A 67,370-nucleotide genomic window follows, 5' to 3' on the forward strand; every position below is an offset into this window, starting at 1 on the left:
GCTGTCGCTTTGCTTTGTTGACCGTATCCTTTGCCCTACAAAAGCTTCTCAGTTTCAAGAGGTCCCATTGATTGATTGTTTCTCTCAGTGTCTGTGCTACTGGTGTTCTATTTAGAAAGTGGTCTCCTATGCCAATGTGTTCAAGACTACTTCCTACTTTCTCTTCTAGCAGGTTCAGAGTAGCTGGGTTTATGTTGAGGTCCTTGATCCACTTGGACTTAAGTTTTGTGCACGGTGATAGATATGGATCTATTTGCAGCCTTCTACATGTTGATATCCAGTTTTGCCAGCACCATTTGTTGAAGATGCTTTCTTTTTTCCATTGTGCACTTTTGGCTTCTTTGTCAAAAATTATTTGTTCATAGGTGTGCGGATTAATGTCAGGGTCTTCAATTCCATTCCATTGGTCCTCATGTCGGTTTTTATGCCAGTACCAAGCTGTTTTTATTACTGTAGCTCTATAGTAGAGCTTGAAGTCAGGGATCGTGATGCCTCCAGAGGTTGTTTTATTGTACAGGATTCTTTTGGCTATCCTGGGTTTTTTGTTTTTCCATATGAAGTTGAGTATTATTCTTTCCAGGTCTGTGAAGAATTGTGTTGGTATTTTGATGGGGATTGCATTGAATCTGTAGATTGCTTTTGGTAAGATTGCCATTTTTACTATGTTAGTTCTGCCTATCCATGAGCATGGGAGATCTTTCCATTTTCTGACATCTTCTTCAATTTCTTTTTTCAGGGACTTAAAGTTCTTGTCATATAGGTCCTTCACTTGCTTGGTTAGTGTTACACCAAGATATTTTATGTCATTTGTGGCTATAGTAAAGGGTGATGTATCTCTGATTTCCTTCTCTGCTTTTTTGTCCATTGTATATAGGAGGGCTACTGATTTTTTGGAGTTGATCTTGTATCCTCCTATGTTGCTGAAGGTGTTTATAAGTTGTATCAGTTCCTTGGTGGAATCTTTGGGGTTGCTCAAGTATACTATCATGTCATTTGCAAATAGGGAAAGCTTGACTTCTTCCTTTCCAATTTGTATCCCCTTAATCTCCTTATGTTGTCTTATTGCTCTGGCTAGAACTTCAAGTACTATATTGAATAAGTATGGAGAGAGCGGACAGCCTTGCCTCGTTCCTGATTTTAGTGGAATTGCTTTGAGTTTCTCTCCATTTAATTTGATGTTGGCTGTTGGCTTGCTGTAAATTGCCTTTATTATGTTTAGATATGTTCCCTGTATTCCTGATCGCTCCAAGACCTTTATCATGAAGGGGTGTTGGATTTTGTCAAATGCCTTTTCAGCATCTAGTGAGATGATCATGTGGTTTTTTTCTTTGAGTTTGTTTATATGGTGTATCACATTGACAGACTTTCGTATGTTGAACCATCCTTGCATCCCTGGAATGAATCCTACTTGATCATGGTGGATAATTGTTTTGATGTGGTCTTGGAGTCTGTTTGCCAGTATTTTATTGAGTATTTTTGCATCAATGTTCATGAGGGAGATCGGTCTGTAGTTCTCTTTCTTTGTTGTATCCTTGTTTGGTTTGGGAATCAGGGTAATTGTAGCCTCATAGAAGGAGTTTGGTAATGTTCCTTCTGTTTCTATTGTATGGAACAATTTAGAGAGTATTGGTATTAACTCTTCTTTGAAGATCTGGTAGAATTCTGCACTGAAACCATCTGGTCCTGGGCTTTTTTTGGTTGGGAGACTTTTAATGACTGTTTCTATTTCGTTAGGGGTTATTGGACTATTTAAATAGTTTATCTGGTCTTGATTTAATTTAGGTATGTGGTAACTATCCAGAAAATTATCCATTTCTTTTAGGTTTTCCAATTTTGTGGAATAGAGGTTTTTGAAGTATGACCTGATGATTCTCTGGATTTCCTCAATGTCTGTTGTTATGTCCCCCTTTTCATTTCTGATTTTGTTGATTTGGATGCTCTCTCTCTGTCTTTTGGTTGGTTTGGATAAGGGCTTGTCTAACTTGTTGATTTTCTCAAAGAACCAACTCTTTGTTTCATTAATTTTTTGTATTGTTCTCTTTGTTTCTATTTTATTGATTTCAGCTCTCACTTTGATAATTTCCTGGCATCTATTTTTCCTGGGAGACTTTGCTTCTTCCTGTTCTAGAACTTTCAGGTGTGCTGTTAAGTCACTAGTGTGAGATTTCTCCAGCTTATTTATGTGGGCATTTAGTGCTATGAATTTCCCTCTTAGTACTGCTTTCATAGTGTCCCATAGGTTTGGATATGTGGTGTCTTCATTTTCGTTGATCTCTAGGAAGTCTTTAATTTCTTTCTTTATTTCTTCCTTAACCCATTGGTGATTCAGGTGGGTATTGTTCAGTTTCCATGAGATTGTAGGTTTTCTGTAGTTTTTGTTGTTGTTGAAATCCAACTTTAGCCCATGGTGGTCTGATAGAACACAGGAGGTTATTCCAATTGTTTTGTATCTGTTTAGATTTGTTTTGTGACCAAGTATGTGGTCGATTTTAGAGAAGGTTCCATGGGGTGCTGAGAAGAAGGTATATTCTTTTTTGTTAGGATGGAATGTTCTGTAGATGTCGATTAAGTCCATTTGAGTCATGACATCAATTAAGTCCTTTATTTCTCTGTTAAGTTTCGATTTGGGGGATCTGTCCAGTGGTGAAAGTGGGGTGTTGAGGTCTCCCACTATTAATGTGTGGGGTTTTATATGTGATTGAAGCTTTAATAATGTTTCTTTTACATATGTGGGTGCCCTTGTGTTTGGGGCATAAATGTTCAGAATTGAGACTTCATCTTGGTGGATCTTTCCTGTGATGAGTATGTAATGCCCTTCTTGATCTCTTTTGATTGATTTTAGTTTGAAGTCTATTTTGCTGGATATCAGGATGGCTACACCTGCTTGTTTCTTAAGACCGTTTGATTGGAAAGTCTTTTCCCAGCCTTTTATTTTTAGGTAGTGTCTATCTTTGAATTTGAGATGTGTTTCTTGTATGCAGCAGAAAGATGGGTCCTGCTTTCGTATCCATTCTGTAAGCCTATGTCTTTTTATAGGTGAGTTAAGTCCATTGATATTGAGGGATATTAATGTCCAGTGATTGTTCATTCCTGTTATTTTTTGGTGGTGATGTGTGTGTACTTTTCTTCGTTGGGGTTTACTGCTGTGGCTTTATCTATTGCCTGCGTTTTCGAGGGTGTATCTGACTTCATTTGGTTGGAATTTTCCTTCTAGTGCTTTCTGTAGGGCTGGGTTTGTGGATAAATATTGTTTAAATCTGGCTTTGTCATGGAATGTCTTGTTCACTCCATCTATGATGATTGAAAGTTTTGCTGGGTATATTAGTCTAGGATGGCATCCATGGTCTCTTAGTGTCTGCATTACATCTGTCCAGGACCTTCTGGCTTTCAAAGTCTCCATTGAGAAATCAGGTGTTATTCTGATAGGTTTGCCTTTATATGTCACTTGGCCTTTTTCCTTTGCTGCTCTTAATATTCTTTCTTTATTCTGTACGTTTAATTGTTTAATTATTATGTGGCGAGGGGACTTTTTTTGGGGGTCCAGTCTGTTTGGTGTTCTATAGGCTTCCTGTATCTTCATAGGCATTTCCTTCTTTAAGTTGGGAAAGTTTTCTTCTATGATCTTGTTGAATATATTTTCTGTGCCCTTGAGTTGGTATTCTTCTCCTTCTTCTACCCCTATTATTCGTAGGTTTGGTCTTTTCATGGTGTCCCAAATTTCTTGGACATTTTGGTTCATGACTTTGTTGACTTTAGTGTTTTCTTTGACTGATGAATCTATTTCTTCTATTGTATCTTCAGCGCTAGAGATTCTCTCTTCCATCTCTTGCATTCTGTTGATTATACTTGCATCTGAAGTTCCCAATCGTTTTCTCAGATTTTCTATTTCCAGCATTCCCTCTGTTTGTGTCTTCTTCATTTTTTCTATTTCCCTTTTCAGGTCCTGGACTGTTTCCTTCATTTGTTTCATTGATTTTTCTTGATTTTCTTTCAGTATTTTATTGTTCTCTTCCAGGACTTTTTTGATTTCTTCTAATTTGTTTGCCCTTTCCTCTAGTTGTTTACAGCGTTCTTCACATTTTTTTGTCTTTTCCTCTACACGAGCCTCTAGCTTCTTCATGAGGACATTCATAAGGCTATTTTCTTCTGCTTCTTCCAATTTCTGATGTTCAGGTCTAGGTGTTGGAGGAGGGCTAGGGCCTGGTGATGGTGTATTGCTATTCATTTTGTTGTAGGTGTTTCTGCCTTGACGTCTGCCCATCTCCTTGTGGTTCATTCTTGGCCTTATCCGCACACTTGGTTCGGACAGAGCTGACAGATTCAGGAAGTCTCTCTCTCTTGTCCAGATGGGAGCTCTCTGTGCTTCAGAAGGGAAGTCCGGGGCAAGATGGGAGCTGGGAGCTGGGGGCCGGCATCTAAGTCTCAGGAAGAGGCTTGGGGCTCACTTTAAACCACAGCTTTTCTGTGACTAAATGGACAGTGTTCATATTGAGCATCATTGCACACACAGTGTGACTGGCTCTTCCTTCTTTTTGCAGACTCTATCAGAATTCCTGTGTTTCAACAGAGAATTCTTTCAGTTCGTTTTACAAAAGTTTGGGACAATACATACCTTTCTGCACCAGTTTAAAGGATGTACAGAATACACAGTTACTATTATCCTCAGCATCTCATGATTAGAACTGTGAAGATTTTCTCGATTGAAAACCCGAAGAGGAAAGCTAACTGTTGACTGGTGTGTTTTTGACTGTTCCTGATGCAGTCAGAAACTCAGGAGACATTTAGGACATGAGTCCAGGGTTCAAGTGAAAAGGTAATGGAGAGTCCTTTGACTTCCAGAATCACACAAAGAGCATCATGGGCTGGACAGGGCCAGACTCAAGCAAAGAACAGTGCAAAGGGAGCAGGGCAGGGGAGCATTCTGGGAACTTTTTCTTCTGAGTGCTTCCCTCTGTATGTGAATTCTCTGTGATTGCAGACACAGCTTCTCCAACTCCCTTGATTCCCAGGCTGAAAGGTACTTTTCTGGCTTTTTCAAATGAATTTATGAAGAATTCTCCTTGAAATTACAACAGAGAGATGACTAGCAGTGATTTTCTTGTTTGGACCTTGTATTGCTTTTTTTCCATATTGTTGAAGAAATTTCATATTGAGCTATCTGTCTACTGACAAAGTCTTCCTTTTCTGGATGTTCCATTATCTCTTTACATCTTCCACTTCCTATTATTTTGCATGAACTGCTTATTATTCATTATAGACTGATGAAATGACTGAGCCCAAATATGGCGTGTATCACAAAATCTGACTCATTGGAGCTGTCTTGTTTGAACACTGTATCTCATACATTGCCTGATTTTCCAACACTGTTTAATAGCCAGACCGTATTTACCTTGTGAACGAATGTATTTTGTCTTATCCCTTCTCCCTGTCTAATTTCATGCTAGTGTGTTGTGCAAGCGTTGATAGTTTTGAACCCTAACATTTGTAGTACAATTTATGACTGTCTGTTTAACTGACTGTTAGATCTGTCTTGATAACATTTAATGTTGTTTCTTCACATTGCTGAGGCACTGAAATTTTAATATATGCAACAGAGTCATGCTAATAACTCTGCCTATGGAGGGATGGTTAATGTTTTCTAGTTGGGTGTTCTCAAATTACTTATAAACTTCATATTCTTTGTGTTTTGAAAATACAATCAGAGACCCATAGGAAGAAAACCTTTTCTCTCTCTTTTAAATTAGGGAAATATGAACATAAATGGTTGTATTTTTAAAAATAAAACAATGCTAGTAATAATTTTCACCAGATTCAAATTTTCAGAATTTCTTACCATTTTTTTCTGGTTTCTCTCAGCCTGTGTGTTGACGTGTATTTACCCTATTCACTCTTCTTCTCACATGTTTCTGTGTCTCTGGGAATAGTGTGAAATTTCCACTTTTGTCTGTTAGAGATGCATTACAGGAAGCAATGAAGTCTAATGTTGACATTAATACACTCAATTCTTTCAGGATATTAGAAGTATATATTGGATATTAATGCAGAAAAAAAGAGCATTAGTGGAACTGTGAAGACTATAAAGCATTAGAGGAATTATGAAAACTGTGAGTTCAATTTCCATCTTTTTTTACTCCCACATTTGATAACCCACAATATGTTTGATCATGGCATTGTATCCTATTTATTGGGTAACGAGCTAAGACAGACTATTGGCCTGATGAGACAATAAAACAATTTGAGCTCCTAAAAATTAATACACATTTAAATGTCTTCTTCCTGGTTGTACTGATGTGATTAAATTTATTTACCTCAGGTGAAAAGAATATGGTTCCTGAGAACTTGCCAATGGGGATTCTTTTCTTTTTGCAAACAGCTGTTGGAATTCTTGGCAATTGGTCAGTTCTTCTTCCTTATATCATGTCTGTACTCACTGGAAAAAGTCTGATGCCCAAAGACCAGATTTTTAGGCATCTGACTTTAGCCAATTCCTTGGTTATTATCTCAAGAGTAATTCCTCACATAATGGTACAGCTGGGCTTGCAATATCTCCTGGGTGACCTTTTATGTAAACTCACTCTCTACAGTAATCGAGTGGCCCGGGCCATTTCCCTGCACTGCACCTGCCTCTTGAGTAGCTTCCAAGCAATCACAATCAGCCCCAGCAACTCCAGGTGGATGAAGCTTAAACACAGAGTCTACAAATACATGGCTCGGTCCTGCTCACTCAGCTGGCTTGTGCATCTGCTTCTAAACAGCAAAACAGCTATAGATGTGATAGGACCTGATACTAGCAAAAACTTCACCAAGAAAATCAAGTTGGGGTACTGCTCAGCATTTGTTTTTGACAATACTGTAACTTTACTAAACATGTCATTGCTTTGTTTCACTGATGGTCTCTGTTTGGGTCCCATGATCTGGGCCAGTGAATACATGGTGAGCATCCTCTGTAGGCACAAGAGTCAGTTACAGCACATCCACAGTGCACAACACACCCCCAGAGTCTCTACTGAAGACAGAGCTGCAAAAACCATCTTGACCCTTGTCTGTACCTTTGTCCTCTCCTATTCAATGTCCTTCATATTAGTTATCTATACTGTGGCATTTGACAATCCAAGTCTGTTGATAATCAACATATTTACATTCCTAGACACATGCTTCCCCACATTTTGCCCCTTCATCCTCATCCGTAATAACAAATCTGTTCCCAAGAATCATTTTCCCTGCTGTAGGAGAAGGTAATTTAACATGGTGATTTGTGTGTTATGATAAATTTAAATATTCTTTCATCTATTACTGATCATTAGACTCACACATGACCAGGTGTTGTTTAGCAAATTAATGCCTCTCTAAATTAAGCATTGCCAGTTGTTACTGCAGTCAAAATGCTGCCTAAGCAGTTCCATGACATGAAGATATCCCTTTGTTTTTGTTCTAAATGCTAAGAGATTGGGGATCATCATGTACTAGGTGGAGCTCCAGGAGTCCAATCGATGAGAGAGAGGAAGTGTGAAATGAGCAAGAGATATCGAGACCATGATTTGGAAAAACACAGGAACAAAGTGCCAAACTAGCTGAAACTCATGAACTGTGAACCAATAGCTGAGGAGCCCCCATGGAACTGGGCTAGGCCCTCTGGATAAGTGAGACAGTTGATTAGCTTGAACTGTTTAGGAGGCTCCCAGGCAGTGGGACTGGGACCTGTCCTTGGTGCACGAGCCAACTTTTTGGAACCCCCGGCCTATGCTGAGTCACTTTGCTCAGCCTTCGTGCAGGGTAGGAGGGGATTGGACCTGCCTCAACTGAATGTACCAGGCTGGGCTGATTCCCCAGGGGAGACCTTGCCTTGGAGGAGGTGGGAATCGGGGGTAGATTGTGGGAGAAGGCTGGAGGGTGGAAGAAGGGAGGACAGGGGAATCTTTGGCTGATATGTAAAATGATTAGAAAATCGCTTATATAAAATTTTAAAAAAAGAAAAAAAAAAGAATATTATATGCTTAAAGATATCTAATCAGCTGTTGAGGTATGTGTTTCTCTTCAAGCACAGCCTGGACTCTGGTCCCACTGCTGCAACTGAATTATAGAAAAAAAGAGCAAAGAAAAATCCAGAATCTTTGGCATGTGAGAACAACATGTTTATGTGATCAATTCCATTTTATTCATTCACATTTTGGCTTCACCGATGTTTTGCATCTGATCTTATGATGTGGGTTTGTGGCTCCACTTCCAGGTTCCTCTATGGGAAGAAATGACAAATGCTGTCTATTTGCTGTGCCCATTGTTTCCTCAGACTTCCCTGGAAAGACAGAGACTTTCCTAGTCATCCCAATTCTGCTGTGAGCCGTTGTTACCTCCTACTCAGTTGCTTGCACCCTGGCATTCTGTTTGACAGTCTGTGACAATCCAAGGCTGTGGAGGTTAACCTCTACATTTCTACAAGCATTCTCCATACGTTGTCCTACTGTATTCATCAGTGTTCCCAACTTAGTCTCCATACTCACTTTTCCCTGCCATGGGAAATGATAATATTTTTCTCATCTCTCAATTTGTCACAAGTTGTTGATTTCTGTTCATGAATATATACATATGTTCTTTATTATTTGTGCAAGTCTAAAATTAGGTAACATGATGGTTAATATTGATAGTCCACTTGATAGGATCTAGAATCACCAGCAAACAAAATCTCGATACATCTTTCATAGAGTTTAAAGCTGGGTTAATGGAGGTAGAGGACCCACTCTAATTCGGCACAGCCATTGATTCTTTGGTTAGATTCCTGGACTGAATAAACTGGGGAAAACAAGTTGAGAACTGGCATGCATCTCTCTTTGCTATCTGTCTACTGATACCATGTGTTCAGCTGCGTCAACCTCCTGATACCATGATTCATTCCCATGATGGACTGTGTCCTCAAACTGCAAGCTGAAATAAACCATTTCTACTTTAAATTGTTTTTGTCATTTTTTTAGTCAAAACATTGAGAAAATTAACTAAATAACTCAATAGCATTCTAAATTGTACTGATAAAATCTTATGAGTCATTGTGGTGGCTACAGCATATTTAAATGGAGTTAAATTCGGAGGCTTTTTTTTTTTTCCTTTCACATTGCTGTAAAATGGACATCTCAATGCCTGCTGGCAGAAGATAGCAAATACTGCAACTTTTGGAGGCTGTCAACTAAAGTTGATCCTCCAGTACTTACAACATTGTGTAGAATGGGGTCTATATTTTTCCAACTTATCTGATTAGTACATGCTTAGAATTTCAGCTTTGTATATACAAGAGAAAAAAATACATACTCTAGAGAAGACAACAACTATTTTTTTCCTCTTCCTATGAAATAACAGGAATAAGAATTTAAACAAGGACCAAGTTCATTTAAATCAATGCTAATAAATAAAAAATACATAATTTTATTCATTATAAAACTGGAAGTTTTCCTATCATGATTTTTAAGATTTATGTATTTCTAATCTAATATTATCTAATTCTGTTAAAGCACTTTTTCCTTCATCCACTTCTTTTTACTAATTTATATTTTGAGGGTGGGGGTATTGAAGCCTGTGTTTTTGTCTGAATAGTTGGACTGTATGAAAAATGGGATTGGTTATAAGAGATTATTCAGTTCCATGATTTCCAAGATAGTAGACATCTATATAAGGTGAATATCATTTAAAGATAATCTCTTGAAAACATGTGTACTGTCTGTTATAGTGTTTTAGTACAATAATTCTACCACTCTGTAGGCTGAGACAGGAGGATGGTTATGAATCTGAGGTGAGTTCAAACAAGATAGAAAGTCTGAGGCTAGTCCACCCTACCTTATGAGACCCAAGCAATTCAAAACAAAACTTTAAAAAAACACTATCACCACTACCAGCACCACCACCAAAAACATTTGAAGACTGAGAACGAAAAGCTGTCTTAGTTTTAAAAAAATGGGACTTAGTATGGCCATTGCTCTTATTTACCCCCAAGAAAGTGACAGAGAAAGCAGTCTGGTATAGACCTAGAAACTTGATCCCTACTGGGTAATCTTCACAGTGCCAGGGATATCTATTACATTGCTGGAGTTGAAAAGTTATCATCAATTATATCCAGCTTCGCCACTGTGCACCATGACAATGAATAACTTTGAAAGACATGCTCACTGGTGTAATAGTGACACAAGCATCAGTCCTGCTCCACAAGCTGAAAACCATGCCTGGCACCATTATTGGACCAAGAATCCATGGCTAGACAGGTCATAGGCTCTAGGAGAGAACATATTGCTTCTAATCTTCTAAATGAACATAGTATTAGAGTGACTCCTAATGACTTGTCAGACCCATAGATTACTACATCTCTCAGTCCTCATCAGGTAAGTTCCGATTTGCAGTAGATAATGATTAACTTAGAAATGAATAAGGGTCTAGGTGCAGAGAATAAGAGACTGTATGACAATGCTTATCCCTAAACAGGATGTCTCTATCACATCTCCTCCTCAAAAGACTCAAGAATCATTGCAGAAAAGAACATGGAAGACTGTAAGACCTGGAGGTGGTTGATGATTACACAGAAACAATGTGTTCTGTGCACAGCAGGGCACTGCACATGTGAATTCACAGTGGTTGTGACAGCATGCACAAGACCTGCACACGTCCAAGCCATACCAAATCCCATTATACACAATGGAATTGGCTCTAAATTCTTCCCTAGCTTGGGGCTAATGGCAATTGTCAGCTGTTGAGATAAGAAAAGACACTGTTTTCTCTAACAGCGTAGTTCCTTGTAATCAGACTATACTCCAGTGGAAGATCATGCATTCAAGAATATTTGGGCAGCACCCATTGGTCTTGCTTGATATGTCTGTTTTTAATACACAGAAAGTTAGTGGGTATGGGAGCGAGAGTGGCTTTGGGAAGAGTTGAGGGAGGGGTGAATATGTTAAAACAGCTTATACCCAACTCTCAGAGAACTATTACAAACTGAAAAAATATAGAGATCAATATGATTAAACCATGACTTTTTTTTGAGATGGTCTGAGAAAAGACACATTTTGGTTTTATTGTGTTTCTCATTTTCACTGAAAACTTTATCTTAGACTTGTGGAGTGATTTCTTTTTTTTCCTCCTTTTTTAAATTAAGAGATTTTCTACTCATTTTACATATCAGCCACAGATTTCCCTGTCCTCCCTCCTCCCACCCCCCCAAATTTTCCCCCAATACACCCTCCTATTCCCACTTGCTTTGAGGCAAGATCTCCCCTGGGGAGTCAGCAGAGCCTGGTAATTCAGTTGAGTTAGGTCTAAGCCCCTCATCCTTGTCCCAAGGCTGCACAAAGTGTCTCACCATAGGCACTATGTTCCAAAAACCTGGCTCATGCACTAGGGACAGGTCCTGGTCCCACTGCCTGAGGGCCCCCTAAACAGTTGAATCTAAACAATTGTCTCACTTATCCAGAGGACCTAGTCCAGTTCCATGGGGGCTACTCAGCTATTGGTCCACAGTTCATGTGTTCCCACTAGTTTGGCTATTTGTCGCTGTACTTTTTCCAATCATGGTCTCCATATCTCTTGCTCACAGAATCCCTCCTCTTCCCTATCGACTGTACTCGTGGAGTTACATCTGGGACCTGGCCATGGATCTCTGCATCTGCTTCCATCATTCACTGGATGAGGGTTCTTTGATGACAGTTAGGGTGTTATGCCACCTGATCACCAGAGTAGGTCAGCTCAGGCACCCTCTCAACCATTACCAGAAGTTTATAGTGGAGTCATTTTTTGTGGATTCCTGGGGACCTCTCTAGCACTCTGCTTCTTCCTATTCCCATGGTGTCTTCATTTAGCACGGTATCTCTTTCATTGTTCTCCCACTCTGTTCCTGATCCAGCTATGACCTCCTGCTCCCCTAATATCTATTTTCCCAACTCTTGCCCTCCATTACCCCTCCTCACCCCCAGTTTGCTCATGTAGATCTCATCCATTTGTCCATTGCTGGGTAATCAAGTGGCAGAAACCCTGGGAGTTTCAAGGAAGGTCTCTTTGATGAGTGTTAGAGCCTCCTGTCAAGGTGAGTTCCTGGGGTGAGAGATGGCTAACTCAGGAAGACAGTCATTTTGAGAAGAAGTACTGAGAAGGTGTTGTAGTTTTTTTATATTCATGAGAATGTACTGCCCCCAACAAAACTGTTACCAGGGAGGATATCCAGTGCCCTAAATTAGCATGAATAAAGCAAAATAAACCCATTGCTGGTTTGAGGGACACACTTGAATGTAATTTATTTACATAGTGACAGAGAGACTGGGGAATTAATCTTTGGGAACTTAAGGCTTTAGAGGAGATACCCGGGTCTTAGAGATGGCTCAGTCAGGGAGTCAGGGAGGTGCTTACAATGTAATCTTGAGGTCTGAGGTGGAACCTCAGCACACACTTAAAATATGGCTTGAGACAGTAGCATGTGACTCAAAACGTTTTGCTTCTGGGATTTTTAATTTTCTTTATTCTATATATCTTGCTTTTCTTCTTACTCCCTGGCTGGCTGTGTCACTGTGTGGCTGACCCCTGGAACCTCCTCTCCATTTCCTTTTCTTGATCCTCATTCTTCTCTTCTATGCAGCCTAGATTTCCCTCCTATTTATTCTCTCTGCCTGGCAGCTATGCTTACCCCTCTCCTGCTTAGCTACCTTCTGTTCAGCTCCTTATTAGATTAAGTGAGTGTTTTAGACAGGCAAAGCAAAACAGCTTTACAGAGTTAAACAAATGCAACATAAAAGAGTGCTGTAGCAAAAATCTTAAATGGTCTTATTTAATAAAACAAACCTGGAGTCAACAATTGGGGTGAACACTGGAAGATCAGAGAGACAGAACAAGCCACAGCTAACCTCACCTCGCCAGTTCCTCAGCTGAGCCTGTTTCCTCAGACTGGAGCCTCTTTGTCCTCATATCTGAATGGCTCTCAGCTGACCTGTGCTGCTCAAAACCTAAAAGATTAACCAGCCAAATGCTTCCAGTTCCTGGTCTTCACACCTTATATACCTTTCTGCTATCTGCCATCACTCCCTGGGATTAAAGGCTCACTTCTTGGGATTAAAGGTGTGTGTCATCATGCCTGCATATAACCTTGAACAGATGGATTTCTGTCCCTGGAACGCTAGGATTAAAGGCGTGTGCTACCACTGCCTATCCTTAGTATCTAGTCCTCATATCTGAATGGCTCTAAGCTGAACTGATGCTCCAAAGCCTGAAAGCTTAGCTAGCCAAATGCTTCTAGTTTCTGGTCCTCACGCCGTATATACCTTTACGCTTTCTGCCATCACTCCCTGAGATTAAAAGTTTGCTTTCTGGGATTAAAGGCGTGAGTCACCATGCTTGACTCTATCCTTGAACACATGGATTTCTGCCTCTGGAATGCTAAGATTAAAGGTGTGTACTACCTACCACTGCCTATTTTAAGCATCTAGTGGCTTTTCTGTTCTCTGATCCCAGATAATTTTATCAGGGTACACAATATTTTGGGGAACACAATACCACCACATTTCTTCTCTTTTTGTCTAAAATTAAAAAAGCTTATAGCTAATACAAGAATAACTATCTAATAAGTCTATAAAATATATACAGTAAAAGACTCTATTATATATATTAACAATGTCCAGTCCAGTAACATTTGATAAACTCAGACCAAAAAATTTTCATTACTTATCCTATGTAAAACAAGTAGTTCCTTTTTAAAAGTATTTTTATTTTCATAATAGATTCAGTAATCTACCTTTTGTCATTTTTATATATTCCCCTTTTTCTTTTTAGAGTGCATTCAATTATCTACCCATTTATCTTATTACTTCTTTATCTGTTTTTCTCAGGGTAGATTCAGTGATCTACCTCATATCTATATTCTCTTCTTTATTTTTCCTTTTTTTTAAACAAAACCTCTGAATCTAAACTCCATGATCAGCTTTTTTCCTGACCATTAACAGTCAACAACTTGTAACCAACCATCATAAACAATGACAATATTCATAACTCATAAAACAACCAAAAACCTCCCATTCCACCGCTTGGGAATGTGGGCATTGTTTGCTTAAAATTACTTCCTGCTTTCTAAGTGTGAATGTATCTGTAGGGAATCCTGAAAAGAAAATTCTTGGGTTAATTGTCAAGTCCTGTATCATTTGTCCAGTCGCTGCATGGTGGGAAAGTTCAGGGCTTGTCTCAAGTCCTTGCTCGAGTAGTCTGTCAGGCTGAATCATCTCAGCTAGCCATCTCAAAATTGTCCTAAGCAGTTTGTAGTCCAAAGTCGATCTTTCCTTGGTGTTAATCAGCTTAATGGCTTTACCATAGTCCATGTGGAATCATCATTGTGGGATCCTATCATTCTTTGAAGATTCCAAAGTCGCTGTTAGGTGTGGTCATGGTTCCCTTTAGAATTTTTTTTTGTCCCTCCTCTGTGGTTTGGAGGAAACACAGTCTCATAAATGTCTGTTTCCGGACACCATGAACGTACTTCCCTAGAAGAGAAAAACTTCACAGTAGTAGTCTTGCCAAACTTTCCCTAACTGACCTTTTTCGATGTTTTCTTGTAACACGATGGTCCTGGCAATTCTCTGAACAAGCATCAGTAAACCCTTCATGCCAGGTAGAGGCATCAACGTCATCACCATTAAGATGAGAAGGAGCCAGCAACTCGGAGCAGCAGCCACTGCCTCCATGGTCCCACCACTGTTTGTGGCTTGGCCCCAGCCAAAGCTTCTCCTAGGTTGGCCTCAAACTCAGGATCCTCCTCCCTCTGCCTTCTTCAGTAAATCTTACTGGCATGTGCCACCACAACCGGCAGAGTGTAGTTCGGGTCAGAGCTGGGGCCCACAAGACCACAGACAAGCAGCTTTTTCCTGAATTTGTAGCACAAACGTTGACCGCCAGATGTAGCAGGAATATTAAAAGTTCTTGCCAGTTCCTTTGCTGATCCTGTTTCCTAAGACTGGAAGCCTCAGAGTCCTCATTTCTGAATGGTTCTCAGTTGAACTGTGCTGCTCCAAAACCTGAAAGCTTAACCAGACAAATGCTTCTAGTTTCTGGTCCTCACACCTTAAATACCTTTCTGCTTTCTGCCATTAGTCCCTGGGATTAAAGGCTCACTTTCTGGGAATAAAGGCATGTGTCACCATGCTTGGCTGTATCCTTGAACACAAGGATTTCTGTCTCTGGAATGCTAGTATTAAAGGTGTGTGCTACCACTGCCTATCCTAAGTATCTATTGGCTTTTCTGTTCTCTGACCCCAGATATGTTTATTAGGGTACACAATATTTAGGGGAACACAATACCACCATAGTCTTCTCTCAGAGATCAGGCCTCAATATCAGTTTCATGAACTGAGCTATTAGTTTCTGGGAGGGCCATGAAAAAAGACAGTTAATCACTGAGGCCCCTGCCAGCAGGACCAGGAGATAGGACACACCAAGTCTGTGCCACTGAGCCAGCCCCTACAGTCAGCACTTGCTAGGCCAGCCAGTCTCCACAGCAGCTCAGGAACAAAACATGGGACTGGTCCATGTCTGCCCAGAAATGGGTAACTGTAACCCCAAAATAACCCTAGCGAATTAAAGTTACTAGCATAACTGTCACTCACATAAACCAATCCCAAGTCTGTTCTGATGTAGTCTGAAGACCAGAAGAACCCCTTGCTTTACCCCTACGGAAACCCTGCCCCATTGCTACTCTGGGTCTCTCCTGCTCTGCTGCATCAGATAGACAGAGAGGCCAGGGTTTACCCAACAACAGTAAAAAGATTTTGCTTTTTTTATTAAATTTTTTTTTATCAGATTTGGTCTCTTGGTGGTCTTTGGGGATTCTGGGTACAACACTACATTCAGCAACTTCATATTCTTCACATTGGCTCTTTGCATGTTCTGCATCCCTTGAGAAACTGCTGACTCACAGAGATGTTTTCTCCTGAAGTCCTCCTAATTGCTTCACTGGATTTGCTCTTTTGATTTGTACACATTTGAACTGATACCTAATTGGTGGAGAGTCATTTAAAATTTCCTCATTTCTTCATGTACATGATATTATGGATTGAGAATTGATTTGAAATCCACTTCTGTAGTAGGAAAGGGGACCAGGGAATAAGAAAGCAATAAATCGGGGCCAGAGTGTCATCTCAATACAGGACAGACTCAGCGGTTCAGCTCAGCAATTGCTACTGTGGCATCCCACAGTATGCAGGTGAGAATTAATTTAATATGTACATATAGATAAAGATAAACTTGAGATTTTCCAGGGTAGGGTGAATTGACTATATTGCTGTGACTAGAATTGAGTTTAAAAATATTTTAACAGGAACTGTGGTATTTACTACTAGATGTAGAATGAACTGTATTCAACCCTTCTGGTGAAAATCTAATTATTTCCACCAGATCCCAAAAGTAATCTTTAATATCTTGCACCTTAAAGTACAATCTTCTAATCTTCTCTTCATTTCTCCTTTCTTTCCTTTTGTATTTATTTAATCCTTCATTCTTCCTTCCATTTTCAATGTAGTTTTGATAAGAGTTGTTAAATTTCCATCAGTAACCAAGGAGCTATTTGTGAGTGATTGTTGCCAGGAGTGATCAAATCAATTGTCTTCAAACTAGTGGACCATTGACACTGGAATGGGACAGAGGGCAGGGGGCAAACAGGAGATTCTGAGATACAACATAGAAAAACCAGAGGCTGAAGCAGGTTCATTTCTGTTGGGAGAGAGTGGCATGTATTTCTCTTTGGAAAACATGAAATTGATAGACATGAGATGAAGACTGTGGTCTGTGGAGGAATTAAAATTGGGTGGCCCGAAAGAGCAAGGTGATTTTTGGTCTCTCTTCATTTTTCATTTGATTACTTTTTTTCTTTCTTTTGTTTACTCTTCTATCTTTGATTTTGTTGTTGCAATATATTTACTTTCAGTCCATTCTTCTTCTAAATTCACAAAGTCATTGTGAATGGCCGTGCACTACAATTCTATGGCTTCTACTCCTCGGATCTGGGGTTGAAGATTGCCTCCCTTCTTCAGGCATCCTTTTTGTTTGTTTTTCTCTTTAATTCTGGTTTGCAAGACTTTCTATCTCTGAAAGGATAGAAATATTAGTCACTGAGCTTTAAGTATTCTTTGTGATGATAGCATTTGGGGTTCTGTCTATTTGTTGGGATTCAGCACATTTTGATATAAGACCACAGTCTTTGGGCATAAGACCTCAACATGTGGATATCAGGGGAAACAATTCAACCTAACAATCAGCATGCTTGGAGAAATTCATTCATAATGACACAAGCTTTTAATCCCTGCACTTTAATCCCAGAGCAAGCATTTGTGAGTTTGAAATTAAACTGGACTACATAATAGTTACAGTACAGCCAGGGATACATAGTGAGACACTGTTTTAGAAAACAGAACAGTGGTCTCTTTTTCTTGGCACCTACTAGGCAGTCAGCTGTGTCAACATGAAGCTGAATATCTCCTTCCCTGCCACCAGCTGTCAGAAACTCATCGAAGTGGATGATGAGCGCAAGCTTCGTACATTCTACGAGAAGCGCATGGCCACAGAAGTGGGTGAAGAGTGGAAGGGCTACGTGGTCCGAATCAGTGGTGGGAATGACAAACAAGGTTTTCCCATGAAGCAAGGCGTGTTGACCCAAGGCAGAGTGTGCCTGCTGTTGAGTAAGGGGCATTCTTGTTATAGACCAAGGAGAACTGGAGAAAGGAAGCGCAAATCTGTTTGAGGATGCATCGTGGGTGCCAGTCTCAGTGTTCTCAACCTGGTTATTGTAAAAAAAGGAGAGAAGGATATTCCTGGACTGACAGATACTACTGTGCCTCGTCGGTTGGGACTCAAAAGAGCTAGCAGAATCTGAAAGCTTTTTAATCTCTTTAAAGAAGATGCTCTCCGCCAATACGTGGTCAGAAAGCCATTAAACAAAGAAGGTAAGAAGCCCAGGACCAAAGCACCCAAGATTCAGCGTCTTGTTACTCCACGTGTCCTGCAACACAAAAGCCGTCGTATTGCCCTAAAGAAACAACTAACTGAGAAAAACAAGAAGGAGGCTGCAGAATATGCTAAACTTTTGGGAAGAGAAGGAAGGAAGCCAAAGAAAAGCGCCAGGAACAGATCGCCAAGAACCGTAGGCTGTCCTCTCTGAGAGCTTCTACTTCTAAGTCTGAGTCCAGTCAAAAATAAGTCTTTAAGGGTAACAAATAAATGATCATACCTTTAAAAAAACAAAAAACTAAAACAAACAAACAAAAAAACAAAAAAAAACCCATCAGAACAGCAGCAACAACAAGACAGTAAAGAACAGACAGAAAACGAAAACGGATTCTTGAAGTGGTGAGACAGCTCTGGGCCCCCAACACTGAGGACTTTGAAGCCATAGAATTGTAGTGCAAGATCATTGTCTACAACCTAATGAGTTTGTGAGTAGACCTGGCTAACAAGGCAGCCATTTGCAAAAACAAGCAAACACCAACAAATTAGAAAAGCAAAGAAAAAAAGACAGGAAAATGTAGACAAATTTCTAAACAGTCTTAATAAATAAGAAACACAGAGCCAAATACTGGGGTAATAACCAAAGAGATCAGAGAATTAGTGAAGAACCACTGACTACCCTTTAACTTACCATCAAGTTGTAGTTTCCTACACCAGAGAGCTTCATCCTCCCTAACCTGCACTTTTATTACTTTCCTGTTCCACCTTCTCATTGACTCTAAGACCAGCCACATGTCTTCCTAGTCACTGCCTGTCTATACAGACATCCAGGTCTCTATGGTTGGTACTGGGATTAAAGGCTTGTGTCACCAGGCTTGACTGTGTCCTTGACCACACAGAGACTCTGCCTGCCATGTCATCAGATTAAAGGCTTGGTCTACTACTGCCTGATTTCTGTTCCAGGCTCCCTATGACCTCTGATATCCATGAAAACTTTATCTATTAACATACAAATGAAATCACTTTTCATCACAATTAAAATATCACCATAGGAAAATATTCATTTTGTATATACATTTTAATTCCACCCTAAACTACAATCCTCCTCACATATCTATGGTACATCATGTAAAACAAGTCAAACATCTCCACTTTGTCCCTAGAGATAAGCCCAGGAAAGGCTGGCTTTTCTATGTTGTGCTTCAGATACCTTCTAGAGTCTTCTCTCTGTGTGTCTCATTCTACTGCCAAGGCTTTACCTTGTTCACTACACCATTTGAATTCCAAACCCTGTGGATATCAGAAATTTTTAACCAGTTTGGAATGAGCTGTATGTCAGAAGTCATAGTAGGTGAATGACAATCTTTATAATTCCTTTCAGCGTGTTACTGTCCCCTTTCACTGCAGTGACTTACTATGCTTGCTTTGGATGTGTTTTCCTTCCATGGCATAATCCAGGATTGCATAGAGATGCAGAGCTGGGGGCTGAGGGAGGATTCCATGTAAAATTCAGAGGGGCAAGTGTCTTTCCCGTTTGGTTAGCTTGTTTTTTTCTGCTCTAGTGAGGCTTTTCACTGGTCTTCCTACACTACCAGGCTGTTCTGGGACTGGAGACCCTTCAGTCCACTTACTGAATGCTAGGATGAAAGTGTTGACTGCCACACCCACAAGCAGGAGGTGTGGTCCAATCTTATTATCAAATGATTGGCATCTCAGATTGAATCACTGAAGCCAGGTACTATAAAAGGAAGTCAACTTGAACAGAACCTCAGATGAAGAAGAGCAGTGACCTGGAGACACACCAGCTCCTAGTGCCAGCCGGAAACACTGGAGAAATTCACTGTAGAGACAAGTAACTGTAGAATAGGAACCTTTGACTTCTTTGTTGCTTGAGTATGTGTGTTTTGTGAATATTTGTGGGGTTTGGGAGATGCTGCTTCACAATTTTGGGAGATCTCAAAGACATAGTGTGGTCGTTTTGACATTTCTGATTAAGGGTTTAACCATTAAAATTCTGAAGGATAGCAATATGCTTTTTTTATAGACTTGACTTGTCTGTCCTGTGAGTTAAAGGTTGTTGGTCATTCAGTTTCAAAGTTTTTCTTATGAAAGTTTAGCTTTGTGGCTCTTTAGAATGGGAGACAAGGGTGAATCTTAATATTTGAGGTTCAGCAACTACAACTTCACCTTTTATAGGGAAGGAACAGACAGCCCTGTGCTACTGAACACCTTGCTGTTCTCTTCCCTCAGGTCAACCTATCCTCAACTCAGGTTGTTTCTCTCTGATGAGTCATGGACTGTTATACTCACATCTCTTTGTTCTGGTCTCTAGAATAAATTGTGTAGGACTCTGTTGAAGTATTTAGTGTCAAGAAATAATGGAACTGTGATTATTGGAATGTATCTGGGACCCATAAACTCATTGGGAGTGGCACTATGAATAGGTGTGGCCTTGTTGTAGAAGACTGAATGAAACATGCCTTTAATCCAGACCTTGATGTGGAGGGCACACCTTTAGTGTGGACCACACCATCTGGAGTAATTGAGTCACTATTGAGGTTGGATTTGAGGTCTTTTTCTCAAGCTTCAATCAATGTGTAAGAGTATACCTGTTGATGTACTGTGTATCAGTCCCAGCTCTAGCACCACCTCTGACTTTCTGAGTCCATGCTCCCCAAAATGAGTGACTGAACCTCTGAACTGTAAGTGAGCCACCAAAATGAAATGTTTCCTTTATTAGAGTTGCTGTGGTTATGGTGTCTTTCACAGCAGTAGTAAATCCTCAATAAGATAGAAACCATCTGTGATAAGACTCTTAGCTGTTGTTATTTAATTATGTCAAGTTTAATTTATAGCTTTAACATATTCACAACTTTCTTAAATAGATCATCAAGTCACAAGAGAGATACTTGACTGAGAAAGTTGAATTTTTTGAGGAGTCTCAACAGAATGGCTTCACAGCACAACAACTCCTTTAAACCCCAGTCACCAGAAAGTGGCCTTGTATTAGACAACAGGAACTTCATTCCAAGCCAGGACACTACTCTACAGTGGGAAGAAGATATCTGTAACTTCTCAACTGCTCAGCTCAACTTTCCCACAAATGACAATGGTTACTGTGCAAAGCAGGAACTGCAAGCAATGTGGAAGTGGTTTACCTCCTGGTTGAAGCCAGAAAAGCGTAGCAAGGGGCAGATGATTTCTCAGCTGGTCTTGGCTGAGTTTCTCAAAACTGGGCACTACAAGGACAAGTCTGTCTTGAAAGAGAAGTGGGAATCAAATGGCAGAAACCTGGGGAGATTCATGGAGGATCTGACTGATGAGTGCTTGAAGCCTCCCATCATGATGAATACCTTGGCTGAGAGATGGTTAAGTTATCAATCAAGACAGTTTTTTATATTTGGTGAAAAGTAAGAATATGTAGTTATTTTATATGTGAGTCTGTCCCACTCCGACAATTATTTACAATGGAGATTATTTACTACTGTAAATGTGATATAAATTTAACGGGATTATAAATTTAAGAAGCTCATGGCTCTTTTGACTGATACAATTATATTTAGATTCTTTACATGGTGATAGGGAGACTGGGAGATGATATTTGAGCAAAGCTTGTAAGGGTTTAGAATAGAGACCCTGGCTGGGATTGGAAGATGGCTCTTTTAGGTAGGTGATTTTAGATTGGAATTATGAGTATTTAGTTGGAAATGCAGCACACACTTAAAATTCTGGTTCTCAGACATAGTCTGTTATTCCAGGACCTGGGCTGTGGAAACTGGGGATCTAATTGGCTTAATGGTTTTCTAAATTGTCTACTACATGCTATTAAGTTCCTATGTAAAAAACTCAATGTGCAGGAATGTAGAATATGATTTCTGATGCTGAAATGTGGCTATTAAATGAGCATTCAACACCAACACACCCCTAAGAAAAGTCCTGATGAATAATAAAGGGCTGCAATTCAAAGTTTTAGAACTGAAATTCTTAATTTGGATGAAACTACATTGAAACTTCTTTAAATGTCTAGGTTTGCATAATTCTCAGTTACTCTCAGAAATGGTCAAGGTGGTGACATTTTTCAATCATTCCATACATCCATTTCTAAATGTCATGGTTGAAATAACTTCTTATTGCCTTAAACTTTTAAATTTGGATATTAGTTGGCTTGTTTCGTTGCTTCTTTAGGTTTTTTTTTTTCCCATTTGGGACAGACTTTTGTTCAACTGGCTTGAGTAGGATTCAGAGGAATTATATTTTCCCAGCACTTCAAGTACTGCATTAAAGCTGTCCACCACCACACCCCGATTTTTATTTCAGGTTTTAACTCTAAGCACAAGTTGTCATTTCAGTTTATTTTATCCCACATTTCACTCCTTTGATTTTGTTTTAAACTGATCATTTCATAATTGAAACTGAATTCCAAATAAAATGCTGTCAGGTTCCTAACAGCAGAGATAGCATGTTTAGGTGGAGACAATATATGTGTTAGAAGGGTTTCAGTCAGATGTAAGTTGTATTAAGGACTTAATAATAGAAAACAACATCCCTTAGCAATAGAGCTATGATACTAGGGGCATCATCAACCAAAGGTTTTTATCTAGAGTTAGTAGTTAAATTTAGCAACCAAAAATATAGGTATTGGAAATACAACCCACTCCCACAGCAAAGTGAAGTGACAGTTGAAGAGATAGGGACCACTGACAGATAATGGCCATAAGTGGGGGATGGGAAATCCTCAGCTATCTGGGAATGAAAATGTCAGAGTCATGCACATGAAAGCAGAAAGTTACAATTGCCAATATGACACCAGGACACCAAAAGGACATCAATTACACAGTTACTGTAGACATCCTAAGAATTTCAGAAAAAAACTAACTATTACTAATCAAAGGCTGAATAAGGAGCTTCTAGCATAGCAGCCATCTGTCAGACAAAGACTACAGAAATGTTAAGGGTTCTGGGCACTGATTAATAACTATAGATCCTGGGTGCAAGAGAAGGAGGAAAAATAAGGAGCTACAAATTAAGGAGATACAGAGAAACACTAGCCATACAACTCTTTGTTAAACAGAAAAAAAATATTAGAACTGATAACACCCATCAATTAACAGAAGAGGCCCTAGAGGTGCAAGACCCACAGGCAAGTCTATGTCAGAATTTTTACAGGCTCCTTTGGGTCTTCTCGATCTCCAGACTACCTCCCTCCTTGATATGTCCTACCTAGCCTTGGTGTGTTCTCAGTAAACCAGCTATTTCATTATAGTTGCCCTAGATTGGATGGAATGGGGAAAGTCCTTGGAAACAAATGAGAAGCCTTTTGTGATGGAGTAAGTCTCTATTTTCTGAATTGGAACAAGAATACCTTTTCTTGTTCAATGCATTGACCAGGTGAAGAAAATGTTGTGGCTAGACATTGCAGAAACCTAACCTTACCTTTTCCCTTGGTACTGTGACTCAACACTTGCAAATACATTGTGAATAAGGACTTTAGAGAACATAACTTGTGAATGATAGAATAACACCATTAGAGATGAGAGATAGACAAATGACCTAACTCTTAGTTCAGTGATCCCGTGCAATCAGTTAGAGGACAGGTTTTCACTCATCCACAAATCCACAGATTCATTGGCAATGGTCCTCTCTCTTTGTTTATAGGTTCACACCTCCATGCAGGGGCAGGAAGCCCTCTTTTCTAAGAACGTGTCTTTAGAAGAAACCATCAACCTTCTGAAAGAGCAGCAATCAGCAAGAAGTTCAATACAAGAGAGTGCAAGGACACCCTTGTCAACCCCCCAAGACATGTTATTGACAAGAGGTAAGTGTCAGGAAGCTGCACAGAGGAAGGGTGTTGTGTCAGGATCTTTTCTTGGGCACAGTTTCATAGACTGTCTTATTTCCACAGGACAAGAAGACTGGGAAGATAGCCAAAACAATGGCTGGAGCAATAGTGATGTAAATGATGGGGATAGACATCCTGGAAATGAGATGGACTTCCTTTCCCGTATCCAACAAGTTCAGTTTAATGAACCTAAAGACAGAAGTGTTTCTGATGGAAATCCTCTGGATTTAAGCAGAACAAGTCAAGTCACCTCTAGGTACCAGGAAGAATTTCATAGAGGAACTTCTTCTGAAGATGTCCCTATGGAGGTACAACCAGAGATTACTTCCAGCCCAGAGCAGACAGAAGACTGCCAGAATCCTGATGCAAGCTCCACACGTGGGGGTCGTCAAAAGAGACCCCTCAGAGACTCAAAGACATACAAATGTGAGGAATGTCCCAGAACCTTTCAATATCCCAGTAGACTTGCTGCCCACCAGAGAATACACAAGAAGCAAAAGTCATTTGTCTGTAAAACATGTCATAAGGGCTTCTATACTCGCTCAGACCTGAGAGTACATGAGGTCATACACCAGGAAAATAAACCTTTCGAATGTAGTACTTGTGGAAAGTCTTTCAGCAATCAAACAAATCTGAAAGCTCATGAGAGGATTCACACAGGAGAGAAGCCCTACACCTGCTCCCTGTGTAACCGTAGCTTCCGCCAGTCATCCACATACCACCGTCACCGGAGGAATTGCCACAAAGCAGACTGAACTGAGTACCTTCCTCACCAGATAATAGCAGGGCTCCAGCTTACTGTTTCATCTGTAGATGAAGAAGCATGTAGCTTCTAAACAGCAAGTATCCTTTGAAGACATGATTTATAACTTCTGGATTGTTCCATCTGTCTATGTGGATAAAGAAGATGAGTCTGTTTTATGTTAAGTAATATTTTTCTAAAGCCTTAAATAGCTTATAATTTCTGCCTGATATATATTAAATAAATGAATGGAAATGTAATACGATTGCCTCTCATGTATATTTTGTGTGGCCTGTGCTTGTGATTTTGTGAGTTTTTATCTGCTTTTTTTTTGGCCTCAGTTCCACAGCATGCCTGGACAATAGAGGACTGTGTTGTCAGTTCTTTATTTTTGCCTTGTTTGAGACAGTGTCTTTCTTGTTAGGAGCTTTGTACATAAGTATGTCTGGTACTACAGATTCCAAACATTCTCTGCTCTGCAGCCCTTATCTCTACAGGTTCATGTCAGTGCCCTGCCATTCCCTCTGACTTTGGTACCCCATTAAAGTTTCAATCCCAAGTCTCAGGCTTGCAATATAAATGCATTGCCCTCTCAGCCATCTCCCATGCTATGAGTGATTACTGCTTAACGTTCAAGAATGTGCCCTGCCCTCACAGGTTGGACAGGGTCCTGATGTAGAGTAAAAAGCTTCAGTTGCTCACAGTGGCTCAAACGAGCCATCTTTATCAGTTCCCTTATAGTCCCACTGTAATCTTCATAGCTCTATCCACAGGTCCCTAAAAATTTATGGAATAAAGGAGGCTCTGTGGATGCTGACCTCATATAATGACAAATAGAAGGCAATTGGCAAATGTTTTCAACGAATGAACTCTAAAAAATACCTTACAGAAAGGAAAAAGGACTAATATGTATATTGTAAAACAGGATTCTGTGCAGCATTGAAGACAAGTATAGGCTGATTGAGATGTTGGCTTCTGTGTATGTGTTGGTGATTTCCAGGTTGAAGCCTAGCTGAGTTCAAGTAACCTGTAGACATGTTGTGGCAAACCATGATATCCCCCTGATGTACGTAGTACAGCCTTACAGCTAGTCACCAGGAGCCTTCAATTTATAAAATACAGAATGAGCTGACATGAATACCAATACAGTTTATACATTTTGTTATTGAAGTTCTTTTTTTTGTTGTTTTTATTTTTTCAAGACAGGGTTTCTCCATGTAGTTTTAGTGCCTGTCCTGGATCTTGCTCTGTAGACCAGGCTGGCCTCAAACTCAAAGGGATTTGCCTGGCTCTGCCTCCCGCTGTGCTGGGATTAAAGGGGTATGCCATCTCCACCTGGCCACTTTGAAGTTCTTATTGTTGGCATACCTTGTGGCTGATCCTTTCCCCAGCATTTGGCTTTCTGATCCCTTTTCTTATGATATGTTCCCCAGTCTTTTTATTTTCCTCATGAGACTTGTAGATTGGGGGGATTTTGTTTCTCAAGATTTTAGTATTGAAGATTCCTGGATTGTGATGGTGGGATTTCTTAGCCTTTTCATCTTTAGAGATTGTAGCCTTTGTGGGATTAGAGAATTTTGGAATAGAACCACAGTTTTCCATATGTTTCTAAACAAGGTCATATCCTAGGTTTGGGGGTTAAGACCTCTACACGTGAGTGTCAGAAAACAGAATTCAGCTAATAACAATGAGATATCCTGATGGCATGGAGCATTCCTGCATCATAGCACCTGGGAGATGTGGTCAGGAGGATCATAAGTTCAGTCCTTCTTTGCTACATAGTGTGTTCCATGCCACCCTTGCCTACATGAGAGCTTTTCTAAAGACAACAAAATGAAAAAATCACACACACCAAGTAAAATCAAAGGTTCAATTTTTGATGCCCATTGTGGCATATGTGTTCAATCCAACATTAAAATGCACTTGTTCTCAACCTGTGGGTCTCAACTGCTTTGGAGGCCAAGCAACCCGTACACAGACATCCTATATCCTGCAATAAGCTATTTATATTACAATTCATCAAAGTATCAAAATTACAATTATGAAGATGCAACAAAAATAATTTTATGTTTGGCTGTCCCCACAACATGAGTAATTGCAATAGCAAGTTAGTGTATTATGAGTAAGATAGAGAATCAGTGTTCAAGCAGTTTAGTCAGAAGAATCCAAATCACAGTGCTAGTGGGGACACATACCCTAGTCCTGTGTAATCAAACCAACAATAATGTTTGTCAAGAAATATACAGGTGGACAATAAGACTATCTCAGAAAGACCTTTTTAGGGTGAAAAATCAAGCTCATTAATCTGGCCACGTTTTTCTTCCATAAGTTCTTATAATCATAAGAACATTTACAGGGATACATATGTAAAAATTTTTAAGGACAAATCACACAAGAACTTCTTTGTAACATAAAGTATATCAGAAAAACCATGCTGATTCCACAAACTGGGATTCAGAAGGAAGACTTGTTCTACATTCTGTAAGAAAATGTTAATTCTCATAGACATGAAGTATCAAATATTGATGAAATCCCATTGGATCTCAGAGAGCAAGGTGTTTATTGTTCCAACCTCTAGTTTATTGCCTCTCATAGGTAAACACTGCAATTCAAGTGACGTGACTGGTTTGACAATGTTGTGAAATCATGGGTGGAAAAGGGTCACCTGAAGAAAACAGTCAGCCCCACACAGGAAAATATTACATTTTATTTCACGTGAAATCAAGGAACAATGAGGAATCAGAATAAAATATGAACTACTAAGTGTAGGAAAAGAAAAAAAGAGAAGGAGAGGGTTACATAGATGAGATTATGAAGGGTAAATATGACACAAGCACATAATACACCGGTATGAAAGTATCACAATGCAGCACCTTATTTTGCACTATAAATATAAGTTTTAAATAAAAAGTGATTAAAAGTTGTCAGCACAGTCCTTTAGCCCATTTGTTTCATTTTACTACCATGACTGTCTCCATGACTCCAGCTCCTACATTCCATGTCTGTATCATCCATTTTCTAGAAGGTTCATCAGAATACCTTCATTATGTAATATTATGTTCTTTATGCATATTCATATCCTATTTCCTGAGTGGTTATATTAATAACATACCTAATTTGTGATAACTTTTCCTAGGAGTTAATTTCTCTTTTTTGTACAAAGAAGAGCACAGTTTTGTCTGGGGTCCTCAGCTCTCCTAGAGGATGAACACCCCAATAACCCAGAATTCCCATTGATCAGCTAGTAGCTCCATCCTCTCCTGGATGAGGGGAAACAAGTTCACAGATGTAACTTCATGAGGAGACCTTCAAATTCTTACTTTAGTGCCATTTTTAATTTATTCATTTTTTTATTTAATAATTTATTTTTCCAGCCTGATCACAGATTTTCTCCATATCTCCTCTCCTCCCAGTCCTTTCCCCCAAACTCCCCTCTCCCTCCCAATCCACTTCTCCTCCTTTTTTCTCTTCCAGAAAGCTTTAGTGCGATTCTGAAGAAACATTGATATATTGTTTTCTAAATGACAACATAAAACCATGAGTACCATCATCAAGTCTGTTTAGAGGGTCTGTATCTACACTTTTAAATTTGTTCATTTTAATATCTCATTTGTAGTTTTACTTCCACATGTACATTTCACAAAAAGCATAGTTTTCCTTATTGTTGTTTGTATGGAGCTGAATCTTGTTTTAAATCTCTTCTGATATACTTTTTAGACTCTGGTCTAATGCATTATCTGTGAGCTTTCTATGCATATTACAGAAATTATGACTTGGTCCTCCAGTTCCAGAACATCTGAGAATTTTATTTTTATTTTGTTGTTTATTCTGGTGGGTAGTTTGTCTTATCTTATTACTGTGTCTTATTTCCTTAAAATACAATTTGGAAGTATACATGCTATAAAAAGGAAGGTTGATAAATGCTACAGGTAGTCTTGGCTTAGATTTTTCACGAGAAGGCTTAGTTTGCTTTTGGCATTTGTGATTATTGGGGAAATGTGAAAGGTGCTAAGAAATGAGATAATGTCATCACATAGATATAAATATTCTGGGTTTGACAAGGCAACTGTGGTTACATGGTGTAATGCTATTTCTGGTAGAAAATGCATAGTAAGTTCTTTGTGTGGCATATGCTGTAAACCATACTAGGTATGAATCCTAGGAAACTGCATTTGAGGCAAGCATTCTGCCTCCAGAATGTCCCCACAGCCAAAACCAGTTTTATCTAGCATGGGAATATGAGTAAAACTGGATGGGAAAACTCTTATTAACTTTTCCAATTTTCCAATGGGCTTGAAATCATCTCATACCTTAATATCTTTTAAAATTCAACTATATAGAAAAAATAATAAATCTTCTCTCTTTTTTGTTCCATACAAAATACTGAAATACAGCTACAAATTTAGAGGAAGCATTTTCAAAAGGAGGAATGGTATAAAAGCTTTCTGGAAGAAACACACACACACACACACACACACACACACACACACACACAAACACACACTACTCCATATCCTAGAAAGCAGCAAAGGCATATGAATCTAGAAACAAGGGAAAGCATTCAATAGATGTGTTATTTCTCTTTTTTGTTACTGTGGCAAAATGCCCAACAAAGGCAACTCAAATAAGGAAAGGTTTGTTCACAACACATTCTGAAGGCACAGTCCATCATGGGAAGGGAGTAGCAGTGAGGGCAGACGGAGTTGTGATGAGAGAGCATAAGGTGTATGTTAAAGCTGAGTTTACAGTCAGCAAGAGGGACGAGTGTTTGTACTCAGTTTTGTTTTTTCCTTTGGCCCATTTAATTATGACTTTACATCAGCCTGTGGGATGGTATCACCCAAATCTAGAGTGAGTCTTCTGACCTCAGTTGGAGCACTCTGAAACACCCTTACAGTCATATCAACAGTGAAGTGTAATGATAAGAGGTCCATATTACCCAGGGGAGACCTTGCCTTGGAGGAGGTGGGGATGTGGGGTGGATTGGGGGGGAGTCTTGGGGTGGGAGGGGGGAGGATGGGGGAACCTGTGGCTGATATGTGAAATTAAGTTAATTATAAAATAAAAAAATACATAAGAAATCTTTAAAAAAGAAGTCCATATTACCAATTTTTAAATTGGATTGTTTGGTATTTTGATGTGTAGTTTCTTGAATTCTTTATATATTTTGGAGATCAGTCCTCTGTCAGATGTGGGGTTGGTGAAGATCTTTTCCCATTCTGTAGGCTGTCGTTTTGTGTTATTTACATTGTCCTTTACCTTATAGAAGCTTCTCAGTTTCAGGAGGTCCCATTTATTAATAGCTACTCCCAGTCTGTGCTACTGGTCTTACATTTAAGAAGTGGTCTCCTGTGCAAATGAGTTCAAGACTACTTCTTACTTTCTCTTCTATCAGGTTCAGTGTAACTGGATTTATGTTGAGGTCTTTGATTCACTTGGACTTGAGCTTTGTGCATGGACACAGGCATCAATCTATTTGCAGTATTCTACATGTTGACATCCACTTATGTTAGCACCATTTGTTAAAGATGCATTTTTTTTCCATTGTACAGTTTTGGCTACTTTGTCAAAACTCAGGTGTTCATAGGTATGTGAATTAATATCACGGTCTTCAATTTGATTTCATTAATACACATGTCTGTTTTTATGCCAGTACCAAGCTGTTTTTATTACTCTAGTTATACAGTGGAGCTTGAAGTCAGGGATGGTGATGTCTCCCGAGGTTGCTTTATTGTATAGGATTGTTTTCGCTATCCTAGGATTTTTGGTTTTCCATATGAAGTTGAGTATTGTTCTTTCCAAGTCTGTGAAAAATTGTGTTGAGCTGGGCGGTGGTGGCGCACGCCTTTAATCCCAGCACTCGGGAGGCAGAGCCAGGCGGATCTCTGTGAGTTCGAGGCCAGCCTGGTCTACAGAGCGAGATCCAGGAAAGGCGCAAAACTACACAGAGAAACCCTGCCTCGAAAAACCGGAAAAAAAAATGTGTTGAGATTTTGATGGGGATTGCATTGAATCTGTAGATTGCTTTTGGTAAGATTGTCATTTATACTATGTTAATCCTAGATATTCATGAGTGTGAGAGATCTTTCCATTTTCTGATATCTTCTTCAACTTCTTTCTTCAGACCCTTGAAGTTCTTGTCATACAGGTCTTTAACTTGCTTAGTTAGTGTTACCTCAAGGTATATTTATTATTTGTGGCTATTATAAAGAGTGATGTTTCTCTGATTTCTTTCTCATTCTGTTTATCATTTGTATATAGGACAGATGCTTATTTTTTTAAGTTAATCTTATATCCTGTCACATTACTGAAAGTGTTTATCAGCTGTAGGATTTTCCTGGTAGAATTTTTGGGATCACTTATGTATACTGTCATATCATCTGAAAATAGTGAAAGTTTGGTTTCTTCCTTTCCAATCTGTATCTCCTTGATCTCCTTTTGTTGTCTTATTGCTCCAGCTAGAACTTCAACTACTATATTGAATAAATATGGGAAGAGTGGACAGCCTTGTCTTGTTCCTGATTTCATTTGATGTTGGCTATCAGCTTGCAACAAATTGCCTTTATTATGTTTAGGTGCGTTCCTTGTATTCCTGATCTCTCTATGACCTTATCATGAAGAGTTGTTGGATTTTGTCAAAGGCTATTTCAGTGTCTAATGAGATGATCATGTGGTTTTTTTTGTTTGTTTTCAGTTTGTGTGATGTATTTATCGCATTGACAGATTTTCATATTTTGAACCATCCTTGCATCTCTGGGATGAAGCCTGCTTGGTCATGGTGGATAATTGTTTTGATGTGTTCTTGGAGTCTGTTTACCAATATTTTATTGAATATTTTTGCATCAATGTTTATGAATGAGATTGTTCTGTAGTTGTCTTTCTTTGTTGCATCTTTGTATGGTTTGTGTGTCAGGCTAACTTGTAACAAAAAAAGAGTTTAGTAATGTTCCTTCTGTTTCTATTGTGTGGGACAATTTGAAGAGTATTGGTATTAGCTCTTCTTTGAAATTGTGGTAGAATTCTGCACTGAAACCATCTGGTCCTGGGCTTTTTTTTTTTGGGGGGGGGAGACTTTTAATGACTGTTTCTATTTCCTTAGGGGTTATAGGTCTATTTAAATTGTTTATCTAGTCTTGATTTAATTTTAGTATGTGGTTAACTATCCAGAAAATTGTACATTTCTTTTAGATTTTTCAATTTTATGGAGTACAGGTTTTTGAAGTATGGCATGATGATTCTTTGGCGTTCTTCATTGTCTTTTGTTATGTCTGCCTTTTCATTTCTGATTTTGTTAATTTGGATGTTCTCTCTCTGTTTTTTGGTTAATTTGTATAAGGGCTTATTTAGCTTGTTGATCTTCTCAAAGAACCAACCCTTTGTTTCATTGATTCTTTGTATTGTTATTTTTATTTCTTTCTTTTTTTTTTTTTAGTTCATCATGCTGTTTAATCTAGCACATTGCCTAGAAAGGCTTGTACAAATACTCCTCCAGCATGTCTCCTAGAGACCATTTCACCCACTGCTCTGTTTGGCCGCTAGCCTCTCGTCCCTCTCTTCAGCAATGGTGAGGCGGATTCCTTTTCCTCGGGGAAGAGAAATCCATGGTTTGTTGCCCTTGCCAGTAACAAAAATGTTGGAAAGCCGGGTGGCAAAGCTGTTGCCATTGGCATCTTTCACATGACCCACATCAAAAGAGCCGGTATGTCTTTCTCTGTTTGTGATCACACCAATTCTTCCCAAGTTAGCACCTCCAGTCACCATACACAGGTTACCGGTGTCGAACTTGATGAAGTCGGTTATTTTGCCTGTATCCAAATCAATCTGAATGGTGTCATTCACCTTGATGAGGGGATCAGGGTAGTGAATAGTGAGAGCATCATGGGTCACCAGATGTGGGATTCTTTTTGTGCCCACAAAGATCTTTCTCACTTTGCATAACTTGTACTTGGCCTCCTCAGGTGTTATACGACGAACAGCAAATCGACCCTTGGTGTCATAGGTCAGACGGAAGTTCTCTCCAGTCTTGTCAATGGTGATGACATCCATAAACCCAGCAGGGTAGGTTCTATCAGTCCTGACTTTGCCATCAGTCTTAATGAAGCGCTGCATGCAAATCTTTTTCACTTCATCTCCAGTCAGGGCATACTTAAGTCTGTTGCTTAGAAAAATGATCAGAGGCAGACATTCCCTCAACTTGTGAGAGCCAGTGGATGGACGAGGAGCAAACACGCCAGTCAATTTATCCAGCATCCAATGTTTTGGAGCTGCTACATGCTTCAGATGTTTCTTGGGACCAAAAGCCATGGCTGCGCTGGGAACGGAAAGAGCGTTATCTTTATTTCTATTGTATTGATTTTAGCCCCCAATTTGATTATTGCCTGGCATCTATTCCTTTCACATGATAATAGGCACCTCAACAATTTTTTGAGTGTCTTTAGGGCAAAATAATATTGAGATGTTGAAGTATCTAGAACGCTGGGTGACAGGGAAAGGCTCTCCAGGGGCAAGATCATGCCACTTGCTTGTACTTTAACAGCGACAAAACCCTTTTCATTCTGCATGATTCTCTGCCATACCCTTTGTGCTCCAAGGAAAGACAGAAAAGTTTCAGTCCTGATTCCTAATTTCTCTCTCTCTCTCTCTCTCTCTCTCTCTCTCTCTCTCTCTCTCTCTCACACACACACACACACACACACACACACACACACACACACACATTTTGTTTTCTGACAGGAATTCAGGACCAAGGTGTTTAAAAGTTCCTTAAGACCCTTGTGGAGGTGCTGTCATGTGTCTAGGGTTGAGCTGGAAATCACCTCTCCTCTGGGATAGAGCACCAGGAGATCATGAACATTTAAATGAGGGAGAATATCTCATCACAGTTACAGCAGAGTCTCACTTCTCACGGTGATGCACACCATCGTGCTACCATCCAGCACTGAGGTGAGTGACCAGAGCTAAAGACATTAGAAAGCACTCCTCGGAGATGCCATGCTCATTTTCTTGAAATCACCTTACTTTCTTCACTAGTGCCCCTCTTTATCTTAGTTGTACTTAATATCTACATTAAGAATTATTTCAACCGCTCTGCTGAAAGGAAGGAAGATGGGAGGGGAGGAAGGAAGTAGGAAAGAAAAGAAGGAAGGAGGGAAGAAAAGAAGGAGAAAAGGAGGGTTGACGAACAGATACAGTAGTAGGTAGAAACAAAGTTGATTAAAAAACCAGACATGGTAGGGGAAAGGGACTCTGGTATTGGTTTTGAAAGTGGGAACTTGAAAAGGCTTTTGGATAAAATTGGAGCTATTTTCAACTCAAAGTAAAGTAGATGGTCTCGAATTCTCCCTAGGATGTGTAAACCCTTTTCTTCCAAAAGCTGTTACCAAGTTCCTCTTATCATTGATATCACCTCCTTCCATGCTTCTATCTATACTTAGTCAGCCTCTGTCTCTGTCTCTGCCTCCATCTCCATCTCCTTCACCCTTTCTCTATCTTTTTCTGAATGTCTCCTCTAAGTTTTCAGTTTTTTGTTTTGGTTTGGTTTGATTTGGGTTCTGGTTTTTCATGATAAGGTTTTCTTTCTTTCTTTTTTATGTTTGTAGCTGTGAGCTTATTTTAATTTTTTATTAAGAAATATTTTATTCATTTGAAATACTGACCACAGGCCTCCCTCTCTTCCCTCCTCCTGCCCCCTCAGTCCTCACCCCCAACCAATACCCAAGTCCTTCCTTGGACAAGGTCAAAAGCAAGAGAGTTTTGTAGCTTGATCTGCTTAAGGGGCCCCCTGGCAGTAGGAAAGGATCCATCCCTGGTGCATGAGCTGCCTTTTTGGAGCACATTAACTGTGTTGGGACTCTTTGGACAGCCGTGATGTTGTGGTGGGGGGTTGGCGGTGGGGAGGGAGTGTTGGATCTGTCACAACTAAAGATAGCATTTCTTTGTGTAGTCCTGGCTGTCCTAGAACTGTCTTTGTAGACCAGGTTGTCCTCAAAACTGTCATTATTATATGGCATAATTTACACTGAAAGCATAATCTTTTTAATTTAGCTTAGATTTTTATTATCATATATAGTATCAGCTTTCATTATGACATTTTCAAACAAGTTTATTTTTGATTCTCCTCTTCTCTTCTGCTCCTCCAATATCCTCTGAACCCTCTACATATTCCTTAGAATCCTTTTCACTTTAATGACCCAATTGCCCTGTTTCCCCTCCTCTTCATTCTCCAATAGTTCCCTTTTCCTCATCTTTTGATCTCCTTTCTGCTTGCATAGCACATAACCACTTTTCTATATAGTTCCAGAAAATTTCATGATTTCATTTTCCTTTACAGATGAACAAAATTCTAGAGAGTAGAGATACCACATTTCTAGTGTCTGCAGATGAACATCTAGGATGGACATCATTTCCTTACTATTGTGAGTACTGTAGCAGCTTAGGTGGATGTGCAAGCATCTCTGTGGTAGGACGTAGAGACCTTTGGGTGTATGCCCAGAAATTACATAGCTGTGTTATATTATAGTCCTACTTTTATTTTATTGAAAATCTTTGTATTTATCTCTATACTGAATGCAGTACTTTACCCTCCTACAAATATAGAGTGAGGATTCCTTTTCCACATCATCAGCATTAGTTGTTGTCTCTTCTCTTGTTAATCTTTTGAGGGGTACAATGGAGTCTCTAAGTATTTGTAGTTTGCATTTCTCTGGTAGCCAAGTGTGTTGAACACGTTTTTTCTTTAAAAAATTATTCATTTTACATACCAACCACAGATCCTGCTCTCATCTCTCCTTCTGCTGCCCTCATCCTCCCCTCCTCATCTACCTATCCCATCCCCTCCTCCAAAAAGATAAGACCTCCCATTCTGTCTCCACTGAATGTACCAGGCTTTGCTGAATATTTTCAAAAAGCTTTTACTTGGTAAATGTGTGGTTTTTCTTTAAAGAACTTCTTGTCCATTTCATTAACCTGTTTGTTGACTAGAAAGTTTGTGGAGTGACTGTTTAATCTTTTTTCCTTTATACATTCTATGTTTTAAGCCACTGAGTGAAATACAGAAGTCAATGATTTTCTTCCATTCTGTAGATTATATCTCCACTTAGCTGGTAGTAACCTTTAATGTGCAGAAAGCATTTAAATTTCTGCAATTCCATGCATTTATTCTTGGTGCATTTCCTGCACTCATTAGCCTTGTTGCCTTTACCTATATCTTATATTACTAACATTTTTTCTCTGAGAGTTTTAGTATTTCAGCTTTTGAGTAATTTATCACTATTTTTTTCTGCAGGGTGAGGGGATATAAACATAGGCCCATTCTTTTACAGGTGGATATCAATTTACACATACTCATGCTGGGTCAGCATGTCTGACAACTAACTGAGTCACACCGAACATTCAAGAAAGAAGTGACTGTGTCTTTCTGAGATTCTTCATGAGAACAGCTGAGACTTAGCAGGGCAATGGTAGGGAATACCAGATCTCTCATTTATCACTCTTACTCAACACTAGTCATTCCCTGTGTGGCTTTGTATCCGCTCATGTCCCCAGATCCTTGAACAGCATTTGCCATTAAGAACAACAAAAGTTGATGACACAACACATTGGAGATCCAATGGATCTTGATAGTTATTTTCTAATTTTGTAGAAGAATAACAACACTAAATTTATAGCTTCTACATTTTACTTACCTATGCACTCTACACTAAGGTTCTTTTCCTCTATATGCTCAGCAACTTTATCTCCTACATTTATTTATGTTTACCTCTTTTAATTATACCTGTTTATACAGTATGTGATGATCTGTCATTGAAACATCAACGTGTATCCCCTCACTGTATTTTCTTAATTACTGGTGATGATGAGCCTCATTTTGAAACAAGCTGGACATTTCTGAAATGATTTTAGGAATTTTAACAAAGTCTGGAATGCATTTTTGTTTCTTTTATATTTTAGTTTTTTTCAAGCTTAGTTTCAAATATTCATTTTATGGTAGAGTGAGTAGTCATTGATTAAGAGTACATACTACTGTTAACTTGAATGTGTGTTCAGTTCCTAGCTCCTACCAGTGGCTCACACCTGTCTACAAATCCAGCTGTAGAAGATGCCAAGTCTCTGGTCTCTGTTGTCACTCACACTCATTTGGGGGCTCCCAACACACATATAATTAAAACAAGACAAATCTTAAAATGAAATATTCTTTAAATATTATGAATATTTAATCAATCATTGTAAATATGATTTTCAATGTTTTCTGTTGTTTCTCTGGGTGAAATTTGAAATCTGTTTCATGTGAGTTTCAGGAATAATAGCACGTTTTAAAAATTTGTTCTTTGAAATTAACCCAAAATCATTGTGTTTAGTCAAAAACAATGAATACATTAGTATTCTAATTAATTCATTTACTTTAGATTTTTAAGAATGGTTTCTCTGTGTGTGGAGTTCACTCTCTTGGAACTGCCTCTATGGACTGGATTAGCTGCAAATTTATAGATCTGTCTGCCTCTGTCTCTTGAGTTCTAAAATTAAAGGTGCTACCATCATGTCCAGGGAAAACATACATCTTTAGTAAACATATTAATATTTCCCCTTACAATAACAGAGAAAATCTCATTTTATAAAGAAAACACTTTTTAACATTCTTTTTCAATGAGATAGCTATGTAAATTCAATAAAGTGGTGAATGTTGTATTTAAGCTAACTTCATGAAGTAATGTACACTCATAATGTGTTTCTAGAGTCTATTAACTGGGATACCTTTATTTACCTTTTTCATAGGAATGAAAATGACTCCTGCAAACTTGGCAATGGGAATTTTCCTCTTCTCTCAGATTACAGTGAGCATGCTTGGCAATTCCTCAATACTATTTTACTATGTCATTTTGATATTCACTGGAAAGCATTTAATGCCCAAAGACCTGATCCTAGAGCACTTGACTTTTGCCAACTGCTTGTCTCTCATCACAAAAGGCATTCCACAGACAATGGCACACTTTGGATTCAAGGATTTCCTGGATGATGTTGGATGTAAATTGATATTGTATGTTTATCGAGTAATGAGAGGGATGTCCCTGTATGTCATGTGCCTATTGAGTAGCTTCCAAGCAATCACAATCAGCCCCAACAACTCCAGGTGGCACAAGTTTAAACATAGAACCACCAAGTACATTGGTCCCTCCTGCTCTCTCAGCTGGCTTGTGCACATGCTGTTAAACATCTTGACTCCAGCAAGAGTATTAGGCCCCGTTTACAGGAAAAATATGACTAACTTGGTGAGTAATGGATACTGCTCATGGTTTGTTTCCGGTAGTGTGGCAGTTGCACTGTATATGTTCTTACTGTGCTTCTCTGATGGCCTGTGTCTGGGTCTCATGGCCTGCTCGAGTGTCTCCATGGTGAGTCTCCTCTACCGACATAAGAGACAAGTCAAGCATATCCACAGTGCTCACCACTTTCTGAAAGTCTCACCTGAGGACAGAGCCACCCAAACTATCCTCATCCTGGTGTGCACATTTGCCATCTCTTACTCGGTGTCATCCATTCGGCTTGTCTTTAGGACCTCCTCCAAAGGTCCAATGCTATGGGTAGAAAGTGTATTTCTATATCTAGAAATTTGCTTTCCCATAGTTTGCCCCTTTGTCCTCATCAGAAATATCAAGTCTATTTCTAGCCTGTTTTTACCCTGCTGTGGTAAGAGTTAGCTCCCTCCAAGTCTTTCATGAGCCCTGTTTGTTTGTCTTTTCATATATATTTGCATATTTTTTCTTATCTTTTGTGTAATGCTAAGACGGCAATTTGAAGATATTGAGCATCATGTACCTGTTTCCTATGTCAGATGGTCTGATCAATAGTCATTTTATTATAGCATTTTCTTACAGAATTTTCTATTCAATAATGAGAATTGTTCATACACATGGAATCATCATATTATACAAATTACTAGGTGACAATTGGCAAAGTATAGGTCAACATGAAAAAAATATGTATGGGAATCCTGATCTTATCTGAAGTATCAGGAACAGATTTTCAGTTCTTATGGGTGTGGATGAGGTGTTTTTATTTTGCATGCATTCGTATTTTTTCCAACATGTATGTCTATGTACCACATGCAAACCTGCAGAGGTCAGAAGAGGGTGTTCAACCATTAAGGACTGGAGTTACCGGTGATTTTGAGCCACCATTGAGTGCTGGACATAGAGCCTGTGTCCTCTGGAAGAGCAATCAGTGCTCTTAAGCACCAAGCCATCTCTCCAGCCCTGAGAAGTTTCATTACAGTTTTTTTTTATTTTGTGTAGCTGTGTGTGCCTCAGCACATGTATGGTACCATGTGAATCCTACTGCCCACAGAGGCAAGGAGAGCATGCTGGATTCTCTGGAAGTTGAATTACAGGTAGTTAGGAGTCACTCAATGTGATTGGTGGAAACTAAACTCAGTTCCTCTAGAAGTTCTCTAAATGCTCTTTAACCACTGAACCAGCCCTCCAGGTCCATACTGGTATTTTTTTCTTCTCATATGTCGAAACTATAATCCTTCAAGTATCATCATCACTAGTTTGAAAGTGTTGTAGAAAAATGGAGCGAACAGAATTCACCTTAAGAAAATTAGCCTCAGAAATGCAAATATTACATTTTCTTTCATGTGAAGTCAAGGAACCAAAAGGAGTCAGAGTGAAATATGAACTACTGAGAAGAGGAAAAGAACCAGAGAGCAGGAAACGGGGACACAGTCGAGACAGTGAAGAATGAATAGGACACAAACAACTAATGCACATGTGTGAAAATATCATGATGCAATCTATTGCTCTGTACAATTAAGACATGCTTTAAAATAAAAAAAAATAATTAAAGCCTGTCTCCACCACCCTGTTTTACATTTGGTTCATTTTATTCACATGACTATCTCCATGACTCTAGCTGCTCCATGCCATGTTCTATAACATCCACTTTCTAGAAGGTTCATGAAAATGTTTTATTTGTGTATAATTCTATTTGTTACTCAAACTCATTTCTTCATGAAAATATTCCTCTAACCTCCAGCTTTTCCCTGTGGAGTAAAATTAATAATATACTTTTTTATACTAATTTTCCTTGGAGAAAATTTCTCTTTTTCTGCAAAGAAAAGATGGGTGTAGCCTGGGTCTTCTGGTCCCTAGAGAATGTACACCCCAATCACCCAAGTCCTTCCCACTGGGGGATAAAAGCTTCATCTTCTCATGGCGTGGGGGCGCTACATGTTAACACATGGAAAAAATAAAAATAAAATAAAAATAAGAAAAACAAAACAAAACAAGCCAGGCGGCGGTGGTGGTGCATGCCTTTAATTCCAGCACTCGGGAGGCAGAGGCAGGCGGTTCTTTGTGAGTTCAAGGCCAGCCTGGTCTACAGAGAGAGAGATCCAGGATAGGCGCAAAGATACATAGAGAAACCCTGTCCCAAAAAATCAAAATCCAAAAACCAAATACCAAAAACAAAACAAAACAAAACAAAACAAAACAACAACAACAACAACAAATACATGGACATGGGGCAGAGACTTTCAATCCTGAGTTTAACACCATTGTTAACAGGCATTGACATATTATTTCTAAATAACAGTGACACCACCAAACCATAAGTGCCCTCCTTGAGTCTGTTTAGACAGTCTGTTTCTACATGTTTAAGTTTCTTTCATTCAGATAGCTCATCTTTAGTTTTTCTTCCATTTGCCTATTTCAAGAAACAGGACAATTTTCCTTAGTTGTGTTTGTCTGAAACTGAGCATTTTTAAATCTTCTCTGATTTAATTCTTAATCTCTTTTCTAATGCATTATCTGTGAGCTTTCTCTGCATCTTACAGAAATTACCATTTGATCTTCCAACCCCAAAACATCTGAAAATTTTATTCTCATTTTGTTGTTTCTTCTAGTCAGTAGTTTGTCTTATCACTGTATCTTATTTCCATAAAACACAATTTGGATGTGAACATGCTCTAAAGAAGGAAGGTTACTAAATGCTACAGTTAGTCTTGGCTTAGATATTTCAGGAGAGTGCTTTTTTTCTGCTACCACAAGGAGGAAACTTTTTGATTATTGGGAAAATGTGAAAGGTGTTAAGAGATGGGACCATGTTGCCACACAGATAGAAATATATGGGGTTTCATAATTCAACTGTGGTTACATGGCGCAATACTGTTTCTGGTAGGAAATTTGTCATAAGCTCTTTGTTAGGCATATGTTGTAAACAATGCTAAGTCTGGATCCTATGGCACTGCATTTGCCAGGCAACCATTTTGCCTCCAGTATATCCACTCTCCCAGAAAACAGTCTTATCTTGCATTAGAATATGAGTAAAATTGGATGAGAAAACTTTTTACTAGGTTTGCAATTTTTCTATGAGCTTGAAATTATCTCACATCATAACATTTTTTTTTAAAAAGACAATTAGCTAAAATAATAAAACTTCTCACTTCTCAGTTTTGCTTCTTTGGAAGTGTTGAATTACCATTAGAAATTTAGAGGAAGGATTTTCAAAATATGGAATTGGAAAAAAATGTTACTTTCAAAAAGCACACACACACACACACACACACACACACACACACACACACACACACACCATATCCTACAAAGCAGCAAAGACATAGGAACCTAGGAAACAAGGGAAAGCATTTGATGGATGTGTTATTTCTCTTTCTTGTTACTGTGACAAAATGCCAGACAAAGGCAAATCAAATAAGGAAAGATTTGTTCACAGCAGTCTGAAGGCAGAGTCCATTATGGTAAGAGAGTAGCAGTGAGGGAAGTTGGAGTTGTGGTGAGAGAGCTTAAGGTGTATGTCACTGTTGAGTTTGCACTCAGGCAGTAGTGATAGGAATGGGGTTCCATGGAAATCCCCAAACAACCTAGGCTGTTACTGACACAAAGATTGTTTTCCTCAAAGTGGCTATGGGGTCCCAGTGCTGAGGACAACACCCACACAAATCATTGAACATGGAGAAGGAGAACTGGTGTCTACATGGAGCCTTCACTCCTACATTCTAGTCTCTTTGGAGCAGGAAGGTACTCAGCAGAAAACCAACAGAGAAATGTAAATACCAACCCAGTCACAAAATCTTTGACCTGTAATCTTTCCTGCCTGTGAAATACTCTAGGGCAATTGTGACACAAATTTGTGAGAGTAGCCAACCAACACTTAATATGACATAAGTCACACTCCATGAGAAAGAAGACCATACAACAATGCTTGAGTAAGCAAGAACCAGAGACTAAGTGTTCAGAGAACTAGGGTAAAACTGTTTAAGAAAAAATGTATCAATACAAATGACTCCTAATGATATTCTGCTATTCTCATAGAGATTTTAACACTCAAAAATTTCAGCATTATTGTTTTAGAGGACTTTAGATTTCAGAATTTTTAATCCCTGAACTTCATGCCTTTTTTGGGATTATGACATTTAGGGTTCTGTCTTTTGTGCTGAGGTCAAGAAGTTTTTTGAATAGAGACCACAGTCTTTCTGATGAAATCCTCAACATATTAATTTCACAGCATATAATTCAACCAAACAAATAGAGTGCTTTTAGAAAACCAGTCATGGTAGCTGTGGACGTTTGAATGTAATTGGCCCCCATAATATCATAAGGAGTGGCAGTATTAGGAGGTATGGCTTTGCTGGAGTGGGTATGGTCTGTTGAAGGAAGTATGTAACTGTGGGTGCAGGCTTTGAGATTTCCTACACTCAGGATCCTGCCCAGTGTGTTAGTTGACTTACTATTACCTGCAAGGTGTAGCACTCTCAGCTCCAGTACCATGTCTGCATGCATGCCACCATGCTGTCTGCAGTGATGATGATGGACAGAACCTCTGAAATTGTAAGTGAACCATCCCAATGAAATGTTTTCTTTATAAGAGATGCCATAGTCATGTTGTCCCTTCACAGCAATGAAAACTCTAAGACAGAAGTTAGTACCAGCGACTGGGGTATTGTGATAAGCCTGACCATGTGTTTATTTGGAGTAATATGGACTTGGGGACTATGGACTAGAAAAGCAGTTGAACATTTTTAGTGCTGCTTGATGGGCCATACTTGGAGGAGTGAGGGAAAAAAGTGGTACTGTCTGTGACTTGATGGACTATGGGGTGTAGGGAGGGATATATCAAGAGGTTTCAGAGGAGAAGTATTTTATTATGTTACCCAATGTTCATTCTTGTGATATTTTGGTGGAGAAAGTGGCTGCCTTTTCACTTTATTCAAAGAATCTTCCCGAGGCTCAGTTGAAGAGTTTGGAATTAATTCTGTTGGCAGAAGAAATCTCAAAACAGCACAGTAGACTCTGGTAACTATAATTAAGATTTATAATGAAAAGGAACAAACTGAGCAGGGTAAAATACAAATGTAAATTTCAAGAAAAAAAGAACATCAAGAAGTGGAATGGACCCAAATCCTGTGTCCAAGGAGATAAATGCCTTGAGAATGGAATAAAGGTAATGGTGACCTCTAGGCAAGATCTCACCCCAGATAAGTTTACAACTTGGAAAAAGGAACTGAAGAAAAGCTTAGAGTCGAATGTGGTGGGGCACACCTTTATTCCCAGCACTGGGAAGGCACAGGCTGGCAGATCATTGAATTTGTGATCAACCTGATTTGAAGAACAAGTTTCAGGACAGCTAAGCCCAGGCATTGAAAGATAGAAAGCTGATTTAGATTTTGTTTAATGTGAGTGGGCAGGGGAATGTTCCAACCCAGTAAGGAGCAGGACTTGGCATCTTCAACCATGGGGTTCTGGCCTTAGAGTTAATGATAGAAGAAATAGAATATGTAATTAGCCTGAGCCAAAGGAAAGCTGCTGAGACCAAGCATGTGTCAGGGGTGTACTTGAACGGAGGCCTAGAAAGGCCATTTAGTGAAGGTTTGAATCGAAAGCCCAAATTGCCTAGGAGAACCCAAGATATTAGAGATGCCAGAGTTGTGGGATACCCACAGAAAGAGCCGCAAAAAGGGAGTGGAACCAGCCCAAATGTAGGAAGTGTGTTGCAGTCAACAAAGCTGAACAGTGTTGGACATCTGAAGATCATTTCAACATGAGACATGAAGGTGCAGTTTGGAGTTTGCCCAGCTGGATTTTAGTCTTGCTTTGGTCCAGTATTTCCTCACTATGCTCCCTTTCCTATGTTTGGAATGGTAATGTATATGCTGTGCCATTATATTTTGAAAGTATGTGATGTGTTTTTTCTTTTGATTTTATAAAGGATTACATTTAAGTGATTGTATGAATCTCAGAAGAGACTTTGAATTTTGGACATTTAATCATTGCTGAGACTGTGACAGACTATGAGGACTTTTAAAGTCAGACTAAATGCATTTTGCATTATGATATTATTATGATGCAATGGGGGCCAGAGAGTGTAATGTGATAGTTTGAATATAATTGTCCCCCATCATCTCATTGGGAGTGGTACTACTAGGAGGTCTTGCAAAGTTGGAGTCGGTGTGGCATTGTTGGAAGAAGTGTGTCATTGTGGGTGAAGGTTTTGAGTTTTCCTATGCTCAGGATACTTACTGCCCAGTGGATCAGTCAACTTCCTGTTGCCTGTAAGATGCCTGCACTCTCAGATCCAGAACCACATCTGCCTGCTTGCCTCCATGCTCCCTGTCATGATGATAATAGACTGAACTTCTGAAACTGTAAATGAGCCACCTTAATTAAATGTTTTCTCTGTAAGAGTTGCTGAGGTCATGGTGTCTCTTCACAGCATTAAAAATTCTAACTAGGACAGTGGCACACACCTTTAATCTGAGCACTCAGGGTACAGAGGCAGGTGAATCTCTGTGAGTATGAAGCCAGTGTGCTTACACAGCAAGTTCCAGGACAGCCAGGACTGTACAGGGAGATACTGCATCAAAAAGACAAAATGAAACAAAATAGACTAGCAAAAAAGAGGTTGCTTGAAGTAGTGAAACAGCTCTGAAACCCCAGAACTGGGGAGGTAGAAGCCATAGAATTAGAGTCCAAGGTCATTCTCAATTACTTAGTGAGTTTGTATGCAGACTGGCTTACAAGACACCTTTATGCAAAAACAAGCAAACACCAAAAAAATAGAAAAGGAAAGAAAAAGATGAAGGAATAAAAAAAAATCTATTCATTTTGACCACACAGTTTTATTTTCTCCCTAGACTAGAGTGTTCAAGTCATGTCTATCAAACATCATGTTTTCCCAAAATGAAACAGTCACCTCTCTCTGCCTACACTGCTGAGCCTGGTCCAGCCTGTCTTTTTTATGTAGGGCTGCAGACACCTCCTGGGAACTGCCTTCTGTCTAATTCCACTGCCCTAGGTTTTCCCCTGTTCATTGCAGCATTTGGGATCAAAACTATGGAAATCAGGAACTTCTAACAGGGTTGGAATGAACACTATATGAGAGCACAGCATCAGAATTCCTGGGAGATGAAGTCAGTCTTGATGCTCCCTCAGTGTGGTACTGTCCCCTTTCACTACAATGACTTGCAATGCTTGCTTAGGATGTCATCTCCTTCCAGAGAAGCCTCAAGCATTGCATGTGAGACACAGAGCTGGGCCTGAGTTAGGATTCCATCTGTGACTGAATCATCTGGAAAGGTTAATATCCCCTGTTTTGTGTCCTTGCTTGTTTATGCTGCTGTTATTTATGCATCTGTCAGGTAACAATGAAACCAACCATAACGGTTAATTTTTAGTTATTTTTTTTTACTTTAATCACGTGTCTCTTCTTTTTTTAATTCATTGCTTTTATACATCCACAAATTGTTGAAACCGATCCTTAAGTCACAAGGCAGATACAGAACTGTCATGGTTGACTCTTTCTGAGGATCCTCACCAGAATGGCTTCACTGTTCAAAAAGTCTTTTAACCCAGAGTCACCAGCAAATGACCTTGAATTAGACAATGCAGAGCTCATTCCAAGCCAGTCTGGAGAAGAAATCTCTGACTCCTCAGGCACACAGCTCAACTTTCCCCCAAATAATTGGGCAAAGCAGGGGCTGCAAAGATCCTGGGAGATGTTTCCCTCATGGTTGTAGCCAGAAAAGCAGAGCAAGCAGCAGGTGATTTCTCAACTGGTCTTGGAGTTTTTTCCCCAAAACTATAAATTATAAGGAAAAATTTGCCTTGAAAGAAACATGGGTATCAAGTGGCAGGAACCCTGGGAGTTTCACGGAAGGTCTCTTTGATGAGTGTTAGAGCCTCCTGTCAAGTCAAGGTGAGTTCCTGGGGTGAGAGATGGCTAACTCAGGAAGACAGTCATTTTGAGAAGAAGTACTGAGAAGGTGTTGTAGTTTTTATTATTCATGAGAAAGTACTGCCCCCAACAAAAACCTTACCAGGGAGAATACCAAGTGCCCTAAATTAGCATAAATATAGCAAAATAAACCCTTTGCTGGTTTGAGGGACACACTTAAATGTAATTTATTTACATGGTGACAGAGAGACTGGGGAATTAATCTTTGGGAACTAAAGTCTTTAGAGGAGATACCCCAGTCTTAGAGATGCCTCAGTCAGGGAGTCAGGGAGGTGCTTACAATGTAATCATGAGGTCTGAGTTGGAACCTCAGCACATACTTAAAAATAAGGTTTGAGACAATAGCATGTGATCCTAATACTTGAGATGCAGAAACTGCGGATCCAAGATGTTACATGTCTTTCCAAATTTGCTAGTACACATCATTAAGGCACTGTGTCTACACAGCTGAGTTGGCAGAATGACAGAGTAAGGTTTCTGATGTTGAAATTTGGCTTAGGTGCAGTTGTAGTGTATACTTGTAAGAGACAGTGCTAGCGAACAGACAGTGAATTATGGAAATTTGTTATTTTAATTTCACTATAATGGTTTGCATGTGTTGCAAGTCACAATTCTTTGATGAAGGGTGAAACCTATACTATTTTGTGTGTACAACAATACACATTTAGAATCTGGTGAGTAATTTTTCTACTCTAGTAAAGTGAAAATAGAAGATTCTTCTCTTAGATCTATGAACTCACAAATTCTGGGTTCTAGCACCACACATGATTTCCCTCCACAAAGCAGAAACATTTCCAAATTCCTTTTACACAGCCATTATTAGCCTGAAACCAAAACCAGAAAAACATTAAACAAAAATGAGTTTTGTATATATACTTCTTAGATTTCTTTTAAACCATTTAGTAGGACAAAGTTATGTTGCTTGTAAGAAAATGGATGTAAACAGAATTACATTCATTGAATAAAACCAGTCATGGATAAACCAATATTATGACTGGTATGATGGCACACACCTTTAACCTAAGTATTCAGGAGGAAAGGCTGGCAGATACATGAATTCAAGGCCAGCCTGGTCTATGGATTGATTTCTAGACCAGCAAAAAAAATGTAGGGAGACCCTGACTCACATAAAAAGAATGAAAATAAGAAAAGATAAAAAATAAGAAAGAAATGAAAAAAACACTCACATTTATTGTTTTCCTGTTTGTAGTTCATAGAAGTTTTAGCAATACACAAAATTGTGTGTGTGTGGTGTGTGTGTGTGTGTGTGTGTGTGTGTGTGTGTGTTTGTGTGTGTGTGTGTACATACAATCAAAATTGTCCAGGAGAACATTGCAGACCTAGACAAGGAACAAGAATAGAGCAGTTGAAGAGGTTGAGGGAAATGTCCTGAGTGAACTATATTTTTGTATGAAAAGTTCTACTGTGACATGGTTTCTTGTACAATGACACTTACAAATACTAAACTAAAATAAAATAGAATGTTATTTGTTCCCTTATCCTAACAAATCTCCAGTTATCTGGGTTTTATTGTTGTTTTACTGTCATATTCCTGATGTGACAACTTTTGTCTTCTGTGAGGTATCATTGACTTTACCTGGTATAGTTGCCTTTACATGAATGCATCATAGTTATTTCAGGGTAGAGTCCATGGATCCTGAGGTACTGTGTGCCTTTCAAGTCCTGAGAAACCAAGGTAGTCCCCCAGACTTTGATGCATTCAGGTCACTGTAGTATCTCTGTGTTCCCTAGAAGTCAGTGAAGACTATGGAAATATGACTGAACATTAATCTTGTGTACAACACATAGATTGCAACCATCATTGTATCATGGCAACCTACATAACATTCAGTGTTGTCAAACCTGTAAAATCTGATGGCTTGGAAATAGAAGCAACATTTGTTCACAGAGGTTCTTTGAACTTGGTTACTGGCAGAAGGATTTAAAGAAAGAGACTCTCAGTTTATAGACTCTGGAATACAAGATTGAACTTAAGTGTTCATTCCCTGAAGAGGAGTCTCTGGATCCCAGAACTTGGTCCTGGGCAGGAAGAGCAAATTTCAGGGAGAATTAGAGTAAAGAAGAGATGATAAGGCAGGAAAAGCAGAGAACAGGAGTAGAGAGGGGAGATGATGAGAGGGGAGAGGATACAAAATATGAGAAATAGAAGGAGATGAAAGAGAGGAGAGCAAGAATCAATGACAAGCCAGTGATATTAAGCTCCTCATGTAGGAAAAACAATGACTTTCCATGTATCCAGATTATAGAAGGTACATTTGTTTTTTTACACTCTTCTTTGGTTCCTTTCAATATCTTCTGGATTATTTTAAGATCAAAAATATTAAACTAAATGTTTCTTTGGACAAGCAATTCAACATTCTCCTTCTGCAGCTCTGTGCATTGATTTATTGTTTCCAGGGACATGAGGAGCACTGGATACTTGAAGCCTTCCATGCTGTCCCAGTGATTTATGTAAAAACCTGAGTGAGGAAAAGCCACAAAAAGGATTTCCAGAAATACCTTATGGCTTTTTTATTTATAATTTAACTCACATACCTTCTTTACCTACTGATGTAGCTAGAGTTTTTCTGGTCCTGCCTGGCCCGCGTCAGGACAAATCTCTCTCTTCCGCAAGTCCCGCAGCTGCTCAGACCCAACTAAGTAAACACACAGAGACTTATATTGCTTACAAACTGTATGGCTACAGCAGGCTTCTTGTTATCTAGTTCTTCTATCTTAAATTAACCCATTTCTATAAATCTATACCTTGCCACTTGGGTCATGGCTTACCGGCATCTTCACATGTTGCTTGTGATGGCGGCAGCTGGCAGTGTCTCTCTGCTTCAGCCTTCCACTTACCAGAATTCTCTTCTCTCCTTGTCCCACCTATACTTCCTGCCTGGCTACTGGCCAATCAGTGTTTTATTTATTAACCAATCAGAGCAACACATTTAGCATACAGAACATCCCACAGCATATTGATGCAGCTGCTTTTGTGTAAGTTGATTATAGGTTTGTCTTCCACATAATTCTAAGTCTTTCCCTTCATCTCTTTTGGGTTTACTTATTCAGTGTGGTCCAAACACTTTAATCCACCAGATCTATAAATGCCAATTCTCAGTGCTGTGTGAACCTATGTAGCCATCAATTCCACAGTGCAACATATGCTAAACATTCCCTTTGAGTACATAATAAGAGAATGAACATGTTGGGGTCTGAGCTTTCGGTCTCTGTGATTCAAATTTAACATACTTATATACTTACAAAGTAGGTTCTCTTCTAGTTCATTTAAGGCTTTATTCACCATCCTGAAGATTTACATATGAAAGTAAAATGACCCTAAATTGTATAGACTCTATCTTGAGAGACCATTCCCATTTAACTAGACATGGAAATAAATCTATTTTTAAAATAGACAGCTCTTCTAAAATTTGCTGTTCTTACAAGATAGTAGGTCATAAAACTAACTGCTGTTTCTGCTTTTGTGATTAAATTTCCTTGCTCTTCCCTGAAAAATGACTACAGCATCTACAAGACATATTTTAAAATAAATATCTGTCTACACATATTCATAAAACACATAATATTCGGAGTTTTGTCTTTAGTCTCACTGATTTGATATGGCTAGCTTCTGAATCTTGGGAATGCTCTCAGCTACAAACCTGGTCCTAATCAGTACAGGTGTCAGTACCTATATAAAAAAAAACTCTACTTACTCTAATTTATTCATGGTCATAGTGAACCTCTGAGTGACCATTGACCCATAATAAAAGCAAGCTATGCTATATAGAATTAATCATTTTCATAGTGAATACTGAAATTTGTCTATTCCTAAATTAGAATAACATTCTATCTCCTAAGTTGTGACAGAACTTGAGGAAAGCTCCATTAATAAATCCAAGTCATGTTCCTATAGCTAAATTTATGCACATGGTGTTTGGCTTCCTGGAAAGATAGTTTGGCTTAATGTTCTGTTTGTGTGGTGTGATCATTTTCTAATGGATTATTCAGTAAATTTCAGAAAGACTGATTCCACATTTCAAACCCATCCACTGCTTTCCTTTTCACAATCACTCACTCTTCCTCAAAATCCATCTGTCTGCTCCAGATCCTTTGATTCCCTTTATGTGCTCATACCAAGGATGGCAGAACTCAGAAAATTCTTCATCATATAACTCTGCAGATAAAACTCAACTGAAACTTTCTCAAAGTTTGAGATGGGAATAAGTTTTCTTCAGGGGTAACATCAATTCTCTCAGCTGGTAATGTCATGGCTACCTCCTATAACCTCATCTTTACCACAAGAAACATGAGTTCTCAATATATCAACATGTCAGTCACACTGTATCAGGAACTCCCACCTATATGGAGACAGGCTGTCTGTCCTGTGACCCCTGAGGTTCTATCCAGCATCAGCCATCAAAGGGAAATCTACGTTCACAGATGATTCTGTTTCTTCCCTCACAATTGCAGAAGCTAGGACATTCTGCTGTAAGCTATGTGAGTTCAGCTCTGAACTGGTCTTTCTCTTTCACTAGAGAAACCAGCACAGGTCAAATACCTACAGAGGGACTGATTCCCCTTGATACCTCAGGGTAATAAGGGTTAAAAAAGGTACAAGAGATGCTCTTTCAGTCCTCTTAAGCTCTTTTTGGAACTATTTGCTATAGTTTTAGCTGTAGGTTTGTACCACAAAAAAGGGACGTGGTATCTTTGCCATTAAAACACGTGGTGACAGTGCTTATGGGTTCACCTCCTCTCCCTTTCCTTTGGAAGAAAGCTCAGGATCTATTCAATGAGATGCTGCAGTGCATGGTGAAATTGTGAGCTAAGAGGGGGTTTCCTAGAGACTTGAGCCACCCCTGCTTGACTGTATAAACTCCTCCTTTTTTTTTTTTTTTTTTGGTTTTTCGAGACAGGGTTTCTCTGTGTAGCTTTGCGCCTTTCCTGGAACTCGCTTTGGAGACCGCCCTGGCTTCCAAAACAATTTGATGATTTTCCTTTTCCTAGTGAAAACATTAGTGCACAGTTGGAATTAAGAGCTATGTCCCTTTGTAAATGGAAGTAATAGTAACAAGGATCTAATGTCATATGTATGTGTATAAAATGTAGAAAAGGCAAATATCTGTAGATAGTAATAGCAAGTAATTCTAAAGGGATTTCCTTCTCTATATCAACTTTACATTTTCATAGTTGGAGCTGACTGCTCACACCACTGCTGCTTGAGTTTTTAGCTGAGATTTATAAATTTCTTATCTGGATACTTCCTTGGACATACAGACAGACAGAGAATACATTTTTGTCCTATTATGAAATATTATATGTTGTATATATTTAGGTATATATAATTTAATTTGCAATATTTTTTAGGCAACCACAGTTTATTAGTGATCATTTTTAAGGTGTGAATAATGATACCTTAGCTAGAAAATTGTAGGGAAATTTCACCAATATTGAAGCTATTTTTAACTTCATTGAATTCAATTTTATGTAAAATTTATCTTTACACAACTACATTGCTATCTTGGGGTAATAGTATTTTATAGTTACATAATATAGGTCTACAAAATATTTTAGGACTTGAGGATAATTTGCCATCACAGGATGGAATAAAGCAAAGAACAGCCAGATGAACCAAATTATTTATATTAAAAAAGAAATATTTTAAACATGATGAATGGTGGTGTTGCAGATATCCTATGATTATAATCTTATTCGATGCAGATGTTCTCAGTCCTGAAAAGTCTTTCTTTTCCCATTGGTGGGATCTGGGGAATCAGTGAGTTAAAAAGTGATGCTGCAGTGGACAAAGATGCATGCCTCCAAGCCTGAGAATCCCAGAGGCTTACGTGGTTAAAGGGGAGACATGATTCCTGTGCGCTACTCTCTCTCTCTCTCTCTCTCTCTCTCTCTCTCTCTCTCTCTCTCATTTGTCTGTCTGTCTTTCTCTATTTCTAAAGTATAAGTAATGGTTTTAGCATTCTCACCACTGGAACCTTAGGTACATGGCTGCAACAAATTTGAAATGAATGTTGATTATGAGGCACAGTGCAACATGCCAACTAAAAGTGAAGGATACTGTAAGGATGACTGTTCACCACAGCTAGGACACTTCCATACTCAGGAAAATGTAGATGTAATTCTTAATGATTTTATTAAATAAGAAACACAGAGACAAATACAGAGATAAAAGACTCAGAATTCATAGAGCAGTAGCCAAGAGCTGAGACCAAGACCGCCTTCTTACCCCTCGTTGCTGCTGCCATCCTTCACCAGAGAAAGAGACATACTTTCTGTGTACCTGTCTTTTTATTGACTTTCTGTTCTGCCTTCTCATTGGTTGTAAACCCAACCACATGACCTCCTCCTCACTGCCTGTTTATACAGACCTCATGGTCTTCTATGGTTGGTAATGAGATTAAAGGCATGTGTCTCCATGCTGATGGTATCCTTGAACACACAGAGATCTGCCTGTCATGTGGTTGAATTAAGGGCATGTACTACCATTGCCAGACTTCTGCTATGGCTTGCTATTAGCTCTGACTATCAGGCACTTTTATTTATTAACATACAAATAAAATCACATTTCAGCACAAATAAAATATCACCATAGAAAAATTCTTCTGAAAATGACATGCTTTCTTATTCCTCAAGATTGGAATGTACTGGGTGAAGAGAAGCACAGTATTTAGCATGGCATGAAGACAGTAATCCTGCATGTCTATCAAGAGTTCTCTGGATCTCACATTAAGTGACAGTCACAGAGGTATAACAGAATCTCGTACACAGACCTGACCATGGAGATCCTCTTTCTGTCCCAGACTGCACTGGGAATGCTGGATATCTCAGCCTTGCTTTGTTGTTTTATCATTGATATATTCTCTGGGATCAGAGCCTGGCTGACAGATTTAATAGTCAAACATGTGACCAAGGTTAACTTCATGGTTCTTCTCTGTAAAGGAATCTCTCTGACAATTGCTGCTTTTGGTCAGACATATTTTCTAGATAACGTTGCATGTAAACTTTTTTTTTATTTTCATAGAGCTGCCAGAGGATTATCTCATGCATCTGCATCACTCTTAACTTTATTCCAGGCTATCTTGATCATCTCATGGTATGCCAAGTATGTACAGTTTAATTCCAGGGCACAAATATATTTGGACCTTCTGTCAGCCTGTGCTGAGCCCTGCACCTAATGGTAAATGACTTCACTCCTGTGCTTGTGACAGACATGTGGGTTGGAAGAAATTGCACTGGGATTAGAGATTTTCTATATTGTGCTGTGGCCAAGCCTCAAAAATCTAATCTACACAATTTATGTGATCTTATTGGGATCCTCACATATCATGTGTTTGGGAATCATGATGTGGGCCAGTGGTTCCATGGACCTTTTCCTGCTTTCGCACAAGCAAAGGATTCAAAACATTCATAGAGTTCTGTGTCCTAGGTCATCTCCTGAGACCAGAGTCACCCACACCATCCTTGTCCTGGTGAGCACTTTTGTGTTCTTTTATACAACTCCTGGTATATCTGAACCATGTGTTTAAGCTTTGTAAATGGAACCACCAGGTAGATGGTCAATGCCAGTGTAGCAACAGCTGCGTGCTTACCAGCCCTTTGTCCCTTTCTTATCATCAGACACTACATTTCAATTTCCAGGCTCTGATGGACTTGCTAATATCAAAAAACAAGTGTCAGAATTCAAAGAGTTCTAACATTTATACTGCATACCCTCTTTCTCTTCTTTTTATTCTTAATTTATTGTGCCTATAAGGTAAGACTTAGCTATAACATTATACTTTCTGAAAATTCAACTTTAAACCTGACAATATTTAAGGATGGATGAAAATATGAAAAGTTTTAGCAATTATTTTCTATAAGATCACTACCAATAGAAAAAAGTGTCAACACAGGGACTACATGTATCACAGCAATTAAGAATTCTTATGAGAGACCATCTTAATCAATGACACATCACATATGAGTGATGAATTTATATTCAATAAAAAAGAAATAATTAAAGAAATATCATGAAAAAAAGAAAATCTACAGGTAATTAATGAGTGCAGAAGAAGGAGAATTAGTCTTCTCTAGGGATGAATCAATTAATTGTTATTCCTATACCAGTGCAACACCCTAAAAATACATATATTACATATGATCAACTCTAAATGGACGTAGCAGACTATATATATATATATATATATATATATATATATATATATGTGTGTGTGTGTGTGTGTGTGTGTGTATGTGTGTGCACTTACTAATATCAAATGACACATTACAATTTAGAGAGTTCAAATATTTACATTTCCTGCCCTCTTTCTATTTTTTTTTGTTGTAACATTTTATCTTTCCTATAATCAAACACTTACTGAAACTTCATATATACTAAGGACAATATCTAAAGATGGATGTAAAAATTAAAACAATTACCATTTCTTTCAATGGGATCATAATAAATACAGAAATATATATATATATATATAATCATAGCAATTAAGAGCATTAGGAGTATGTATTATGATCAATGATGCATTGTGTGTGTGTGTGTGTGTGAATTATATTGAATTGTGGAGACAAAAATAAAAGAACAAATTTATAGCAAATTGGATTTAGATTAGAAAAAAACAGCATATGTTTACTCTCATGAACATGCTGGCCTATAATTGTTATATATGGATTTAAATGTGGGAGTAAATAAAGGAAATGAGAAGGTAGTTAGAAAGGGCCTATACGTTCTGTTTCCTTGTTATACAGCGAGGATATAATCTCTCAGCATTATGTACTGGCCCTGGAACTTCACATTTATACTCCTTGAAAGTTGTTCTTGGAGATTTAGTTGTAGTGCGTGTGTTATAGATGCATCAAATTGTGGCTCAGCACCTGATAGTCAGTTGTTCTTTGCATTTTGATTAGTTGTGAACTTCTGTAATGATGTCTACTTACTATCAATGGAAGCATCTTTGCTGATGAGGGCAGAGACCTACTCTTACCTCTGAGTATCAGAATAAGTACATAGAATATAATTTTAAATGATATTGGTATAGGAATTTAGAAATTGTAAGTTTTCTTTTTGGTTAACGGCCTCCTCAGGCATTAAACTATGGAGCTAAGTTAACAGTATCAGACATGAATTCTCTGCTCTTGAGACAGCCTTAAGTTTATTCATAAAATTTCAAGAATGTAATTTTGTAAACAAGGCCTGAACAGTGGCAGCAGCATTTGACATGCCAACATGCATGGGGAATCTGACAATTCTCCACCTCTCGATGGAGAGCTACAAGTAATTAGTGAGTGCACATAATGGGAGGATCAGTCTTCCCTAGGGATTGGTTATCTGATACTATGTGGTCAGCCCTAAAATAATATACATTTAGTCAACACTACATGAATTTAGGAGTGTATAAATATGTATATAATGGTAAGTATAAAAATATATATAATATATTTTATCATATATTTACATTTTATATAATTAAAAATATAGCATTATATATATGCCTAATTTTATATGTATGTAAAGTAAAAAAGATTATGAATTTTAAAGACAGCTGGCACCCTTCTAATGGTAGATCTTTATTATAGCACATTAATTATGCAAAGCAATTAGTGTCGTTATGTATGATCACTTCCAAGGACAGGCTTAGACATTACAACACAAAATTCTAAATTCAGAATCTATAAAACTCCTAGGCATGTTGACAGTGGTTACTGTGTCTAAATCTGGGCATGGATGTAACCTGGATTCACTTTAAACACTATTAGCTTCATGTGCTTTCTGATGCATGGTGAATGCTTTGGAATATAGACCAAATCTAGGGTCAGAAAGGGGTTCAGAGGCTTTAGAAGGTCATTGTGAAAGCATTATGTATATCCAACATCTTTCTACCACTGTGATTTTCACAAATCCAATACACCTCATCATACCCAACTAGTGTCTATTGATTCCCATTTCCAATCTGGAAACTCAAGTGACTCTGTGTTTGTATTGGTTTAAGCTCCATAGCAGTGACCTCCTAAGGCACTACTCCATTGTCAATCATCTTTGACTCCATTCTCATGTTCTAGGACTCCTCTCAATCAGAATATCTTACACTAGACACTACTCTAAGTGCTTTGCCCCTTGTGTTTTAGGCATTTTCAAATCCTCTATGACACTAATAAATACTGTTGACACACAGAGTTTTTGTCATTTCTTGGAGCACTTTTATGTAACTCAGATACATAGTTGTCCTGTATTCCCTAGTTCCCTTTGGGGTTTTTTTGTGCTCATTTAACTTCCCTCATCATATCTTTATTGTTCACCCAACCTATTCCTTTTATTGATAAGGCTCAAAAGAAAATGCTTTCCAATGACTTGGGTTTTATGGGATGTACCCCAACAATGGCACTATTTATAAAAATTGATTGTAGACCTTTTTCCAGGTTAAACATAACTCGAGGTGGTTAGTAAGCATATAACTCCTCTGTATAATATTCTTGGTTCCTAACCCTTGACTGTAGGTTTATAGTATGCAACCTTTATTATGCTGGGGTATTATCACTGTATCTCTTGACACCTCGTGGCATTTATGATGAAAGGATGCTGAATTTTGTTAAAAGTATTTCTGACGTTAGGGCTGGAAAAGTGGAGGTTTCCATCAAGTCCATCCCTTCAGAGAACAGACAACACCATGGGAGAGGAAGCAGAAAGAGTGCAAGAACCAGAGGGGATGGAGGACACCAGGACAACAAGGCCCTCTGAATCAACTGAGAAAGATCCTATGGACTCACTAAGACTGAAGCCAAAAGCACAGGGAATGCATGGGTCTTCATCTAGTCCTCTGCCTATATTGTAGCTTTCCATTTAGTATTTTTATGGGCCTCCTGAGTATATGAATGAGTGGGTTTGTTTTGTCCAAACATGATTGGATTTATTTTATCTCATTATATTTTTATTGTCATGTTATTGCTATATATCAAAAGACTGTATTTCTAATGACAGAAAGGAAGTGGATTTGATTGGGAGGGAAGGTGAAGAGGAACTGGGAGAGGTAGAGGGAGGAGAAGTTGTAATCAGGATATATTGCATAAGAAATAAAACTGGTTTCAATAAAACAGAAAAAAAGAAAGGGTATTTTGTGGCATCTGATAAGTCATGCATGTGGTTTCTGACTTTTAGTTCATCTGTGTGATATACTGCAGATGATACTGCTGGCTTTGGCTAAGCCATCCCTATATCTTTGGATAAGTTGTGATACCATTTTATTTTAAACTAAAATCACTGTATTGTAATGAACTCCATGAATAAAAGCATTAATCTACAATGAAATAGCCACTCAAATGAAAACTTGCCCAGACCCAATTTCAGTATCTTTCAATTTAGTTCTATACAGTTAGAATAGCTATGTTGTAGCCACAGAGCTTTGCTTAGGGTATTACACTGTCACTAACAAATATATTTTTATGCCCCTATCCACTGCAGAATAAGAAATTGGCAGAGTTGAAGATAGAAAAAAAACTAACTTGATATAGTCTCACATAACTAACTTACTGCTACTTTGCCTAACATTACTGTTTTGGATCTTCTTTCTAGGTGTCATAATAAAGTTAAACGTATCTACTTACATATAAATATTTAAAACTTATAGAATAGGACCTGCATACAAAGGAGAGGATTTGATTTTTCTTTCTTTCTGAGTTGGTGGTACGTGTTTTAATGATATTCATTATAAGTCCATCAACTTTCCTACACTTTTTGTGATTTCTTCTATCACTGTAGTTGAACAATAGTCCATTTTATGTGTGAAAATAAATCTGATATAGATTTATCTGTTTATGGATATCAAGCTGGGCTCCCTTTACTTGATATAATAAAGACAGCAGCAATAAAAATGAATTTGGATATATTTCTGTGGAAGTATATAGGGTTCTCTGGTTATAGGCCCAAGAGTCAAATAGCTGTGTCAAATAGTAGTCCTTTTTTAGTTTTCCTAGAAGCCTCCAAACTGATTTCCACAGTTTCACTACAAATTGCCTTCCAAACTATTGAATAATATAGCACTGCAGTGATTCCAAACTAAATATTAAGAAAGAAAATTTACAGACTAATCTCCCTGATGAACACAGATGAAAAAATCTAAAACATGTTGGCATATAAAATTCAAGATAACATTAAAAACATCATTCATTTCCATTGATTATATTTTTTCACTAAGTGCCCTTTCTCAGACTTTGTTGAGGACTATTCCTACCAGCTTTGCAAACCAACCTGATTGTCTCTAGTGCAGCTGAATGCAGGATACTTGAGAAGTTAAAGCTGAAAAACTTTTCTGGTACTGGTGCAGCCTAGGGCTGTTGTGAATGGACCAGCCATGGTTTGGTTTCAGTTTTCTTTGCCATTAGACTGTAGGACCCATAAGCTGTTTGTGAAAATCTAAACACTCGGGGTGCCCTAGAGAATGAGAGTGGGAAGAAAGTCACCTTTATTGAGAGAGTTTTGCTAGATACCTTGTACATGAGCAGGACAAAGGGAAGTCTAGCAAGGATAAGTTGAAAAGTGAAATAGTCCTCTTACAATGAGATAAACTCATGTAGGCTTCTAATTAAACCAGCTGACAAAACTCCCAATTTATCATTTTGGTCAATTGTTAAAGGACAAGACACCAACTCCTTCACTTTCTGTACTGACATTGTGAGGGAGAAGGTAGAGTAAACACCTGGATACAACCAAAAAAACCAAATCATTTACATACTTAAAATAAGAATTAGAGAGTTTATTCCTTATCCAGACCAAACTGAGTCTAGGAAACCCAGAGTAATGATTTATAAGAACAAATGGTGCAAAACAGGGAAAACCCAGAGAAGTGAAGTAGTTAATGTTCACCAGCCACGAATTGTGATTATACAAAAGAGCAACACAGCCTTGAAAGATGGAGGAGAGAGTATAAAAAGCCAGAAAGGTAGACACCAGGGCCAGGATGCTCTGGGTGGCTTTGGACTCAAAGCAGATTCTACTGGAACCACGAGTGCTACGGATGTGTTGAATCTTCTGTTTGTGTCTGTACAGAATGACAATCATGGAGCCACTAGACCAGGCCATGAGTAAAGAAAGAAAGATTTCAGGGCACACCACCAGTGCTGAATAGAGTGAGTCATTGATTTCATCCCTCCCTGCAGTGGAACAGTATCCAAAATCTCGTTTTCTTGTTATATTTTTACTATTCCTTTCAAAAAGTGCGTACACAAAGAAAATTACATTTATCAACATGTATAAAACCCAGAGGAGGGCAATGGAGCAGCCAATGTACTTTGATGCTTTGACTTTTAGATCCTTACAGCAGCATTGCTTGTGACTGATGGTGATGACTTGGAAGACACTCAAGAGGCAGGTGGTGGCAATGGACACACTCCTGCCAACTCTTTGAATGTACAAAATTAATCTACATGCAGAATTGCTTAAAAAGTGCTTCAACCCAAAAGCTGCCATTGTGTTTGGCACTCCTCTAGAGAGAATGATCAAAGAGTTGGCTCCCGTTAGGTGCATGTGAATCAAATCTGTGGGCTTTAATTTTTTTTCTCCATAGTGAGCTCGATAGTAGTAAAGAAGAGAGAAATTTCCCAGAATTCCAGCCATAGTTTGTGACAAGAAAATGATTTTGATGGTCATATTCCAGAAGTCCATTCTGTGATTGGATATGATTTTCTTTAGACAAAGGCCAAATCCATTTCCCTAGTCAAAATGAATGAAAAGTATTAGGACTCCAAAGATATACAGAGAGAGAAAATCAGAATGTTCCTTATAGCTCAGGAGTAACATCTCAGCCTAGACCACATAACTAGGATTTCTCAAAGTTAATGCCAGGAAAAATTATTACTTACAATGCATACTATTATAAGATGTCTAAAGGCCTCATCACATACATGTGTATGTGGGATATGCCTTCATAATCATTGAATAGACAGCATTATGGGTAAGGATATTTGGCCTGTGAGAAGCAATGGAAAGTGAGAGCCAATAATATCAAGCAAAATATAAGACAATAAAAATATACTGATATTTTCTAGACTTGGTATAGAAGAAGACAATTTTAATAACCATAACCAAACTCAAAAACATCAGTTTTTAAAACATATATTATCTAAAATTAAAGGATGATTAATGAAAAATTTATCGTATCATTCAGAATATATCTACAGGTATACAAAAAATTGTTAAGAGCATAAAATGTATTCATGAGTCACTTGTCTTGATCAAGGCCTCTGGTTTCTTGTACACCACCATTATTGGATTCTCACTGGAACTTCTCTGGGATACTGAATTGCTGCCTTGAGTCTTAGATCATGGGAGTATTGTTTCATAGGACCAGTCTCTTCAAAGCTACAGCATGTCCTAAATGGGGTAGGTGCTAGGGTGCCCAAACTCATTGCACAATTTGGGCCTGGTTGGTAACTGAGAGGGTCATTCTGGATCACTATGGCCACCCACCTCAGGAGGGACAGAGTCAAATCCCTTATGTCCATGCCTTCAGCATCACTTCATCCTTGCCTCTGATGAGGGGTGGGGACACCTCTCTGGAGTGCAGGGGCCAACTGTGACATAGTTTAAGATATACAATATTTACTATGATACAAATGAAACTCAGCATCCCTGGAAGCTTTTGAAAGTTCTACATACCTGAAGTTGTGCTTACTGAGAGTCCAGGAACATTTCTATGGAATTGATGCCAGTGCATCTACCTTGTCAAATCTAGGAAGATGAAAAAAGTACATGTATTGAAGGTATAGTGTGATCACAGTGGTCACATCCTTTGATATCCTGTATTCTACATGAAAATATTCAGTTTTTAAAATTTTGTACAGTTAACTGTATAATAGAAAATATAATTTTTGTGAGTTAAATATAATTTATGTATATGTGGAAAACAGCAATGACAATTTATGATTCACTGCTATACTCTAAGTTTGACATCTTCTTTGATGTTTAAAACTGTATAATATAGACAGTAACATTATTTCCATTGCCAAGAACTGAACTTAGAATCACAAAGAGCATGTGCCTCTTTCAGGACTAAAAATGCTTTAGACAAAGTCAATATTGGGACTAGACCATGGTTAGTTTGGCACAAGCAAGGCCATCTCAGTCAATGCTAACAAAGCCTTGTTGGATGGTCTCAAACCTGTTCCAGAATTCTGTGCAGTTTGTGTTCCTCATGTGATTGATTTTTTTCACTATATTGGTATTCTGTTGTATGTTTTGGCTTTAATATATTTTCATTTGAGGGGAATAGAGGTTGCTCCGTGGTAAGGAAACTGTGCTGTCACTGTAAGGTTTCTGTGTTTGGGTCCCTGCACCTACATGGTGCCTTACAAGTGCCTGTAATTCCAATTCCGTGGGGTTCCCTCACGCTCTACTAGCCTCTGCAGGCACTGCATACCCAAAGAGCTGTTACATGCAGGCAAAAACATACATGCACACAAAATAAAGATAGACATATAAATCTTTTCAGGCATAACTTTTCACTTTGACGTAAATGTTTATCTCATAGGACATGTCAAGTTCCAGTGCTTCTGAGCTTTGAGTAAAGTGCAGTGTTCTCAGTACAGTCTGACCTGACAGGAAACTGTCCTAAGTCCAGTTTGATGTCAGAAGCACAAGATAGACATGTTGTTTATGATGTTACAAGACAGATGAATTTTTGTCATCACACAGGTAAAGGCTTTAGTGGGTAATATAGAGGAATTACTATCACTATTAGTCTGTACAAAATATGACAAGAAATACTAATATGTAATTAACAAATAATAGCATGAGAAGAACATTAAGTTCCTAAACACTTCTTTTAAATGTGAGCATGCACTTGCTGAATTTTTTTGTAATTTTTCATGGCTGGGTATTACTATATAGCTATGGCTGTCCTCAGACTCACTATGTAAATCCTGTTGGGTTCAAATTCACAGAGATATGCCTTCCTCTGCCTCCCAAGCCCTGGGATGAAAGGTTTTCACCACATGTCTGGCTTATTTGCTTATTCTTATATTGATGAACCTATTGCAATAAAATTTATAGTGCATTCAAAGAGAGGAGTGGCATGTGAGATAATAAAGTACAATCTGAATAATGTGAAACCTTAAATATTGGCCAGTGAGATATAGCATACTAAATGTTAGTGCCAATTTAGTTGACAGAACCCTGGAACATCACACACAAGGCTCTGTCTTCCTTTAGCATGAAAAAACAGTGAGTGAAGGCATGCCATCGGATTGTGATTAAAAATAGAGTATGATGAAACCAGGGGCAATAACTCAAGATAAACATTGTACTGGCTGCTTTTGTCTGATATTCATAATGGACCTTCTCTTCCATTTTCCTTTTTCAAATTCAAGAGGTAGAGTCTTCAAATCAGTCATTTTAACAATGGCCGTTCAATACAGATTCAGTTATTGCTTCTATAACCAGATCATAAATTTAGTGCCACATATAAACTTTTTACTTCACAATCTTAGTCATATCCTGCACTTCCCAGGGATGTGTGCTTCTTATCTTTCCATTTTAAAGTTTACATGAAACCAAGGTAATTCAGGTAAAATAATAATACTGAAAAGAGATTCTACACATCATGTTAGCTGAGGTGAATTATTGTAGCAGGAGTCTTAAAAGTTCTTATTAATAAAATCAAACCTGAGCCAGGTATTGGGGTGAACTGGAAGATCAGAGAACCAGAACAAGCCACATCTACCTCACCTCGCCAGATCCTCAGCTGGTCTTGTCTCCTCAGACTGGAGGCCACTGAGTCCTCATCCAGAATGGGTCTCAGCTGAATTGTTGCTCAAAAGCCTGAACGCTTAACCAGTCAAATGCTTCTAGTCTCTGGTCCTCATGCCTTATATACCTTTCTGCTTTCTACCACCACTCCCTGGGATTAGAGGCTTGCTTTCTGGGATTAAAGGCGTGATGAGTCACCAGGCTTGGCTGTATCCTTGAACACATAGATTTCTGCATCTGGAATGCTAGGATTAAAGGCGTGTGCTATCACTGCCTATCTTAAGTATCTGGTGGCTTTTCTGTTCTCTGACCCCAGGTAAATTTATTAGGGTACACAATATTTTGGGGAACACAGTACCACCACAAATTATCACATTGTCTTATTACCACAAACTTTCAGCACATTCACAGATGGGCTGCATTATCCTGGTGTTACCCAAAGTCACCCATGGTTGGGGACTTATATTACATTAAGAAAAAAATAGAGACATGGTTAGGAATGCTTGAATCTTTCTAATTCATCTTTTACTATGCAATTATTCTTATGCCTTCTTTGTCTATTCCATGGATCTGTTTCTATCTCCAGCCCCTTACCGGACAGGAACACTTACTCAGGCCTTCCTTCTTTGCTGACTCTGCCACTCAGACTGAAATACAAGGCACTCACCTAGCTTCTTGTCTCTGCGGGATGGTGGGTTCATTGGCAGATCTAGTCTCATTAATAAGCATCATTGTGGGAGAGTTATAACAAGGCATATGTAGAGGCCTGTGACTTTGTGACCTTACCTCCCTCCAGAACTGCAATTTTAATTTCAACTGTGTTGGCAATGACAGTGACAGATCTCGCTTTGGGAATCTAGATCATTTATGAAAAAGTTCCGGTTGTTAATTAGCAAAGGCCCTTTAGAGATCCTAGTGATTTTATCCAAAGAGATAAAGTGTTTTGAAGAGGCACTGAGTTTTCATGATCCCTGAAGGCTGACCAGGGCACCTGTGGAAGGTGCAAGAAACTTTGAGTTCAGATTCATGAGAAAGTTAGAGTCTCTGTGTCTCTATGGATTCCACACTTCACTGACTTCTTCCAACACAAACCAACACAGTTAACTTTTAGAATATTTATATCACTTATGACTTAGAACATTTGAGTGTTTTGTACATGTATATGTTGTTAGTCAAGTCCACAAATGACTATCTCCTTCCAGTTCCTTTTTTATCCACACGACACAATTCCTTTCAATTTTCATGTGCTCTTTAACACAAGGAAAAAAGACTTAAAAATTAAAAATCACCAAGTCTACTTAGTGACAGTACTATGTGTCTAGTAGAGTGGCATCTATGGAATCATGAGTAGTCCCTAATAATTAGAAATCTGACACATCCTCTCTCAGAAACCATCTGTGACCATTAGCTCTTCAGCTAAGAGTGAGATTTCCTGAACATCTCCACTCTACTGGGATTTTTATAGATTAATCTGTACAGGCTTTGTGCATAGGGTCCTAACAAGTAAATTAACAAGTGTAAGATCTTTGTTCTGTCTGGACAAAACCAGTTTCCTCATAATCTTCTATCACCAGAAAGGCTTTAACCTGCTTTCTGCCTCTTCTTTCATAATGATCCTTAACTCTTTTAGGAAGAGGTTTTGTATAGATGTCCTATTTTTAGCTGGACACTTCAGCATATCTTATTCTCAGTACCTTGCATAATGTGGGTCTCTGTGTCACTCTGTACAGACTGTAAAAAGAAGCTTCTCTAATGAAGGTTGAGAAATATACTGATTGATCATCATAAAGAAAAGTTTAGTGACCAGTATTACTATGTCCTTTAAGCTAAATAATAGTCTTAGGTTCTTCCCACATGCTGAGCCAGCCTGGCTCTATCTTAATTTTGGTGGCCGTCTTGTTGCAATGTCAAAATACATCAAAATACATTCATTTCTCTTTACTGTAAAATACAACTCTCTAGTTTCTGGAATTTGACTTGTTCCGCACTCTGACTTTATTTTGACCTCCATCCTTTCCCAAACATCAAGATGTTCTGCCAATTAATTTTAAACTGTTATCTGCTCATATATTTTTGCATTCAAGGTTCCTATGTTGCCATATTCCTCAGGCAACCCTAAGATTATGATTTTCCCATATAAAAGGAGTCTAGAAATTTGTATTGTGGCTGTTCTCCCAAGCCCCACATTATGGGACACAGCTGCTGGACCAGCTTTGCTGTGCACACAAGAAAAACTTGCTTAATTGGATCAAAATCATGGCTGGGCATTTGCTGGTGCTTGCTTTTAATCCCAGCACTTAGCAGGCAGAGTCAGGTAGATGCCTTTGAGTTTGAAGCCAGCCTTGTCTTCAGAGGGAGTCCCAGGACAGCCAAGGCTACAGAGAGAAACCCTGCCATGAAAAAACCTAACCAATAAAAGCAACAACATTCACAAAATTCAGGCAAATATCATTATACTGATGGTCTTTGTATTTATACAGTGGTTTTACCACTGGGTCTATGCACCCCCTAGCCACATATTCTCGTCCCTGTTAATACCTTAATACATGGGTTCCATCGTGGGAAGTGAACCTTGAGTTCTTCATGAAATTGTTAGTTACTTCCATGATGTTCAGCTTATTGCACCAGGTTTGTTGTTGTTAGGATTACCCTGGTAGATTCAATTGTGTTTTCGTGGCACTGTATTAGTACTTCTGAAATGTGCCCCCAATTCTAGTAGTTTCTCCCATTTTTCTCCCTTCCTCCCCACAACTTGATCACTACTGATCCCAACGCTACCCACTGCCAGTAAATATGTGAAATCTATTCTATTTTCCCTTTATAGGGAGATCCTTGTGTCCTCATTAATTTCACTATGTTACTTAGCATCTATGGGTCTGTGGATGTTAGCCTGATTATTTTTTACGTTACAACTAATATCCACTTATAAGTGAGTAAATACCATGTTATTCTGTCTGGGTCTTGATTGCCTCATCAGGATGATTTTTTTTCAAGATCAATTTTGTTTTCAGATTGCCTGCAAATTTCACAATGTCACTTATTTTTCTTTTTATTAAGAGATTTTTGTATTCGTTTTACATATCAACCACGGATTCTCTATTCTCTCTCTTCCCGCTCTCCAGCCTTTCCCTTCCAAACCACCCCCCATTCCCACCTCCTCCAAGGCAAGGTCTCCCCTGGGGAGTCAGCAGAGCCTGGTACATCCAGTTGAGGCAGGTCCAATCCCCTCCTCCCTGCACCAAGGCTGAGCAAAGTGTCTCAGTACTGGCACTAGGTTCCAGAAAGCTGGTTCATGCACTAAGGACAGGTCCCAGTCTGACTTCCTGGGGGCCCCCTAAACAATTCAAACTAAACAGGTGTCTCACTTATCCAGAGGGCCTAGTCCAGTTCCATGGGGGCTCCTCAGCTATTGGTTCACAGTTCATGTGTTTCCACTAGTTTGGCTAGTTGTCTCTGTACTTTTTCCAATCATGGTCTCCATATCTCTTGCTCATATGATCCATCTCCTCTCTCATCGACTGGACTCCTGGAGCTCTGCCTGGTTCTTGGTCATGGATCTCTGCATCTGCTTCCATCAGTCATGAATGAGGCTTCTATCATGACAGTTAGGGTGTTTGGCCATCCAATCACCAGGGTAGGTCAGCTCAGGCACCCTCTCAACCATTGCCGGTAGTCTATAATGGAGTCAGCTTTGTGAATTTCTGGAGACCTCTCTAGCACTCTGATTCTTCCTATTCCCATGGTGTCTTCATTTATCATGGTATCTCTTTCCTTGTTCTCCCACTCTGTTCTTGATCCAGCTAGAACCTCCTGCACTCCTAAGCTCTCTCCCCACAACCCTTGCCCTCCATTACCTCCCCTCACCCTGAGTTTGCTTATGTAGATCTCATCCATTTCTCTCTCGCTGGGCAATCCCTGTGTCTTTCCTAGAGAACTCTTTACTAGCTAGCCTCCCTAGAGCTGTGAATTGCACTCTGATTATCCTTTTCTTTACATCTACTATCTATTTATGAGTGAGTTTATACCATGTTTGTCTTTCTGAGTCTGGGTTACCTCACTCAGGATGATTTTTCTAGTTCCATCCATTTGCCTGCAAACCTCATGATGTCATTGTTTTTCTCTGCTGAGTAGTAATCCATTGTGTATATGTACCATAGTTTCTTTATCCATTCTTCAGTTGAAGGGTATCGGGGTTGTTTCCAGGTTCTGGCTGTTACAAACAATGCTGCTATGAACATACCTGAGCATGTGTCCTTGAGATATGATTGAACATTCCTTGGGTATATGCCCAAGAGTGGTATAGCTGGGAAGATTGACTCCCAGTTTTCTGAGAAACTGCCATGCAGATTTCCACAGTGGCTGTACAAGTATGCATTCCTATCAACAGTAGAAGAGTGTTCCCCTTGCTCCACATCCTCTCCAACATAAGTTATCTTCAGTATTTGTGATATTAGCCATTCTGATGGGTGTGAAATGGTATCTTAGAATCATTTTGATTTGCATTTCCCTGATGACTAAGGATGTTGAGCAGTTCCTTAAATGTCTTTCAGCCATTTGAGTTTCTTCTGTTGAGAATTCTCTGTTTAGCTCTATAGCTCATTTTTTAATTGGACTGTTAGGTATTTTGATGTATTGTTTCTTGAGTTCTTTATATGTTCTGGATAACAGTCCTCTGTCAGATGTAGGGTTGGTGAAGATCTTTTCCCATTCTGTAGGCTGTTGTTTGTCTTATTGTCCATGCCCTTTGCCCTGCAAAAACTTCTCAGTTTCAAGAGGTCCCATTTATTAATTGTTGCTCTCAATGTCTGTGCTACTGGTGTTATATTTAGGAAGTGATCTCTGGTGCCGGTGCCTTCAAGACT

The 67,370-nt window shown here is 38.8% G+C and overlaps 2 protein-coding genes and 3 pseudogenes across 2 annotated transcripts; 3 read left to right on the forward strand and 2 right to left on the reverse strand.

Annotated features, from left to right (window-relative positions):
* Positions 1-6,288: 6,288 nt before the first annotated feature.
* LOC131902737 (vomeronasal type-1 receptor 4-like) lies at positions 6,289-7,239 on the forward strand (annotated as a pseudogene).
* Positions 7,240-17,452: 10,213 nt separating this feature from the next.
* Positions 17,453-18,186, forward strand: LOC131902738 (small ribosomal subunit protein eS6-like; annotated as a pseudogene).
* A 13,753-nt stretch (positions 18,187-31,939) lies between these two features.
* On the reverse strand, positions 31,940-32,822 carry LOC131902739 (small ribosomal subunit protein eS4, X isoform-like). Its single transcript, XM_059253729.1, has one exon. It carries the CDS (start codon positions 32,817-32,819, stop codon positions 32,028-32,030), a length of 792 nt encoding a protein of 263 aa, XP_059109712.1. The 5' UTR covers positions 32,820-32,822; the 3' UTR covers positions 31,940-32,027.
* A 4,399-nt stretch (positions 32,823-37,221) lies between these two features.
* LOC131902740 (vomeronasal type-1 receptor 4-like) lies at positions 37,222-38,209 on the forward strand (annotated as a pseudogene).
* Positions 38,210-58,386: 20,177 nt separating this feature from the next.
* Positions 58,387-59,436, reverse strand: LOC131904389 (vomeronasal type-1 receptor 4-like). Its single transcript, XM_059255549.1, has one exon. It carries the CDS (start codon positions 59,425-59,427, stop codon positions 58,387-58,389), a length of 1,041 nt encoding a protein of 346 aa, XP_059111532.1. The 5' UTR covers positions 59,428-59,436.
* Between the last annotated feature and the right edge of the window lie 7,934 nt (positions 59,437-67,370).

Source organism: Peromyscus eremicus, chromosome 1 (genome assembly GCF_949786415.1).
Source record: "Peromyscus eremicus chromosome 1, PerEre_H2_v1, whole genome shotgun sequence".
Lineage (NCBI taxonomy): Eukaryota > Metazoa > Chordata > Mammalia > Rodentia > Cricetidae > Peromyscus > Peromyscus eremicus.

Excerpts from the sequence above, each read along its gene's own strand:
- LOC131902739 (XM_059253729.1), bottom strand. The coding sequence starts at position 32,819 with ATGGCTTTTGGTCCCAAGAAACATCTGAAGCATGTAGCAGCTCCAAAA.
- LOC131904389 (XM_059255549.1), bottom strand. The coding sequence starts at position 59,427 with ATGGACTTCTGGAATATGACCATCAAAATCATTTTCTTGTCACAAACT.